General features: G+C 42.2%; 1 long non-coding RNA gene across 2 annotated transcripts; it reads right to left on the bottom strand.

Annotated features, from left to right (window-relative positions):
• Positions 1–535: 535 nt before the first annotated feature.
• On the bottom strand, positions 536–14,598 carry LOC131399354 (uncharacterized). Of its 2 annotated transcripts, none has more exons than XR_009217117.1 (3): positions 14,003–14,598; positions 1,827–2,043; positions 536–1,131 (listed from the first exon to the last, which is right to left on the bottom strand). It is a non-coding gene; the product is annotated as an uncharacterized LOC131399354 (long non-coding RNA). The 2 variants fall into 2 exon arrangements; XR_009217118.1 differs by lacking the exon at positions 536–1,131 and adding an exon at positions 7,697–7,776 and having other exon boundaries at positions 1,300–2,043.
• Between the last annotated feature and the right edge of the window lie 46,350 nt (positions 14,599–60,948).

Here is a 60,948-nt window from a genome sequence, read left to right as displayed (position 1 = left end):
ACATTTTATTTTACTGCTTGGAAGTACAAATAGTGACTTAATTTCACTAATTGTTTTTGCTTGTTACACTCTTAATGCTATGGTGATAGTCCTGTACTACAGAAACGAGTAAAAGTACAGATGGCTTCCTGTAAATCGCTGAGGGACCCATAAGGAAGTTGCAATTCCCCCTTTTTGAAATCCTAGAGACTACGAAGTATACAGAGTGGAAGAGGGACAGACTGTCAGCAGTCTTGCGGGCGGGTTTGTAAGGACTTTGGCTTTTGACTCCATTGAGTAGGAAGACATTGAAGGGTTGTCAACAGTGAAGTGACATGAACTGACAGGAATGCTCAATTCAACGGACTCAACATGCTATTCCATTTAACTCTGTATTTTTTGGTATAATACAATCAAGCCCGATTTAAATTAAAGAAGGGAGCAAGAAATGTGCTGAGATACATTTTCCGGAGATGTGAGAAGCTACAACGACCTCCAAATTATTATGTATTAAAAGTACATTTTTAAATAGAGAAACAGGAAAGCTCCACTGGAAGGGAGAATGTTTCAAGTTCTGGTTAAAAATGCAGGCCTAGCAATCAGGCAGAGCAGGCTGGAGCCCCAGCTAGACCGCAGAGAAGCTGGGGACCTTGCACAAGACATGCCTCTCTCTATGCCTAAGTTGACTCATGTATGAAATGATACCCACCTTATAGGTTGTTGGGAAAATTTAGCAAGGTAATGAATGTAAATTCTGAGTGCAGTGCTGGCACGCAGTGTGAGCTCAATAAATGTTAGTCTTCATTAGGTATGTCGAGCAATTTAATGAACTGAAGGAAATCTAGAATTGGATTGTCAATATTAAATCTTATTTAGGAAATTGTGACCATACATATTTTGTAAATTGTCGATGAATTGTTCACGGTAAGAAGTTAGTCTGGGAAAAAGCGAAATGAAGTATGGACAGGAGAGTGCAGACTTTACTTCTAGGTCCATCGCTGTCACTATAACCAGCTGTGTGACCTTTGGGAAATTGTACAATCTCTCTGGACGTTAGTTTCCTCATCTATAAATGAAGCAGAGGAGACCAGAAGATTTACAGAGTCGTTCCAGGGAGAACCTTCTATGAGTTTCTTCTCTGCTGACTCCATGCTGTAAATGGGGGAGCAGTGTTAAACTTTGAAATAATCGTTATTCATATTCAGGTTCTACCTCTTATATTTAAAACTTTGCATTAGAGTCTCAAAGCATTTTACAATTAATTAGTAGACATGAAATTTGAACCAGTGTACTACAGTTTTTGAATTTTAAATGGCACAAAATACTCCCATTTACATGAGACTTAGGTACCACAACAGGCTAGAAGTTTTAAAGTAAATGGTTTCTATTTGAATCATCTTGTCTTTGACGTTGTGAATCTCTGTCTTCACATAAATTAGGTAACTTCTGTAGAATAAGGTGTCCCCATTTGAAGGTTGCAGGAAAAGTAGAATCATGTAGTTAATAGTAAGATATCAGAGGTTTTCTGATAACTCAAATATTTACCAGGTGAAGGCTGATAACATTTACCAAAACTTATCTTACACAAAGGCAACTTGAATGGTGAGAAGTTTATAAATTCTGTGCTATCACACATGAGTGCCTGGCCAGTGTCACAGTGCCTGATAGAACAGGATGAAGAAAATATTTAGACCATCCATTTTACAAAGGCAAGAATGAGATGAAGGACTAAAGTGATTAATGACCTCGTAAGCTCTCGCCTTCTACCTGCGCCGTAATCATCTCTCTAGAAGTTAGTCTAAGTTCCTTGAGGGCAGAGAGCAAGACGGACTTGACTTTTCCAGTACCTGTGCAGCGTGTCTTGCACCAGCATTCACCAAGAGCCCAGCGCTGCCCTGGAAACAAGATGAAGGCTCAGTAATGAAAAATACCCTCTAAAAACGTGTGAACTGTACCAAAGCCCTGATGTGCACTGAATAATTCTTGATTTTAAGGGGTTCTCAAAAAATCAAGTAGAGGCCGTGATAATAAATTTTATTCACCAGAGCCTTCTTGACACAACACCTGTAAAAGAAATAAATAAGTAAATTACTTTGCAAGCTCGGCTTTCCACTTGGCTGTTATTATTGTGGACACCATTAGTGAGCACCATCAAGGTTTATCAGTGATCCTAAAATAACCTCTTAGAACTACTAAACACATTTTTTATGGCCCATAGATTTAATTACATGTCCAGGGATTCTCCCCTCTACACTGACAATGTGTTGTGCAATTGCTTCCATCTAGTGAAGCAGGATTGTGTCAAAAACTGATTTCAGAAATGTTCATAGTAGCCATGCCCAAGGCTGTGTAGTCTGTCTATTTTAATCTTTCCTAATCCACTTCCTCGTTAGATACTAGCAACACAAAAGTAGGGACTTTCTGTTCTCCATAACTCCTAGCGATATTGCCAAGCATCAGATGCTCATTCAATATTTTTAACTTTATTTAGAAGGTGGTATTAGACTATTAAGAAAGTCTTCCAACTCCAGATATAAGCACCATCAAAAAGTGTCATCCAGGGCCGCCCCGTGGCTTAGCGGTTAAGTGCCGAGTTTGGATCCTGGCGCGCACCAGCGCACCGCTTCTCATGCGTCTTCTCGGTGCGTCTCACCGACGCACCACGCTGAGGTCACGTCCCACATACAGCAACTAGAAGGATGTGCAACTATGACATACAACTATCTACTGGGGCTTTGGGGGGAAAAAAAAGGAGGAGGATTGGCAATAGATGTTAGCTCAGAGTCGGTCTTCCTCAGCAAAAAGAGGAGGATTAGCATGGATGTTAGCTCAGGGCTGATCTTCCTCACAAAAAAAAATAAGGATCTGTCAGTTGACTGTGATCTGGAAAAGCACGTAGAGATGACACACATAACAGGTTATTTACCAGTGCTAACCAATATAGTAGCCAGGACCACAGGTAGCTATTTAAATTTAAATTATTAAAATTAAATAAAATTAAAAACTCAATTCCTCAGTCACACTAACCACATTTCAAATGCTCCCTAGCCATTGGTCTCATAATGGACAATGCAGACTAGAATGTTTCCATCATCAGAGAAAGTTCTTTCAGAGAGTGCCGTTACAGACTGTTTTGAAAATACAACTTACACCAAGGAAGGAATCCCAGTCTATATATGGCTCAACAGCCAGACTAAATGGAAAGCTAGCCCCAGGAATTAGAGTAAAAATATTTACTCTAATATGTATATATATGTAAATATATGTATTTACGTCATACATTTATAGACACACACACACATAGTCAACTCCCAATTCATCCATTTATCTACTTAACAAATATTTATTGAACAATCTGTTATGTACCAAGTACTATACTATGTGCAGGGAAAACAGATATAAATGACACAGTCCCAGACCTCCAGGAGCTTGCAGTTTGCAGAGAAAGACAAGCTATAACCAGGACGTGATGGGACACCAGTACAGCTATATGGGGAGCCAGCCATCCTGACCATCTGCTGAGCCTTTGTCTGTAGGGGTCTCGTGGTGGAGGTTTGTACACATGCTTGCCCACCCACAAACATTCACATGTGCGAAAGCAAAACAAAACAAAACCGGTGCCGGCCCAGTGGTGTAGTGGTTAAGTTCGCATGCTCTGCTTCGGCAGCCTAGGGTTCTCAGGTTTGGATCCTGGGCTCGGACCTATACACTGCTCATCAAGCCATGCTGTGGCAGCGTTCCACATACAAAATAGAGGAAAATTGGCGTGGATGTTAGCTCAGGGCCAATCTTCCTCACACACACGCCCAAAGGCCTCACATATACTGAAGAAGCCAGTTGTCTGGCATCTGCAAGTAAACAGTAATTAGCTAAGATTATCTTATACCATATTCATTACTCTATAAACAGAGCTGCTGCCTATCATTTGGATAGGCAGGATAACTAAGCAAGTCCTTCATTAAAAACTGTCAGGAAAATAAGTCCTGGGGAGATAATGTACAGCATGGTGACTATAGTTAATAAGACTGTATTGCGTGTTTGAAAGTTGCCAAGAGACCTTAAAAGTTCTCATCACAAGAAAAAAATATTTTTAACTATGTATGGTGATAGATGTTAGCTAGACTCATGGTGGTGATCATTTTGAAATATACAAATATCAAATCATTATGTTGTATACCTGAAACTAGTATAATGTTATATGCCAATTATATCTCGATTAAAAAAAAAAGCTGTCAGGGGTTGAGGGGGTAACAAATTGAACTAAAAGTGCCTCCTGCACTGTCCTAATTGCCCAGACACTGTGCATACTCTGTGTCTATATAACTTTTCCTTCTTTTCCCCGTTTTCACTTTGCTCCACCCAAGCACACTTTAGATGGGCTGTCTTTTAGGTTGCTGTGTTTTTTTCAGTTTGTTTGTTTGGTGAGGAAGATCAGCCCTGAGCTAATATCGGTTGCCAATTCTCCTCCTTTTGCTGAGGAAGATTGGCCCTGGGCTAACATCCATGCCCATCTTCCTCTACTCTATATGTGAGCTGCCTACCACAGCATGGCTTGATAAGCGGTGTGTAGGTCCGAGCCTGGGATCCGAACCTGCAAACCCCAGGCCACTGAAGCGGAGCATGTGAACTTAACTGCTATGCCACCAGGCCGGCCCCTAGGTTGCTGTGTTTTGTCCTGATTCAGTTATTTGTGATGTTAGCTGCCAGGGATCGAGGGCCTGCTGTGTTCCAGCCACTGTACAAGGCATATTATACAAAATATGTTAATCCTCATAGCCATCTCAGAAGGTAGGAATTGTTGGTCTCAATTTATAGGTATGGAAACTGAGACTCAGAGGAGTCAGGAAACTTGACCAAGCTTAGTAAGTGGTAAAGCTAAGATATCAAATCAGGGCTGTTCAACTCCCAGGTCCAAGCTCTTTCTCCTGCACCAGTAAGTCTGAGTTGATTAGAGTCTGAAAGTCAAAACTGACACTCTCTGTTCCAACAAGATTTTATAGTATATAGTACAGGAGAAAGAGACCTGCAAAGCACCAATTACATTACATGTCTGTGCACAAGGTTCACAACCACCGTTCTTGCTGAAGGAAAAAGATAACTGGGTGCCTTATTCACATTACTTCTGCTGAAGCATTGTTATTATTGTGAATAATAAAAAATTAAAACTAAGACACTAGAAAAGAATGTAGTGCTTTAAAATGCGAAGACAAAGTCATTGATTGTGCATCAAGTGGGACAGACTTCTTTTCCGTAAAGGTGATGAATTTGCTCCGCCATCCGCTCTTACTCAGGACTGCTCAGTGACCCATGTTTGATGTTAAGACACCGTTGGCTGAAAGCAGCACAGTCTAAGGATGCAGAACGGAGCTTCACCTTGGAGGTGCTTATTGCACCCATATCTTCCCCTCCAGAAACTGAATTTCTAAACCTGGCCCCCAGCAGTCCTACAACAGATGAGTTTGGAGCAAATTCGCTCTCGAGTTATGATTGATAATATTGCCTAGGCAAGCTAATTAAGCACTCTAAACAGAATCTTAATTTACGTTTGTCCAGAAGGAACTGAGGGAATTTACCTCCCTGCCCCCTAGGGAAGACATGAATCAGCAAGTGCAGAGAGGGAGGCCAGTTATATCTTAGGCTCACACTTTATATCTATCTGAGAGGTCATATGATTTCTTCCCAACACAGGAGAGGTTTAATGGGCTGCAAAATGGGACTAATTTCCAGTTTTTTTCCTTCATCAGACCTTGAGTTGGGTCATACCACTTACTTAATGTGAATTCTCAGAACAGGAACTTCAAACATAAAACCGAAAAATTTTACAACGTAGATACTAGTGATTTTTCTATCCTGGGTGGTTAGAAGTTGGCTGTACTCGCCATCAGCGTGATAATAAAGAGCTGTGGAGAAGTGAATCAGTTATTAGCAATTCACCAGAGCGGCTGATCTTTTTAAGGCCCTGCTTAAAGCTCTTCAGCACTTCCCACCGCCCTGAGATAGAGCAGGAAACCCTCCCCGGGACCTCCAGGAGGTGGCTCCTGCTGCCTCTCCAGCCTCATCCGGATGTCTCCCAGCTCAATCGGCCCAGGGGGACTCATCTGTTCCCAGGGCCCGCCTCAGTGTCCTTCCCCGTGCTGGGAATGCTCTCAGCCTGGCTAACCCCCACTCATGCTACAGACGTCACCTCATCCCGATGCCCCGACCAAGTTTGGACCTCCAGGCTGAGTTTTACTCCCCCAGAATGGCCCGCACCTCCCTTCCTGACACTTATTGTCGGTTACAGACCTGCCTCAGAGGGGTGTTGTCAGTGCAAGTGCCTGCTGCCTGGGGAGCAGTCAGCACACGTCAGCTCTACCAAGGGCTACTGGTCTGGCTAGTCTCCCTCCCTAGATCATACCCTCAGTCAGGAGGGCAGAGTGCGTCTGTCCTATTCATCTGTAACCCAGACCTCCCTCGTTGAGGAGAATTGGTCTGAATCATAGATGCTCCATAAACATTTGCTGAATCAAGGAATATGTAAAAATTTGTTGAGGGCCGGCCCCGTGGCTTAGTGGTTAAGTGCCTGCGCTCCGCTGCTGGCAGCTGGGGTTTGGATCCTGGGTGCGCACCGACACCCGGCTTCTCCGGCCGTGCTGAGGCCGCGTCCCCCATACAGCAACTAGAAGGATGTGCAGCTATGACATACAACTATCTACTGGGGCTTTGGGGGAAAAAAATAAATAAAATAAAAATTAAAAAATAAATAAATAAAAATTTGTTGAATGGGGGGAATGGGGAGTTATTGTTTAATGGGTATGGGGTTTCTGTTTGGGATGATGAAAAACTTCTGGAGATGGATGGGGGTGATGATTGTAAAACACGTGAATGTCCTTAATGCCACTGAATTGTACAGTTAAAAATGGTGAAATGGTAAATTTTATGTTATGCATATTTTACCACAATAAAAAATTTTGTTGAATGAGTGCATAAACAATTATTTTGAACCAGGTCTTATCCAATTCTAATATTTCAATTCAATAAATATTCATAGAGTGCCTACTATAGGTAACATATATAACACATAAAGGTGCACTTTGGACTTATTTTTACACAATAGTCTATAAAATACACTCAAAATTCAAACCCAATCATCCTTTGCATGTAAAACATATTTTAACTAGATAGACAGATCTTATTTATCTTTATATCCCAAGCAGCTAGCACTTAATATGCTCTCAATTAATGTTGGCTAAATCAAAAACAGGACAGTGACAATAATACAGGGTTTGTTTATGGCTTTCCCCATTACCAGATGCTTCCACAAACAATATCTCACATTATCACGGTTTCCCTCACTCTTAGCCTTTCTCCTCTTTTCCCTCTCCTTCATGTTAACGGCCATCTCTTCCTGACTTACTGTTGCCAGAATCAACACAACTTCCTCAATTTCTTTGTCCTTGTTTTACCAACTATTTTCAACTGTTCATTTCTAGCTCTCATTCCCACATGTCTATGCAAATTTGCTATTTTGTACCTTTTATACTTTCAACCAAGTCCAAGCGCTAGAAAAAAGTTACATTTGACTCTGAGGTGGAAGATTACAGGAGACAAGGCCAGCCTAGCAGAAGATGGATGGGCTACATGCCCCAGAATCCTCAGAACACCCACTTGTCGAAAAACCTTCAGGGCCTCTTTTAGAGTAAGTATTACCCATCTCACTTCAAAAGGAATCACATACCATTTGTCCACTATCTGTAGTTTGAATGGTGGTCATGTTTTCTGGTTTCTTCTTTTATTTTCCACTGAATAAACTTCAGTCTTTTCATAATGTAAGGAAGTAAATAAGAAGATACTGTATAATAAAATATTAGGAGGCATTATAAAGAGAAGGCAACATAATAAGTATGAGATTAATCAGAGTGATAAAGAACATTCCCTGTTTTCAAGGTCTAATGTCAAACAGTGTTACCACCTGGAGCCAAGTCTTCCATAGACCCTGGATTTTTTTTTTTTTATAATTTTATTTGTTTATTAATTTTTCCCTCAAAGCCCCAGTAGATAGTTGTATGTCATAGCTGCACATCCTTCTAGTTGCTGTATGTGGGACGTGGCCTCAGCATGGCCAGAGAAGCGGTGCGTCAGTGCGCGCCTGGGATCCGAACCCAGGCCGCCAGCAGCACTTAACCACTAAGCCACGGGGCCAGCCCTAGACCCTGGATTTTGATGACAGACAAAATGGACAGAAGTAGAGAGGTGACAATGGGTGGATTAGAACCTGGGGATCTCATCTGACTTCCATATATCTGATGCCTTTGACGTGTAGGCAGAGTCCTTCCTCATTCTAACATTCCTAATCGATGCAACGCAGCAGAGGGGCTAAGTGCACAGACGCTGCTCGAGGTGGAATCTCTTTTCCTCTACTTGCCAACTCAGGAACTGAGGCAAGTTTCCTAACCTTTCTATGCCTCAGTTTCCTCATCTATAAAATGAGAATATTAAGAGATGCTTATAGAGTTTTTATGAGCGTTAGATAAACTAGTACTTGCAAAGTATTTAAAACAATGCCAGGCTTGTATTAAGTATTATATCAATGTTTGATAAATAAATAAGATTACGAAAATAGTTAATTCGCATCTTAGCACCCTATAGTTTACTAAACAATTTTCATGTGCATCGCTTCATCAAATGCTCACAACTCTGGAGTAGTTATTATTACCTCCATTTTATGGATGGGGAAATAGGTTTCCTAAGTGTTTCGTTAAGTTAATGGCTTTGAGACAAAGTTGATCAAAAAGAAAAATGAGCTTTTCATATCTTTTATTTGTTAGCCTTTCTCCAAGGGAAAGGATCAGCTCTCTTTTTCCCTATTTCCACAGCAAAGAGAATAATGGTTTATCACTTAATTGTTATTTGATTACTATGATCATAAGTAAAATAGTTATCATGGAAATAAAATATGGTTTGTATATGTGTAACTGTGGTATGTGGTGTATTGCATGTCTCTCTTCTAAGAACATTTATCTACTGGTAAGTCCTTTATTGCTAAGGGAATAATATTAATTTCACACATATTAGTCTTAACGGTGTGTGTTACACTTACGCTCTGACTCCTAGGCTGAAGTTCAGGCTGTCAGCCTGTAGAGGGAAGCTCACTGTAGCCTTTGGATTGGGAGAATCTTTCCCTTCTCTTCCCAATACACACCCATTCCTGGAGTTACGTAAGCGGTTTGTTTTCTGCCCGGCGGTTACTGGGGTTTCCTATACTTTAAATAGGATACTGTGCATTGGCAAAGGTTCTCAGGGTAGCAAGATGAATGAGAGAGGCAAGATTGCCTTCTTCCACAGGGCCTGGGGGCTCCTTGACACTGCAGAATGGTGTTCAATACCGTACAGTCTTGGGAGCTGGACTCTCTAGATGAAATCCGGGCTATACCATTTTCTAGCTGAATGACTTTAGGCAAGGCATCAGTCTTTCTCCATTTCCTCATGTATGACATGGAGATAATGGTAATATCTACCATATTGGGTAGTTGGAAAGATTACATGAGTTAATGAATGTTAAGCACTTAGAACAGGCATGGTTCATGGCAAACATTCAGTAAATGTTAGCTATTAGCACTCTATTCTATTTTGCTTAACACTCTCATTATCCTCTTGTCTAAGTCAATGGCTTTCAAACACTTTTGCCCATGATCTTCAGTAAGAAATACACTTTATATCACAATCCGGTACACATAAAAAACTAAATTGAATTTTCCCAAAACATTAATACTCTTAGTACACGCATTGTACTCTATTAATTTTTATTCCTCTTTAAAGAAAAATACTGTTAGTGTCCTATTAAATTGATTTCACAACCCTCTAATGGGTCAGTTTGAAAAGCTCTGCTCTTTGATACCTGTGATAGGCAGGATAATATCTTCCTAACATGTCCACGCCCTAATTCCCGGAAACTGTGATTGTGTTAGTTTAGGTGGCAAAAGGAACTTTGCAGATGTGATTAAGGTCATAGACTTTGAGATGGGAAGAGTATATTGAATTATCCAGGTGGACCCAATTGAATCACATGAGTCCCTAAAGCAGAAAACCTTTCCTGGCTGTGGTCAGAGAAAGAGATGTGACCGTGGAAGGGTCAGAGATGCAAAGTGAGAAGGACTCAGTGGCCATTGTTGGCTTTGAACATGGAGCAAGGTGGCCATGAGTCAAGAGGTGTGGGAATCCTCTGGAAGCTGGAGAAGGCAAGGAAATAAATTCTTCCTTAGAGCCTACAGAGAGGAACACAGCTGTACAGCACTTTGATTTTAACCCAGTGAGACCCATGTCAGGCATCTGACCTCCAAAACTGTAAGATGATAAATTTGTGTTGTTCAAGACGCTAGATTTGTGATGATTTGTTATAGCAGCCATGGGAAACTAATACACTGCCTATGCCAGAAACCTCAACTTCACCTTTGACAACTCTCTCCTAGCCCTGCTCATTTCAACAAATCGCCTATTCCTTCTGCTTTTCTCTTTTGAGTATCTCTGGAATAATTCATATGCTTTCCCAATTTTCATGGCCATTGCCCTCATTCAGGGCCCGTTGATCTCTCTCTTGGACTATAAAACCTCCTAAATACTTTCTCTACTTCGGGGCCCCAACCTGTCCCACCCGCCTCCTTCTGGCTTTCAGAGTCAACTTGCTACACTACCAGTATGATTCCCTCATGGCAGTTTTGACACCTTGTCATGCCTATGGAATAAAATGTGAGGTCTGTAGAGCGATATTCAAAGCTATTCAAGTGACCCAGTTCAGTTCTATGAGCACACATTTCCCTGCTACGGTGTTCCCTATTCCGGCCCCTCAGACTACCATATTTATAAAGTTTTTTTTATCATCTCACTGTATTATAGCTGGTTGTTTCAGTTTTTTTCTTTTTGTCTTAAACAATTGCATCTTGGGAGCCAAAGAAGGCACGAAGATGAAGCCCCGCCTGCCAGTCAGCCAGCTCTTCCCATCTCCCAACTAAGACCTCACAGTCTGTCACTTATATCATGGCTCTCCAATCACAATGTGTTTTACTTTTTAATTAGGGCATTAGTGGCATAGAGAACTCTTTTTTCCATGCTTGGGAAAAATAAAGAAATTTGCCAGACAGTATATTCTTTATTTGCATCTCTTATTTTAATAAGCCTCATTAAAAATTTGTATCAACCTATGCATTTGAAAGGTCTTGCTGGACCTAATGTCAAAACGTGAATGACAGAGAGATGCGTGATGTTGCCCCCTCCTGCCTCTGCAGGCTGGAGTCTGAGGTACTTCTTTGCAGGCCCATGGGTGAGAAGGAAGGCCATTTCTCCAGTGAAAACCAAAGTCCTCAGTCTTGACCCTGCCCCCAAGGCTTCCCTGGTGCTGAGCCTTTTCCTACATATCCCCTGTGGTTTAGCCAACAAAGTCAGATCAAATACACAATTAAATTACACGATAGCCAGAGGAAATTTCAGATTACAAACTACGTACTGTTGTAAAACAGGGTATTAGTCTGCTCGGGCTGCCATAACAAAATACCACAGACTGGCTGGCTTAAACAACACAAATTTAGTTTCTCATGGTTCTGGAGGCTGGAAGCCCACGATCAAGGTGCCGGCAGAGTTGGTTCTTCTGAGACCTCTTTCCTTGGCTTGCAGACCACTGCCTTCTCACTATGTCCTCGTGTGGTCTTTATCTGTGCACACATCCCTGGTGTCGCTCTGTGTCCAAACTTCCTCTTTTTATGGAGACACCAGTCAAATTGGATTAGGGCCCACCCTAATGGACTTATTTTAACTTAATCACCTCTGTAAAGTCCCCATCTCCAAATACAGTCACATTCTGAGGTACTGGGGGTTAGGATTTCAATATACAAATTTGAGGGGGACACAATTCAGCCCACAGCAAACAGTGAGGATATTACTTCCTGACACTTAGCTTTGCACAGACTCGGAGTTCTAACAGATTCCTTTCAGGTGCACCTCAAAGCCCCTCTGTGGTCCTTCTGTTAGGGTACTGCATTTCCATTTTCCGGTCTCAAGGCTGGGCTCTGCGCTGCAGCCCTAATTTGGTCTCTAGAGGAATCTGTCTTTTCATGCGGAGCCTCACACACCTGCCCCGTGTTCTTTTAGTTATCACTACTTCACACGTCACAGCTAGCCCATCACCAACTCAGCTTGCCCAGCACTGCCATAACAACCCTGTTTTCTTTCCCTTCTGTCTGATGTTTTTCACTTGGATTCTTTTGAAGACTATCTGAAGCACTTATATTTGCAATGGAATTTCTGAGATATTGTGTTCCACTCTTGCCTTTTTCTCTACGTCCTTGTTTTCTTTAAAAGCAGCTTTTAGAATTACTCAACTCTTTGCTATATACAGTCACTTGAATCCCACTCCCCTCCACACAGCTTGAATCCAGATTCCCAGATACATTGATCTTTCATAATCAGAAATTCATAATGATCGTTCTTAATGAGCAAGCAGCACCGACTTCTATTAAACATTTCAAGTATATGATTTGGGCGTCCTTCCTTTTCTTCCTCCTGCTTCAATTTATAGCTCATGGTCTTATTTCTTTTCTTATTTTGCATGTGGCATTCTTGCTTCATAGACCAGTTTCAAACTTGGCTGATATACTTGGCCCCTCAGGAGCAATGTCCTAGTCCTTGGCTGTGGTCTGGGGGTAGTGGTAGCTCCTCAGGAGTCAGTCAGTAGGGGAGTGATGCAAATCCTGGCAATGGGCACGGATTTGGGGACTGATAACTCATGCCTTGAGCAATCACAGGCCCACATTCAAGGTCTTCTCCTGGGCAGTTGGGTGGTTTTTGCAGGTAGATGTTTAGAGAATAGATAACGATAGTATTACTAATCTAAGCAGAGCCTTCTTTAGAAGACTTTCGTTTTTGTTTTCTATTTTAGTCTGGCAATTGTGTGTGTGTGTTAAGTGGGCATTGAAAAGTCCCAGCCTGAGGCAGAACCACCCTGAAGGACACAAAGGGTGACTCCAATTCAAGGGTCCACCATCTGAAAAACCAAATTAAATTCTCAGGCCCCTGAAGCACCGTGTTAGATGGCCTCAGTGCCTTTGCTTTGACCTTGTTTAGTTGAGATTTGAAAAATTGCATTCAAAGTTGACGCTAATATTCAGGTTAACAGGCAAGGCTACAAATGCTGAGGTTGGAGATCCAGCCCATTTGTTAAGTATTGTAATTGAAGTAGGCTGTGGTCGTTAATATAAATGACAATGACTCTCCTTGATCATCTGGTTAGCAGTAAAGAGCTCTGAACTCAGAGGAAAGGATCTGCTTCAGTCCTAGCCCTCTCTCAAGCATTCTTTTCACCTCTCTGAGAACATTCCCTCATTTGCTAAAGGTTAAGAATATCCTCAACACTTAATTTGTATTTTTTATTTTTGTGAGGAAGATCAGCCCTCAGCTAACATCTGCCAATCCTCCTCTTTTTGCTGAGGAAGACTAGCCCTGAGCTAACATCCGTGCCCATCTTCCTCCACTTTGTGTGGGACGCCGCCACAGCATGGCTTGACAAGCCACACGTTGGTGCGCGCCCGAGATCCAAACCCCAGGCCTCCGCATCAGAGTGCACACATGTAACTGCTACGCCACCAGGCCAGCCCTTCGTTTGTATTTTTATAAAAACAACACACACATGTTGTTTAAATTGTCAAATACTACTACAAGTCTCATCACAAATAAACAGCCATCTCCCGCCTATGAGGGATGATATTTTCCAAAGACAGCCACAATGATATCTCCCATCCCACAATGCTTCCCACATTCTTCCAATGAGACCTTGACATTCCTCCTGTGGAGTGGTGGGGTCTATGTCTCCTCCCCTCTAACCTGGGTATACCTTTGTGACCGCTTTGACTGATAGAGTAGCATGGCAGAAGTGATGCTGTATTAGTCAGGGTTCTCCAGAGAAATAGATTAAGAGGATATATATATATAATATATATATTATTATTATATTCATCTATAAATATATAAAGAGATTTGTTATAATGTATTGGCTCACCCAATTATGGGGGCTGAGAAGTCCCACATCTGCCATCTGCAAACTGGAGACCCAGGAAGGCTGGTGATGTCGGTGTGGTCCTGAGGCCTGAGAAGTAGGAGCACCGAGGGAGGGCAGGAGAAGGTCGCTGTCTCAGCTGCAGTGGTCAGGCAGAAAGCAAATTCATCCTTCCTCTGTCTTGTTCTTCTATCTAGGCCCTCGATGGATTGGATGATCCCCACTCACACTGAGAAGGGCAATCCACTTTACTCAGTCTACTGAACCAAAAGCTAATCTCTTCCGGAAACCCCTCACAGACACATGCAGAGATAATATTTAACCAGATATCTGGACATGCCTTGATCCAGTCTAATTGACACGGAAAATCAACTATCATAGATGGTATGTGACACCTTGTTCCCTTGGGGCCTCACCTCTGGAACCCTAAGCTGCCATGTTAGCCGTCCAACCGCCTTGAGGTCACCATGCTTTGGAAAAGCCCAAACCAGCCTACCTGGAGAGACCCCTAGGGAAGCCCTGAGACTACATGGAGAGAGAGATGCCCGGGCAGGCCCCGGCTGCTCCAGCACTCCCTTGCTGTCCCAGCGCCAGCTCCATTCCCCAAGTCCAAAGCTGCCCAGCAGAGCCCTTCTTGAAATCCTGCCCACAGAAACCAGGAGCGATCATGTGAAAAATGATCATTATTGTTTAAAGCCACCAAGTCTTGGGGCGATTTGTTACATAACAATAGTCACCAGAACACTTCCCAACCCTTCTCATCTTTCAGTCTCACTCTCCTGAGAGCAACCTCTTCCCATTCTTTCAGCTGTTTCTTCTCACTATTTATAACCCCAGATGAATTAATATGCTTATACTGCTCTCCATTTCAGATGTATTTTGACTTCCCATTTTGGAATATGAAGGTATCATACTCTTTTTTTTTTTTTTTTTGAGGAAGATCAGCCCTGAGCTAACATCCGTGGTAATCCACCTCTTTTTGCTGAGGAAGACCGGCTCTGAGCTAACATCTATTGCCAATCTTCCTCCTTTTTTTCCCCCCAAAGCCCTAGTAGATAGTTGTATGTCATAGCTGCACATCCTTCTAGTTGCTGTATGTGGGACTCGACCTCAGCACGGCTGGAGAAGCCGTGAGTCGGTGCACGCCCGGGATCCGAACCCGGGCCGCGAGTAGCTGAGCTCGAGTACTTAACCACTAAGCCACAGGGCCAGCCCAAAGGTATCATACTCTTATATTACCCCACCCTCTGACTTCTACTTCCTCAATCACCCAAACATCATTATATCAAAATGTGGCTTAAGCCAATACTTCTCTTCTGCCTTATTACTACTACGTGTCTTGTTTACTGTTGAGCCGATTCATGCATAACCATTACATTCCCTTTCTTATACTACTTAATTTCTCATGTGCTCAATTTCCCATGTCACTGTTACTATTTCTTTCCACACTCTCCAACTGAATTGCAGAGCCCCGGAATAAGATTTTCTACAAGGTCAAACACATCAAGCAGTCTACCTGTTGGCTTCCTTTTTCCCTGGACCCCACCCTGCTGGAGCCTCTGGCCCCCTTCCTTCGTGGACCAGCGCTCTCCAGGTGCAGCTTGTCCTGAGGCATCATTTCGCCTCTCTCCTGTGATGGATCCTTTTTCCTGACTCTGGTATCCCACTCTTTCTTGGGTTGCTCCCTCATTTTGGTGGAGCACATCATCTAGTGTCTTCTGAAGGGAGGATGCACAGAAAGAGAAAGTGTCGAGATCTTGTGTGGCTGAAAATGTCTTTATTCTATGCTCTCACATAATTAATAGTTGGATGAGGTAGAGAATTCTAGGTTGAAAAATCATTTTTCCTCAAAATTTTGAAGGCACCGCTCTATTGTCTTCCAGTTTTCAATGCTGTTCTTTTTTTTTTTAATAGGCCCCACTTTGTTGAGGAAGATTGGCCCTGTGCTAACATCTGTTGCCAATCTTCCTCTTTTTTCTTTTTTCTCCCCAAAGCCCCAGTACATAGTTTTGTGTCATACTTGTAGAGTTGTAGTTCTTCTATGTGGGATGCCGACTCAGTACGGCTTGATGAGCGGTGAGTAGGTCCGTGCCTAGGAGCTGAACTGACAAACCCTGGGCAGCCAAAGCGGAAGCTGTGACCTTTACTGCTACTGGGCCGGCCCCAGTGCTGTTCTTGAGAATTCTATTGCCATTCTGACTCTAGAATCTTTATGTGAGACTGACTTTTTTGTTGTTGTTCTATAGAAACTTTAATGTTTTCTCTTCATCTCTGGCGTTCTGAACTATTATGAAGCTGTAATTTAGTGCAGATCTTTTTTTCCTTCATTTTTCTAGATAGGCCCTTTGAATCTAGAGGCCTGCTCTCCTATTCTGGGGAATCGATTACTTCTTAGATAATTTTTTCCTCTCTATCTTCTATTTCTCAAACTCCTATTAGTTGGTTCTTGGATTACCTAGATTAATCCTTTAGCTTTTAAAATCTTTTCCCTCTTATTGCCCATCTTTCTGTATCATGGGAAATTTCCTCATTTTTAAAAATTTGCTAGCATTTTATCTTCTCTCTCTCAGGATACCACCTAGTTCCTGAAGATTTTTTTCCCCAATTCCTGCATTGCCTTTGTTTTCCCCAATTTTTTCCCTATTTGTGTGCTTGTTTATTTGAGTGCCTGTCTTCCGTATGGGAGTCCTCACTCGGACGTCCACCAGTCCTGGTGTGACCGTTTGCATTAGACTGACACCTCCAGGAGCTGACGGGAAGCATGACTTTCGGGGCTTGGTGATGTTGGGCTTTGCTATAGGGCGATAGGACCCCCCGACCCCTGCCAGCAAGTCAGTGTTTCAGCTGAACAGTTTCTCCAGAGACAAGTCATCCTTCCACCTGAGGACGGGGTGAGGCTATTATACACCCGGGTGACAGCACCGTGGGTGCAGGTAGGATGGGGCCTGGACGCCCTACCACAGAACCCCCTCTGGCTTTCAGCCCAGTGCCTCTCTCCTGCCTTCCAGTGTGTCAGCTCTTCCCGAGTCTGGACCTCTACAGAAACCACCCTTCCAACTCCTGGGGCAGCAGTAAGGTCAGGAATAGGAGTTTTCCCCTGGCTGTGCAGAAGTGGAGGGGACATGATGGGAGATCTACAGACTCTGAGCCAGTTCCTCTGCTTCGGGGCCCACTCGGCAGGCGTTGGCCTCTCCCAGGCCCGGGCCTTTCCGGATTCTGCAGAGCACATCGGTCCCTCCTCCACTCGGGTGCTGCTGCTGCCCTTCTGTGGGAGTCGCCATGCTCCTTCAGATTTCCATGCTCACAAACTTTATGCTACCTCTCCTTCACTGTTAATTCTCTTCTGTTCTCTCTGACCCTATAGGTGTGTGCTATTTTCATTTCTTTTCTGTACTTTAGTAGAGCTTCAGGAGGCACTGGAGATAAACACTTGTGTCGACTGTGCCATGTTTAATTAGCAATCTCCCTACCTACTTTGTAAGATTGTTGTCAGTTCCAAACAGGATAACATATGCAAAAGTGCCTTGCAAACTCTAAAATGTCATACAAATGGGGCTGGCCCAGTGCCATAGCAGTTAATTTCGCATGCTCCTCTTCTGAGGCCTGGGGTTCGCCAGTTCAGATCCTGGGCTCGGACATACTCACCACTCATCAAGCCATGCTGAGCTGGCACCCCACACAGAAGAACTACAACTCTACAACTATGATACACAACTATGTACTAGGGGGAAAAAAGAAAAAGAGGAAGATTGGCAACAGAGGTTAGTGCAGGGCCAATCTTCCTCAAAAAAAAAATTTTTTTTAAATACTTAAAAAAATAAAATGTCATACAAATGTGATTTATTATCATTTGGTTCCTCAGACACCTTGAGAGAGTTTTCTGTTGTCACTTTTCCTCTTGCTTCTTTTGACAAAACGAGCACTTCAGTAACGACAGCTGTCTATCTAGCAATAATCCTTAAAATCCTACTCAAGACGAAAGTAAATAAAATGCTCCCAATTACATGTGTTATACAAAACAAGCTGAAAATACAATACTAATTTGCAACCTGAAAGAAATGCATCATTCTGAGGGGCCTGGCAAGTCTCTTAGATTCTGCTCAGGGCATGGGCTCCTAGGGGCCCCCCAAAGCCCCCCGCTGGGTGGGCTGCTTCTCCCTGTACCTCACAGGCCCTGTGCACAGATCCCTGACAGCACTTCTCACTCTCCTGAGGTTGCTTGTTTCCTTGCTTGCGTCAGCCTCCTGGCATGGATTGCGTCTCATGCATCTCTTTCTCCCCAGCACCTAGCACAGAGCCTGGCATACAGCAGTTCCTGTGTTTGATGAAATGAAACGCTGCAGACGGTTGTCTACATTCAAACATTATTTAGTCTTTTGGGGAAATACTTCCAAGGGAATTAACTGGATACTTTACCTTAATATTAAAAAAACAAAGATCAGGAACTCCCCCCCCCCCATAAAGACAAAGAGAAAATTGTGGATCTGCCTCCATCTGGAAGCAGATGGCTACATCTTTTCATGCAACAGGAGAAGAAGAATAGAGAAATAAAACTACAGTTCTGGGAGCACCAGACGGCCCAGATGCAAGTGTTGAACACAAAGGGGAGGCAGCATGGATCCTGGCAGCTCTGGTGTTCCATGAAAAACACCTGTTCTCCCGGCAGCCAGGAAAGCAAGACCCGGAATAGCACAGGCACACCCACTCACAGAAACACAGGAACTCCCCTGGACCGTAGGCAAGGGGGAATGTCTGGAGAGAGGCCTAGTGAAGCTGACTTGGAAAATTTACCCAACGCCACGAAAAGAACTTGAGTTTCCTCTATAATGGGAAGAGAATGAAATTCAACACTTCTGTTTCCCAGAGGCGGCTATGCATGCTGAGGACTCACAAGGTAACATGGTAAGCTTGCAGGAAGCGCATAAGCAGGCAAGTTACTAGATAGGACTAGCCACACATGGAGCATGGGGCCAGGAGGCCATTGAGGGAGGCTCTCTTAGCCACACGGTATTGAAAAACTGCTGAGGAATATGCCGTCCCTTGTTGGACACCCCGCAGTGAGCCCTGCATTCTGAGTTCTAGGAGCGGGGGCGAGGTTTGGAGGAGACGGTCTTGGAGGCAGTAAGAGCAGCAGCCGAAGCAAGAAGCAAGGGGCCCAGCACGCACACGAGGGACAGAGGCCCGGCCTGCGCATGAGGCCACGGTGCTAAACAGCCTGAGGACTCGCCTGCAGCTTCTGCATCAGTGTCCAAATAGCCCCTTAGACGTGCCTTCAGAAAAGGGTTCCATGGTCCCAGAAGTTTGGGAAACACAGCATACAGTAAACCCCCTTAGCGATTCACAGTGAACACTAGCATCTGGAAGGCCCTGAGGGTTCTTCAAGGAAGGAGAAATAACACAAAAACAAAAACTGCTTTACTTTATTTAACTCAGGGTTTCTCAAACACTTTACTTCGAGTAAGGCCTATAACATCCTTCAGAACCAGTGTTCCATTCCCCATAAGATGGGGACCGCTCTTCTACCCAGGCCTTGACACTTGGATTTTGCCTTTAGCAATGAGACACCTTTCAGAATTTTATAGTGAAAGATAATTTAGTTATAAACATTAGCTGTGAATTTTTAAATCTTCTTTTCTCAAGTAACATGTCAGAGTGGAAAATTCACCAAGTTTCTTAAATGTTGTTTTGTTTTTCCAATTAGCTTTTTAAAAATAAACTTTATTTTTATAAACAAGTGGGACTTTATCAGACTAAAGAGCTTTTATAAGACAAATGAAACCAGAATCAAGATGAACAAACAACCAACCAGCTGGGAGAGAATATTTGCAAAACATACATCTGACAAGGGGTTGATCTCCATAATATATAAAAAACTCACACAATTGAACAACAAAAAAACAAACAACCCGATCAAAAAATGGGCAGAGGAAATGAACAGACACTTCTCCAAGGAAGATATACAGATGGCCAATAGGCACATGAAAAGATGCTCAACATCACTAATCATCAGGGAAATGCAAATCAAAACAACACTAAGATACCACCTCACGCCCGTTAGAATGGCTATAATCACCAAGACAAAAAACAACAAATGTTGGAGAGGATGTGGAGAAACAGGAACCCTCATACACAGCTGGTGGGAATGCAAATTGGTGCAGCCTCTATGGAAAACGGTATGGAGATTCCTCAAAGAATTAAAAATAGAGATGCCCTATGATCCAGCCATCCCACTACTGGGAATCTATCCAACGCACCTGAAATCAACAATCCAAAGAGGCTTATGCACCCCTATGTTCAGTGCAGCATTATTCACCATAGCCAAGAAGTGGAAGCAACCTAAGTGTCCCTCGACTGACGATTGGATTAAGAAAATGTGGTATATATATACAATGGAATACTACTCAGCCATAAAAAAAGACAAAATCGCCCCATTTGCAACAACATGGATGGGCCTGGAGCGTATTATGTTAAGTGAAATAAGCCAGAAAGAGAAAGACAAACACTGTATGATCTCACTCATATGTGGAATATAAACCAACACATGGACAGAGAAAACTGGACTGTGGTTACCCGGGAAGTGGGGGTGGGGGGTGGGCACAAGGGGTGAAGGGAGTCATATATGGGGTGATGGACAAACAAAAATGTACAACCCAAAATTTCACAATGTTAGAAACCATTAAAATATCAATAAAAAAAAATTGGGAAAAAAAAATAAAAAAATAAACTTTATTTTTAGAGTAGTTTTGAGTTTACAACAAAATTGAGCAGAAAGTACAGAGATTTCCCCTGTATCCCTGCCCCACCATACACACAACCTCCCCCACCATCACCACCCTCACTCGAGTGGTACACTTGTTGCAACTGATGAGCCCACATGGATGCATCATTATCACCCAATATCCGTAGTTTACATCAGGGCTCACTCTTGGTTGTACATTTTGTGGGCTTGGACAAATGTATAACGACATATATTCACATGTCAGACAGAGTATCATACAGCGTCATACAGAGCATTTTCACTGCCCCAAAAATCCCCTGTGCTCTGCTCATTCACCCCTCCCTCCCCCAACCCGTGACCATCACTGATCTTATTACTGTCTTCATCGGTCTGCCTTTTCCAGAATTGTCCTATAGTTGGAATCCTTATAATGTTTTGTGGTTGTTAAATCTTACCATATTTCTATGTAAAGGACATTTTTAAAAGGGGAGGGGGGAGAAACAGCACACCTTCCATGGTTGGAAGATCACCCGCTCAGTCTGTACCTCATAGCAGAGTTTCTCAACCTCCGCACAGCTCATATTTTGGACAAGATAATTCTTTGTTTGGCAGTGAGGGAAGGGGGGCTTTCCTGTGTACTGTAGGATTTTTGATAGCATCCCTGGCCTCTACCCACTAGATGCCAATAGGACCACTCTCCTCAAGTCGTGACAATCAAAAATGACTTAGACCATTCATTGCTTAATGTCCATGATCCCAGGTGGGCAAAATCATCCTGATTGAAAACCACTGGTCTAAAGGGGACACCCACACTTCATTAGAAAATCTCCAAAGCATTTTATATCTAGCCATTTACCCCTGGTAAGCATTTGGTCACTTACAGTGTTTGGTAAGGAGAAAACTAGGTATGAAGAAAGCTTCAGTATAGCCAAGAACATGGGCTTTTCACCTCCCACAACAGACTGCATTAGCCCTCGGCTGGGACAGGGCGCTGGTAAGTCCATTGATAAGGTCAAAGGAAAAAGAAGAGATTGTTTTCTCCCTGAAGCCTGATAAAGGAGAATACTTGAACCGTCCTTTTGGGGTTATGTCTTCTCTCCATCTGAAAACAGTTTGCTTCAGTTCAAGTGTTCTTTCAAATGCTGATAGAGGGGAAATATTTGCTCTCTTAGAGAATTAAAAGCTAATACTTGGCCTAACCATTTTAGACTGTAAAATCAATTGGATGAAAGTCTATTTAAAAAAAAACCTATTAGAAATTTATAGTGAGATACATCTGGTCTAATACACTGTGCTCAAATACTAAAAGCTGGACAAACTTCCCTGAAGGTACTTTGGGAAAAGGGAGACTCTCACTATGTCACTCTCCAAAAAGACAAACAAAACAAACAAAAATATTTTTTAGTGTCATGACCTTGCTCTTAAGATAAAGTCCAAAGTCCTTAGTCCTTAACATGGCCTACCAGGCCCTGCGTGGCCGATCCCTGCCCGTCTTCCCTGCCCCTTTCTCATCACCCCAGCCCCATTTTCCAGGCAAATTGGTCTTCATCCCACCTCAGGGCTTTTGCAAATGCTATTCCTGCTGCCTGGAACACCTTCCCTCCTCTCATCCTTGTCCCTTTTCTATTACCTGAGAAATTCCTGCAGCTCCTTTCAATTTTAGTTCAACTGTGGCTTCCTCACCTGCAATGTTGAGGTAAATCTATCACATTCTGGCGACACCTCATTCTCCCTCAACACAGCACTTCGTGTACTTGTAGTTAACTAATCGTTGGTGATAATTTGTTTAATTGTTGTCTCCCTCACTTGACTTGAACTTCCACGTGTTTGTTGTAGTGCGTTCTGAGCATCTCCCAGTCACTGGTCCACAGTAGGTGCTCATGAGGCATATGACTGACTCATGAGTTAGGTCATTCATTCCTGTTTGGCTTCCAGTTTCAATTTTCGATAAAAATGTTAGAAAGGGAGATTCCTTCCTTATTAACTCAACTTGTTTCTATCTAGCTTCTGACTCCAGAATCTTAATTTTTCTCTATTTCCTCTCTTTCAACTTCTCCTTCAGATCAGGGGCTGTGTCCCTGGCTCTAGCCCCTTAAATTTTTTTCAATCAGTACTTCTGAACATTTCACGTCCTGGTTTTTGTATTCTCATTGGCAATGGCAGCATTGTATTTCATCACATGGAGGGTTTATGTAACCACTCCTTGTCAAGGCACATTTATGGTGTTTCCAACTTTCTGATATTGTGGAAAAAATGCCACAATAAAGATCCTCACACATAAATTTTCCTATATCTGTGATTATTTTCTCAGGATAAATTTATAAAAATAGAACTACTAAGTTAAAGAGTATAAACATTTTTTGGGGCCGGCCCAGTGGCATAGTGGTGGAGTTCGAGTGGTCCGCTTCAGCCGCCCTGGGGTTTGCAGGTTCAGATCCTGGGCGCGGACCTATGCACCACTCATCAAGCCATGCTGAGGCGGCATCCCACGTATAAAGTAGAGGAAGATGGGCACAGATGTTAGCTCAGGGCCAATCTTCCTCACACACACACACAAAAGTTAGCCTTTCTGTGTTTCAATTTCCCAACTATAAAATGAAAATTAAATGGAGGAAATATTACTCTACAAAGTTAGAAGAGGAGTAATTGTTAAATTTCCTTAGCAGAGATATTTGCTAAATTTAATTATCACATTTGGATATTTTCATGTATTTACTGTTCCAAATTAATTTTGGAATCACTTTGCTGGTTTCTAATGAAATTCTCTTGGACTTTTTGTTGAAACTGAGTTAAATGTATAGGTCAATTTGGGGAGAATTGACAGAGTTTTCATATTAAATCTTTCCTGCTGGGAACAGGACATGCCTTCCCATTCATTCAAGTCTTCTTTTGTGTGCTTCAGGAGAGGTTTTTAGTTTTCTTCTTAAAGGTTCCTTCTGTTTCTTATTTTGTTTATAGCTGGACATTTGACACTCTTCCGTTGCTATTTTGAACTGGACATTTTCCCATTGTATGCTGTAACTGGCTTATAGGAAAGCTATTTTTTAACATTGATTTTATAACCAGTCACTTTCCTGAATTCCCTTATTCTTTTCAAGACTATTTCAGTTGATTCTCTTGGGGTTTCTAACTATATAGACACAGCAACTGCAAAAAAAGAGAAAAAAACATAATATCTTCTTTTCTAATAATTAAAGTCGTTTTTTAATCATCTCTTTGCATTGGCTAAAACTACCAGAAGAACACTGAATAACAGTGGTGAGAGAGTACAGACTTACAGATTTGTTTCAGAGTTTTAAACGAATGAGGTGTTTACCACTAAGTATGATGTTAATTGATTTCAGATAGAAAAACTGTATCACATGAAAGAAGATTCCTTTTCTTTTTTCTTTACTAATGCTTTTCCAATTTGTTAGCTATGAAAGCTCCTATTCACTCAAAGTACTTTCCATAAGACTCCACATATCTCATTTTGGTCAAAAGTCTTTATTTATTTATTTATTTATTTATTTATTTATTTTTGTGAGGGAGATCAGCCCTGAGCTAACATCCGTGCTAATCCTCCTCTTTTTGCTGAGGAAGACTGGCTCTGAGCTAACATCTATTGCCAATCCTCCTCCTTTTTTTATTTTTTCTTCCCCAAAGCCCCAGTAGATAGTTGTATGTCATAGCTGCACATCCTTCTAGTTGCTGTATGTGGGACGCGGCCTCAGCATGGCCGGAGAAGCGGTGCGTGGGTGCACGCCCGGGATCCCATCCCGGGCCGCGCCAGTAGCGGAGCGCGCGCGCTTAACCGCTAAGCCACCAGGCTGGCCCATGGTCAAAAGTCTGTAGATCCATCCCAATTTAGTATACATTACTGGATTTATTAATTAGTAGTCATAATTTGCATAATCATTAGGCACTGAAAATGTAAGCCCATTTTTAATTAATATGTAAAAATTAAATTAAATTAAGGAAAATAAATATTATACATAAGTACCATATGTAAGGCATTTTGTTAGGTGCTTCAGAGCAGTGTTTCCCTAAGAGGGGTCCACAGCTCCTCGTGGCACTTGTTTGAAGTACTGATTAATGAACCATACTGCAGACCCCCTGAGAGAGAAGTTACGTGGATGGAGGCTGGGAAGCTGCATCTTCAGTGAGTGATTCTTATGCACCTTACACTTTAAAACTCTGCCACAGAGACTAAAAGAACAAGCGAAACATGGAGCTTTAAAAAACGAGAAAGTGAGTGTATGTGAACTCTCCATCACAGAGGGACGTAGCTGAACTCGTTGCGCTAGAGGGATTAAACTGGTTGTGAGCATGATGAAACAGTTCAGCCACAACTCACTTCATTCGTTTTAGTTTAGGCTTCATTCTGACCATTTCTAGAAATTCCTTTAAAGCACTGATTTTTTCCACAGTGCCATAGCTGCCCCGATCCGGGAACATAGAGGAGGTTGACCTGCTGGAACTCTCTTTTCGACTTCAAGCAGAGCAGCTCCATTTTTATCTGGTACACGTCTCAGGTTTCTGAGCGATACTTGGCAAGTAAACGTTTGAAAATGACTGATTTATACCCTTTAGCAACATCTTAATTTTACTACAGAGTCTGATCGTTTTGTGTTGGTACACATGATTAAAACAAAAAGGGTTGATTTGAACAAGTTTGACAAAGACACTTTTTTGTTTTTCTTACTTTACACATTTGTCTCAAAAAATGAAATCTCTTCTGTATCACAGACCACAATTTTGAATATAATGTGTAAAAATGCTTCCACGAATCTGAGGACATTCTATGGGTGTTTATTATTATTATTAATCAGAAATTCTCTAAATCTTGTATTTTAAAAGCTTTGGAAAGGGAGAAAACACCCAATGAGATAAATAAGGGATAATTAACATAGGCTCTGCCCCAGCGAACTGGGCCCAGGACCAGGACAGGAGCTGGAGCTTCTGGCTGGAGCCTTCTGGTCATCTTCTGTTTGTTTTGGTGAATGTTCTCACATCCCTCTGGGTCTCAATTCCTTTTTGATAAATTGAAGATGCTGGAGCATGAGATTTCCAAGAGTCCTTCCAGCTCTAAAAGTTGATGACTTTGCCTGTCAAAGAATTCCACATGGACTCAGATCAGTGCACACTATAGCACTCAGGCTCCCCAGCATAAACAAGAATGTTCTTCTGGTTAATTATCAGGCACAGAATAATGTCCTGTACCGATATACATTAAGACGAATATATTCTAAAATTATTTAATTCAGCACAGAAGTACTCACATGTAATTAAAAGCAAATTATTTTAAGGGACCCTAAGCTTATCTCTATGTTTTTTTTTAAACATAAGTACAATGAATTAACTTCTTATGTTCCATTAAGATAACCAGTTTGTTGTGGACAAGGATGTCACATTAAATCAAGCCTAGTATCTCATTTCTCCACTTTAGGCTTTAGTTCTCTTTTTATTTGTTTTTTAAGATAAGTTTTATTTTTCCAGGTGGGACTTTCCTCTCCTCTCGCAGCCTCTGCAGAGCTGAAATTTTAAATGCTTTCTTTTTAGTTGTGCTTCATGATTTCTCCCCAGTGCCCACTGCTTATAACAAAAATGAATGAAGCTGAATCATGAACCTTTCATCTATTTAGCAAATACCCTCTGAGCACATCTTGCCGTCCTAGCGGTATATGAGGGCATTGGAGCAGAGAAGGAGAGGGGATGGCCATGACCGTGAAAGGCTCACAGCCTTCCTGATGCATTAGAGAAAGAGCAAATCATATCCAGCATATTGATGTCGTGACAAGGATGATCCTGAACAGATGATCGTTTTTACCTCTTAAACAAAAATTCCTTGGCAACAGTTGCTTGTGAAATATACATTTGAAATTTTAGCAAGATGGTATTGATCTGAAGCAGAGCCCAGTAATATCTCTTTGTGGTTGTCAAAAAAGTTCAAAGACAAGATAACGAGTGGGTTGAAGTAATTAATAATATTTTGGTGTAAGCACCACTAACAAAGCAGTAAAGACAGGAGCATGGAAATGACGGCTGCTGTACGTGATAATCATATTTTCCCTCCCTCCAACACCCCAAATCCTATTTTACTTTTTTATGAAAAAGAACTATTGGGGTAAGGCATGTTAGAGGGAGAAAAAAATGGAGATACGACCTACAAAAGGATTTTTCTCTTACTTTTCCCTTCATCCCAGTCTACTCTTTGCCTTAGAGACTGCAGCATAGATACTGTTCCCAAGAGGTCGGGTCCCACAGGGTCAGGTCAAGTAACATCCCTTAAACAATTCTTCACAGTCAGACTATCCCCTTGCATTTGGGTGTGCCATGCACTGTGTAAGCCCATACTTACTATGTGTGGTTCTCTTTGCTCTGCTGGTCTCCCCTTGCGCTGAAGAGATACTTGATGGTGTCTCACAAGGGAGTGTTTATCCTCCTTTCACAGTGCCCTCACTTCTGTGAATTAAAGTCAGACACTGCTGGAGGTTCTTTGGTTCCTGTTTTGTTGGGAAAGCTTTCAGTGACAGTATCTCTGATCACTGCTGTATTAAATGTCAGGCCTCGAATAATCATTCTGCCCCGAGCTGATGGTAAACTAGGGGACCAATACTTTACTTTTCATCCTGGACGAGGAAACTTCCCTTCAGATTCAACACACACAAGTCAAAAAAGCTCAGACTCAGCTCCAATGTGTATCCCAGTCTACCTCCAAAATAAAAAAAAAATCGAATTCACAGAACCTAGGCTAAATACTACCATTAAGAGGAAATTGCATTCACCACATCTCCATGAGAATGGCAAAGAGAACCGACATAAACGCCAGGATACATCTTGGATCTTTTCTTACTAATGTGTCAGGTTGTGGCAGAACTTAGAAGAGCAGGAAAAGATGTGACTTCTACTCTTTGAGATCAAATAAAATTTTTTTTCAAAATTATTTAAAAAGGGTCATTTCTTTTGTGCATTTGAAAATGAAAGTAAATTAAAGAATCTAGTGGACTTTGAAATCTTCCTATGTGTTAAAAATTTTTATAGTCTCTCTAATGTAAGAATCTAGGGATTAATTTTCTATTGTAATTTCATTCCATGTCATTCATGTTCTTTTCATGTGATCTCTGAAATAAAAAAAATAAGTATCAATGTTCTTAAGTAGAAAGTGGAGTACCAAACAGCTCCAATTAAACGTGCAGCATGTTTAGGCACTGCCGGCCAGGGAGTAATGTCTGAGAATTGTGGTTTTCAAAACATATGTAATTAAGTTATCTGTTAAGGTGATATCAGAATATGCATGCCCTCAGATTATGGAATTTGATACAGGAGAAGAAGAGGAAGCCTGTGGCGCTTGGTTTTCAGAGCTAGCATTAAAATATAAACAGGCTTAAGGAAATAATGAGGCAAGCTGCGTGCCCGATGGGCCTGCACAGCAGGCCCGGGGGAACAGGCACCGAGCCACGTGACAACCGGGGCGCCACACGCCGCCCCTCAGCTCCGGGCGCGCACACCCAGCCCCGCCTCCGTGCGCGTCCGGGGCTGCAGCTGCGCCGGCGCTGGTCGAGCCACAGCGCTTCTCCTTTCCCGCCGACAGGGGGTCTTGAGGATGACTCTGCTGTCAGATGCCAGGGTGCCTATGTAACATACAGTAACAATCTATTTTAAAGGCATTCATGTGTGAACACAAGTTCATCTTACAGATTAGGGCAAAAAGATACTCCATGCACATCCAGAAGTCTACGGCCCGGTCTGCTCTGCAGTTTTCACTTGTCAGACGCAGATCGATTCTCTTCTCAGGGATGCGATAGTTTCATAGCTGGGGGGGCCGGCCTTCATCTCCTGGAACTGTTTCAGCACCCGCCCTTAGGAGGAGCTCAGTGTGACATGTGCCGAATGATTTTTGTTGGCCTTTCATTTAGTGTTTGCTCATTCTGGAAAAAAAGAATAAATATTAAGAGTACAAACTACTTTTAAGCTGGTAGTCACATAGAGGCTTGATCAGATTCGAATTTTTGGCATGAATACTTCATAGGCTGCATATTCCCTGCTGAGTCACATCAGGGACACATAATACCTGGTGGCTTTTCTTTTTGTGATGACAGTATCTGTTGACAGACACTCTCAACCAGATACGTGAATTGTAAAGTTCCGCACTGGTTCCTCACCTGTGGTTTTAGCTGCTCTTGATTATTATGTCTTAGATACTTTATTCCTTAGGGGTTGCAAAATGCCAATGTTTTAATTGCATCATCCCGTCTTCATTTATTAGCAGGATCTCTTCACATTAATTATTTGAGAAGATACAGTTTATGCAGGAAAGGCAGAATAAATGCTTGATTATTTATATCTACCCATTTTTGGAATTAATAATTGTTTCCTTTACATCCTTCAAAGGTGACCAATGAATCTATTTTTGGAGCATTAGTATGAACCGTGGATATTATCATACTTAATGTATCTCAATATACTACAGGTATGTATTTCCTTATTTATTTGATGCCCGAAATATCCCACTTTCTGCCCATGCTCCTGTGTCTTTTGACAGCTTCCTTGCTTCTGGTACAACAAGATGTTCTGGGGTCAGAGGAACATGTTAATGGCATCATGGGGACGCAATCAGCACTACTTAGAATGTGAGAAACTCTACAGGGCAAACTCGTCAGTTTCTGCAAAAATAAATTTATTTGAGGAGAAAAGAAGGAGAGTGTGAAACCTATAGGTTGGAAGAGACAGGGAAGACAGACAAAGGCAATGTCTGCACCTTGTTTGGATCTTGATTAAAAAAAGCTGTAAAGACTAGTGTATGAGAAAATCAAGGAAATTTTAATACTGGTTGGCTTTTTGATGATATTAAGGAATTGTCATTAAAAATTTTAGATGTGGTAATATGATTGCGGTTATGTTAAAAAAAGACTCTTTGGGGGCCACCCCGTGGTGTAGTAGTTAAGTTTGTGTGCTCCTCTTTGGAGGCCCGAGTTTGTGGGTTCAGATCCCGGGTGCAGACTTATACCATTCATCAACCATGCTGTGCCAGCGACCCACATACAAAGTAGAGGAAGATTGGCACAGATGTTAGCTCAGGGCTAATCTTCCTCAAGAAAAAAAAAAGAAAGAAAGAAAAAAGGATTCTATATTTTAGAGATACCTTACTGAAGTATTTATGGATGAAATTATATGATATCTACAATTTATTTCAAAATCATTGAGTTGGAGTGGGGAGAGATAGTAGGTGTGATACAGATGGAGTAAGATTAGCCGTGTGTTGATAATTGTTGAAGGTGGGTGATGGATACATGGGGGTTCCCTGTGTTAATCTCTCTGATTTTATACATGTTTGAAAATTGTATAATAAGAAGTTTAATGTTTATTCTAAAATAGAAATCATCCTAGAAGGAAGCTGGAGGAACAGATTATGGTAGAACTACACCATCTCCATCAATAAAGTCCTCCTAATTCAGAAATGTGCTGGCCGCCTGCCGGCTGCAGTAGCAGAGTAAGAGGACAGAGCTGGGGGGTCTGCAGGGAGAATGACTCCACCTTGTACTATTGAGGTGGGCCATGGGCCTGTGCAAGGTGCTTTGCGTGCGTTTAACTCTTTTAATTCTCACAATTACTTTATGAGCTCGGTACTGTTATTGCAATACCTATTTTACAAATGGAAAAACTGAGGTTCAGAGAGACCACTCACTTGATAAGCAGCAGAGCTAGGCTTCACATCACTTGGTCTGGCTCTGGAGCCCATCCTATTAATAAGAGCAACATAAATAGCTCTTAATAGGTGCCAGCCCTGTTCTAAGTGCTTCACGTCTATTAATTCATTTAATGTTCACGACAGTAACCCTCTGAGGAAGACACTCTCAATAGACTCTTATCACAGATGACGAAATTGATACATAGGCAGATGAAGTGACCGTGCAAGGCCACACGGCTAGCAAGTGGCAGAGCCAGACTTCAGGGCAGGGGCTCCGGCTTTAAGGGTTTAACAAACATCTATTAAGCACGTGCAGGAGGCAGTCTCCGTCAGAGGTGCTGGGCTGTGCTGGTGAACAAGACACATTCTTGTGCCTTCCGGTAGTTTACAGTCTCCTAGTCCCTGAATCTCTGGGGAGCTACTAAGGAGATGATGGGGCTAAAATTCAGACGCTCAGGCCACCTTGTTGACACTTCCTTGTTTGAAGCTGAATTGTAAAGAGTACTGAACCAGCAGCCCCAAGAAGGGCTCTCTTGAACCTTAGGATTTCTGAGGTAAGGCTCTGGATGAAGTTGCCTGTGGATCCTACTGCTTCACACTCTGAACCTCCGCTGCAGGGGGCCCGTCCCGCAGGACACCATGCTCATTCCTGTCCTAGGACTTTGTCTCTCTCCTGCTGGGCTCCGTTCAGCCCTCCCCTCATCTCTGCTTTGGCTCTTAATGAGCTCCCTTCTCTGAAATCTCAACGCCCTTATTGATTGCACTAGCCAATTTAGTACTTAATTATATACAAACTTCAATTGTTACCTCGCAGTTTTACTGTATCTTGCGTCCTCACTTAAATTGTAAATATTTGTTCTTATATGTCATTGATATTCTCCCAGCAAGCCCCAAACCATGGAGTGGGTGCTCACTAAATATTATTTGAGCGAATAAAATATGTTTACAACAGTACGGTGTGCTTGAGATGGCCACACATAGAATGATGAAGAGCACAGCTCTCTCTAGCTGTGTGCCCCAAGGCAAATTACTTAGATCTTTTATGCCTTAGTTTTCTTATCTGTAAGACAGAGATAATAGTTTCTACTTCACCATGTGGAGTACTTAGCACAGTGCCTGGCACATAACAAATGGCCAGTATGATAGCAGCTAGTGTTTTTATTATTAGTACTAACTGCCTAGCAAAGTAAGATGTTATCGACTCATTAGAGCATTTTTTCCTGCTTGTGAAGTCAGATTAAATGGGAAGGTTGCTTGGCATGTCTGATTTAGTCGGCTGGGGAGGCTGAGGGATGTAGAACAAGGATGGGTACTAAAGCTGGGCCAGAATTTACATCTCACCTCTGACACCAGCTGTGAGACCTTGGCTTTTATGAGCCTCAGTTTGTTCATTTGAAAAATGGAAATAATAAGTGTCCCATTGGGCTGTTGTAAGGTTCAGAAATAATGAATATAAAGCACCTCGCCCAGAGCTTTACAAAATGGATCTTAGATGAATTATTCCCTTAACACCATCAAGCCTGTAGTGTCCCTCTCTACAGAGACTGTTTGCTTAGTAGATGAGATACTTGTAGTTTTTTGTTGACCTCTCTTTTCTAGAAAGTTCTAGTCCTCTAGATTAACTGTAATACCTCTCTCCCTCTGAATTCTTGGTATTTAACTATACCACTTGCTGTCATATACTTCCAGGATACTTAGTATGTAGTAGGCACTTAATAAATTGATATTGAATGACTCAGAAACTTACTTCTTATAGATGCATACAGACCATCCCCCTTCTGGTAGGGGAGATTCTTTCTCAGCTTGTCAAGCCCTCAATCTATTGATAACTGAACTCATCCATCACATTTTGGTCAGAGGATAACCTTCCCTCTAGCGCCCTTTTTTTCCACCCACCAGTAAGATTTTAGATCAGATAGGAGAAAGCACATCCCAGGCTGAGTGAATGACGTTTTTGAAGGGGTTGAAGAAGGCCAAGTGAACAGTGCCTGACTGGAACCAAAAGTGCAAGATGGAAAAAAATTCAGAGATAAGATAAGATAGGGACGATGGAGACAGACTGTGGAGAGACTTTATGGTCAGGCTGCAGGATTTGACTTGACATATCAAGCAGCTGGAAAAGCCAAGGGATTGTTCACATAAGCTATAATGATTTCTAAATTTAATTTTTATACATTAGTTAAACGAGTCAAAAGTGCTATTAGACTTATAATGGAAACAGCAGTCTCCTGCCCCTCCTCTCGTCACCCCTTATTCCCACTCCCAGAGGTAACCACATTCATTCCTTTAACTGTTTCTTCCAGTTATTTGAATCCACTTGTTTTCTTTTATTCAGGATGATCCCACCTCTTGCTCCAGCTCCTTCCCTCCATCTTCCCAATATAGTCGTATCAAAATTTTTGTTAAATCGGTATTTACCATTTACATTATTATGACTGTATAACTGTAGTTCACAGCTAATTAAATTTTCATTCCTGTACAGTTTTTTTGTTTTTCCTAGTGTTAATTATTGCCTCATTGTTTCATTTACTTGGTTTTCTGTGTACAGAACTTGCCACTAATTCAACCCCAAATGCTCCAATAAAGATATGAACTGATCAAATACATTAAATAATCTATTGGGTTTTTTCAATCTGCCATGTGGAACCAATATCCCAGAAGTTAATACTTCGTAATTTTTCTCATAGTATTCTGTCAAGGTTATCTTCTTCTAACACTGAAAAAATAACAAAAGGTGAAATGATTTAATGAACCATCACTAAGGGATATTGATTAGGGCAAATACTCAGCTAGTTAAGTTGGTAAACATGTGAGGATGGTGAGTGTAGGAGCACATAGAAGGCAGGTGTTATTGGCTACCGAGGCAGCTCCCAAAATAGTGCTCAAGTTAAATTATGTTCCCCAAATGTGGTGTATTCATTTCTACCGTATGCCTGTTTCATTCATCTCTGTGTCCCCAGCATATAGGCCACTATTTGATTCCTAATAGGCAGTGGATATAAAGCCCTCGGCAATGTCCCTGACACAGAGTAACTATTACCTCTGTGTAAATGTAACACACAGCATCTACTTAGAAACCTGGTTTTCATTCTAGCTGTCTAGTGATCTTTGTTATGGAAAGAATTTTATGCAATTGCTTATTTCCCCAAATATTTTCACATTCCTCATTTTCATTTGATCCTCACAGTGTCCAAAGAAATAGACTGATTTTGAATTCTCGCTGTTATGCACACTAGCTGCATGCAAGTTACCTAATTTCTTTTCTCATTTTTCTCAAAGAAAATAGCCTCATGGGATGGTTGTAAAGATTAAATGAGATAATCTATGTAAAGCACCAAATACATATATTAGCTCTTGTTATTGAGGTAAAGCATTATTGACCTATTTGATGGTTAGGCCAGAACAAAGTTTAGTGACTTGTATTGTTGAGGCAGACCTGGGCTTAAAGAACCCCACAGGGCAACTGTCAAAGACGAGTCTGATCTCTACTCTTGTTCACTGCTGCATCCCAGCCCCTAAAATAGCATCTGCCAAATAGTAGGCACTCGTATATGTGATGAATAAATTAATGTAAAGAAAATAAATTAATGTAAATAAATTAATGTAAATGGTCTCAGAGATTTAGTTAAATGAACTGATTTTTCAAAGAGGGAAACTGAGGACAAGATACTTTTAAGTGAGCCTTGGACACATTTTGTGTTTGTTTTGTTTTCTTTCTTTGTGTCTGCACAGTGCCTTTTTTTTTTTTCTTTTTGAGGAAGATCAGCCCTGAGCTAACATCCATGCCAATCTTCTTCTTTTTGCTGAGGAAGACCGGCCTTGAGCTAACATCTATTTCCAATCCTCCTCCTTTTTCTCCCCAAAGCCCCAGTAGATAGTTGTATGTCATAGTTGCACATCCTTCTAGTTGCTCTCTGTGGCACACCGCCTCAGCATGGCTGAAAAAGCGGTGCATCAGTGCACACCCGAGATCCGAACCCAGGCTACCAGTAGCGGAGCATGCGCACTTAACCGCTAAGCCACGGGGCCGGCCCCCACAGTGCTTTTTAAAAACTTGAAGTAGTTGCCAAATTAGATTTGGCCATGTGTGAATAGAAAATCCAAACCAGTGGCTTAAATAGGATAGTTTATTTCTCTCTCCTGTAAAAGAAAAACTAAAGGTAGGTGATTCAAGGTGGTAACTCCAGAGTCAGCAGGAACCCGGGCATGTATCTTTCTAGTCCACCATTCTTAACACACAGCTTCCACCCGAAATATTGTGCTGTGGTACTAAGTGGCTCCTGGGGCTCTAGCCATTTGCATTCTGTCAGGAAGGAGGAAGATGGGGAGGGAAGGAGGGGCACTTCCCAGTTGAGCTGGCCCAGGAGATTACCTAGATTCCCACATAACTTCCCCTTTTATCTCATTATCTACCCAAGGTGCAAAGGAGGCTGGAAATGTATTCTTTGATCTGGGAAGCTTATTGCCTGGGTTAAAACCGGGTTCTGGTGTAAAAAAGGGGAAAATGAATGTTGGGTGGGAAGTTTCTGTCAGAATTGTCAACATTTTAAAAATCAGAAGATTTTACATAGGAATTTGGATTTCCCTTGTAAAACTCAGAAGATGGAGCTGAGTTTGGGGCCAGGGAGAAGAGAAGCTTCAGCTGGATTGGAAGGGGGAGCCAGATGAAGTGGAGGAGGCCCACGAAGGTGGACTGAGGAGAAAAGAGGGAGTTGACGCCTAGGACATGAGTAGTGATGGGGAGGTCGGCATCCTGGTCTGAGGAAATTAGTGTTTTGAGAGGATTAATCTAGTGACAATGTGGAGGATGGGTTAGAGAGGGGAAGGTAGAAAGGACAGGTAGGGAGTTTCTGCAGAGATACAGGCGTGAGGTGATGGGAAGCAGACAGACAATATCGGCAGAAATATAATGCAATTGTGAATTTCCTGGTAGCCACATTTAAAAAAGGGAAAAGAAACAGGTGAAGCTGACTTTCATAATGGATTTCACTTATCCAATATGCGTAAAATATTATCATTTGAACATGAATCAACATGAAAATTATCAATGAGATATTTTACATTCTTAGTTTCTGTGTGAAGTCTCTGAAATTCAATGTAAGTTTGCACTTACAGCACAGCTCAATTCAGATGCTCAATTTTCATCAGAAATACTTGGTCTATATTTAGATTTCACAAAATTTATAGCTGAACAAAACAAACAAAGAAACAAAACAAAACAGAAGCAGACTCATAGATACAGGAAACAAACTGGTGGTCCCCAGAGCAGAGAGGGGTTGGGGGGGGCAGACGAAATAGATGAAAGGGGTCAAGAGGCACAAACTTGTTATATAATAACTGTCATGGGGACGTAATGCACGGCATGGGGAATATAGTCAATAATACTGTAACGACTTTGCATGATGACAGATGGAACTAGTGTTATCATGGTGACCATTTCGTAATGTGTATAAATATCGAATCACTATGACGTACACCTGAAACTAATAGGATATTGTATGTCAATTATACTTCAACAGTAAAAAAACAATTTATAGCTGAAAAGTACCCATACCCAAGTTATCCCAAATATACTTAACAATTTTTTCAACAAGTGAATTGAGTATCTGTTTTTAAATTTAAGTAAAATATAAATGAAATTAGACTCAGTTCCTTGGTCACCCTCTCCTCATTTCAAGATCTCAATAGCCACGGGTGGCCAGTGGCTTCCACACTGGACAGCACATTCCAGACGGGGAATGAAGACGGAAAGCAAGGACCCAACTTGAGACACGTGGCTCATGAAAGATGCTCACCAGATGGAACACTTCCGACAAGACCCATATTATCCTTGTCTTACAGAAGCACCAAACTTATCACCACTTTGCACATTCCCTAAGTGCCAGGTCCTCTTACATCTCCTGTCCCTTCACCTGGAATGCGTTTCCCCTTCTTTCTTTATCTGAAAAACGTCTACCTCTCCTTCAAGCGTCCATTCCGAGGTCATCTCTGTGAAACCTACCCCAGGTCTCTCAGGCCTGGTGAGCTGCCCCATCCTATTTCGTGCTTTCATAGATCTGTAATGTTCTAGAGAACCATGTCTCAATCGTCTCTTGATCCCTGGTACAGAGCACAGGCCCTCAGGGGTTCTTAGTCAAGGCTATTGAGTGAAGACGACCTTCAGTGTAGCCTAGACCCTGCTTCCCCATCCGCCCTTCAGTCGGCTCCTTTGAAAAGGAGATGTTCAGCCTTCTGAATTCAGTTTTTGCTTTGTCTATTTGAGTATCGTTGGGCATGACCCTTCCAGATAGCGCAGTTCAAGGACGGCTTCTAACTTTATGCCTGCATACACAAAATCTGCCTGGTGCAGGTTTGCATCAAACTTTCATCTTTTTTTGGCTTAACATCTGTTCACCCTGCTGCACTAAATAATACGTCTGAAATTAAGGTGTGTGTCTTTTTGACTGTTGCCTTTTATGAGGACAAACCCAGCATTTAGCAGTTCTTCACTGACAACCACAGGGACTTCTCCAAATGTACAACGTATTCATTGCAGTGTAACCTACTTGAGCAAGACACTGTAAAACAGACTGAATAACAGCGCGGCAAGACACACCTCCATGCCCCAGGTGATGAGGAAGAGATTCCATTCGGTGTTATTAACCCGGCACAATCAGCTTCACTTTGGTGGAGTGACTGACCTCCAGTTCAACCAGAGCCACGTCGGTTACACATTGCCATGGTGTAGACGGCAAGAAACAGGGTCAGCCTGAGATGATCTCAACTGGGAGGAAGGCAGTTTGGCAGCACCTATTAGACTTTTAATTGTGCATTCCCTTAGACTCTCCAAATTCTACTTTTAGGAATTTATGGTATAGAAACATTTACAAACATACCTAAACATGTGTGGGGAAAGGGTGACCTTTATATTTGTATTGTTAGTTGTTATTTTGAAATTTTGAAACAGCCCCCACAGCCATTGGTGTTAGATTGCTGTGCTTAATAAAATAAGTAAAATACGGTATATCCATACAATGGAATACAGTGCAGCTGTTGCAAAGAATAAGATCTAGAGGGATAGAGAGGTGATAGATGATTTATAGAAAGATAATTTTTTACCGTGGAAAAGTACCCATGATTTATTGCTGAATGAAGAAGGCAAGTTATATCATGTGCTATATTAAAATAAATATGCAAGAATATTTCACCAAAACTTTTAACAGTGGTTATCTTTGGGGTATTAAAGTGGGGGAGAGCACGGGCTTTCACTTAACCAACATAAATTTCTTTATTGTTTGAGGTTTGTTCAATGTATCATATTTATAATTTTAAAGGATATTTTTAAATATATAAGAATACCAGGAAAGTAAAGAAACAAGGAAATATCTCAGCAGCAGAAAATCTCGGCTTCACAGAAGACCATAATTCCAATCAATGGCTCGTAGGGAACAAAGGCGACTCTAAGGCCCTGGTCATCTTATTCTCGCCTCTGAAGCACAAGCCTTTTTTGCACCCTGCTTTAGTGACATGTCCATATAGCTAACTCATTTTCTCAGATGCAGTTTCTAATACCTTCTCTCTGGTTCATATTCAAAATTCCTCAAGATGAAGGATTGGGTGAGGTTGGCTAATCACTATTCAGTCTGGATTACTACTATTGGGTAGGGTTCTTATACCAGGCCACACCATGCTCCCTTTGGAGCTCACTGGTTTTGGCTAGAGCTGTCGCACAGTGTGCTCAGCTGTGGCCAAGGTTACAGGGTTGGAGGACGCAAGGCAAGCTACGTGCACAAAGAACACCCACATCGTAGAAGAAGAATATGGGCAAGACAATCACGTAGCATTTGTGGACCGTCCACTATGCTGTCTTTGGTTCTATGCAACTAAAGAGAGAGAGGTTGAGCAGAATCAAGTCATCTAACTGCTGTTGCTAGGTCATTAAGAAAGTCATCCAAGAACCCCTTTTAAAGATGTCCTTGTCCTTTAAAGAGGTTTGTCTTCATTGTGTATTCCAGGTGGGTTTGTGTTCTCTGGACCACCAGGCTGCACTGTGCATGCTTAAGATCAGCAGAGTAGATTCCAGAAGCAACCTTTTTGCACTACTTAAAGTTTTATTTTCATTCAAAGATTAATTGATTGATGAAAGGTAAGCAAAAAAAAAAAAAAAATCAGTGCTCTTGCTTTTAAGGTATGACAAAAGTCAAAAGTGACAGTGTTTGTAGGGATGAAAATGCGGCGAGGGGGTTGGCCCCAGGGCGCAAGCAGCTAAGTGCGCGCACTCTGCTGTGGCGGCCTGGGGTTCGCAGGCTCGGATCCTGGGCGTGCACCATCGCACCACTTGGCAAGTCATGCTGTGGCGGCGTCCCATATAAAGTGGAGGAAGATGGGCACGGATGTTAGCCCAGGGCCAGTCTTCCTCAGCAAAAAGAGGAGGATTGGCAGATGTTCGCTCAGGGCCGATCTTCCTCACAAAAAAAACAAAAGAAAAAGAAAAGAAAATGCAGCAAAAACTTTTATAGAATCTGAGACTCCTGTGATTCTGTATTCTTGAAATAATTCAAAGCCTAGTCTGGGTACCTATTTTTAAACTTTAAAAGGCAGGTCATTCAAACCCTCCAGAATAAGAGAAAGAAAGCAAAAAAATAGGCATGTCCCCAAAGACTGTAGGGATGAACACATATTAAATTTAAAAGCAGACATCTTCAGGCCGCTAGGAATATTGTGAGTCTTTTCTTGCTGGCAAAAGAGCCATCTGTCTTTGAAAACCTATAAAGGTGTTTACCTATAGGTATATTACCATATTACCTATATGTATTTAAAATACTTCCAAGCAAGGTAAGTTTCCTATTTCCTGTGGAAGGTAGTGGCAATATGGAAGGCAACCTATGATGTCCTTCATTTTTCTGTGTCTCAAAGCAGGAAGACCAATTTGCCAAGGTATATCTGGTTGAACTGTTGGGTCAATGAATTTTTATTATTATGCAAAGTCTGTCTCATATTTTTCATTTTCAGAGTCCCCCTCACTGTGTCTAATATGATCTGGTACGAGGATTTCAATTTATATTATGCAAGTAGGTATTGAACATCTGTCTTTTGCCAAGCATGGTGTTAGGTACTGGGATGCCAAAGCCAGTAAGATCTATTTCTGACCCTAGTTACTCATACCTAGTAGAGAAAGCAGCTGTGTTAACAACCAACTATAATGCAAGGCAACGTGTGCTTATTAGAGACTTGCACAGCCTGCCACCTAAACCCTGTTAAGGGAAAGTTTACCTTATTTCACTGACTCTAAGGTGACGTTAACATCTCTGAAATCGAGATGCATCTCACAATTGATGGCGTCTCACAATCATTATTGGCAGGTTTTTTCCCCTTAGTGAGACACAAAACAGTGGTGCATCTTATAATCAATGGCATCTTCAATGAAATACGTTGGTTGTGTCTTAGGGTCACGAGAGGTGAGAGAAGGAGATTCTTGAGCTGGGGCTCTGGAGAATGAGTAGGATTTGTTAGGTGGAAAAGCCATGTGCTATGGAAAATCCACTGACTACAACTTTAGAGTCAGAAGACCTAAGTCCTAACTTCAGAGACTTTGGGCTGTAGGAGTGTTGTGAGGACAATAAATAACAGCTGACCCTCATGTAGTGTGCTGTGTGTCTGGCAATGTCCTAAGACTTGAAATGTATTAGCTAATTTATTCCTCAAAACAAGCCTGGGAGATGTGATTATTAACCCCTTTTTAAAGACGAGGAACCTGCAGAGGTTAAATAAATTGCCCATGATTGCACAGCAAATACATGGTGAATTAAAGCCTCAGAGTCAGGCTATAGCTCTCCATCCCTGATAGGAAGCTCTTAAGTGAGTTTTTACCAGAATGCCTCTCTTTGTGAACTGCAATGTGTTGCACAGATGTTAGTTATTATTTAATGCAAGGAGGAGGGCTTTTCAGGTTAAGGGGACAGTATGAGCAAAAGCCACAACATTTTAAAGTATTCAGGAATTCCTTTTGGCTAGAGATTTTGGGGGGAGGAAGGGTTGAGGCAGGGCAGGATGGGGGCTGGACTCACTAGGCAGGAAGCTAGAAATTGTATTGGTGGCAGATTATAAAGTGTATGATAGAATGTTTTGGCTTTATAGGCTACAGAGAACTGTTAACTATTTCTGAGCTGGGGAGTGACTCAATCATATCTGTGACTTAGGAAGACGATAGGCAGCAGTGGGGAAGAGGCATTCACGGGGAGCAGGACTAAAGGCAGGGGATCAGTGAGGAATCTGAGTCTTGAGTGCAGGCCAGCCTGAACTCAGGCTGAGTCGTGGGGATGAGGAGTAAGGGGTCATATGAGAGACACCTTAGAAGGAGATCCAAGCTGACTTAGATGAAGACAAGAGTACCTGTCCTCACAGAGCTCCTGGGAGGGATGGATGCACCTCATCAGAGGGCAGGCCAACCAGCCAATCCAGGAGTACAGGGTGTGGATTTGACATCCACGTACTGCCAGGTGAACCCGGCTTGTTCACCACGACATCCCATAACTAGTGTTTTTCTGTTTTGTTTTGTTCTTAATCTGATATGCAGACAAATGCTTTAATCACGACCATCTGTTGTCTTATGTCTTTCACAAGCTAGCTAAAGTAGTCATGGTGATATTGTGACTGTTAGGTGACCTGGAGGCTACGGACTGGAGTGGCCTAGGTCGGTGGCAAAGACCTCAATTTCCAGAGGAGTCTGGTAAGAAGAGATTCCACTGATAGCCAATAGTAATTGAGTGTCCGCTGTGCCCAGAACACTAGTGAAGAGACTAAACAACTAAGGAAGAAGTAAGCTCCTCCATTAGCTGGGAGGTCAGAAAGGGAACACCTGGAAAAGTACTTGAAATAGCATCTCAAACAATTGAATGAAAAAACGAGCAATGCGGTGCAAACCGAGTGAAGACCAGCAGCTGCGTCTGCCACGTGTGGCCACAGTACGGACACTGGTCGGCTCAGGCTGGATGGAGGCTGCGCGGCCCTAGTGGAAGCTGGATTTCCCAGGCAGGCTGCCGCAGGAGTGGATTGGGGCTAAGCGGGTTCCCGACAGCTGCCTCAGGTCTGGTTCAATCCTCGTATTCCAAAACTTCAGTGGCTAAGAGACAGCCTCACCCAGAAGCTCTGAATTTGGGAGTGTATGCTTACAGCCCTGATTCTAGTCATTAAGTTCTACTCCGCTAGCGCAGGATCCGTGGCTGGTACCTCACCAAAACTAGAGAACCCGTCCTCCACCATCTGACCCCACGGGGCAGTGAGATGGTGTCACTCTGTGTCACCGTAAAGATGTTCATGCCCTGGGATTGCCCCCGTGATCCTAACGGAGGTTGTAGGAATGCCCCATCAGTGATGAGCCACGCACTACCGGGGGAGGGGTACCCATCGTGCGGCATGGGAGCTGGGTGGACTCAGACTCCAAGGAGCTCTGGTCAGTCTCCCAGGAAGGGGGCTGACCTGTCAACACCCCAGGAAGCTGGGGCAGGCAGCTTCCCTCCCCCAACACCTAAATTTTCCCAGTGCTTCTAAGAGCTTCCAGAAGCTACCTAGAGCAGAGGGGAGGGAGGGTGTGGCGTTTTCTGGGGAACTCGGTCTACCTAGACCAGCGCTGTCTACTAGAAATATAATGCGAGCCACATGTCATTAAACAAAATTTAGCAGCCACATTATAAAAGTTAAACAGGCAAAAATACTTTCATTTCAGCATGTAACCAATATAAAAATTTACTAAGGAGGTGTTTCACTTAGTTCTTCTGTTCTAGTCTTCCAATTCCAGTGTGTTTTTTACGCTTGCATCTCGATTTGGAATAGCTGCATTTTAAACGTTCATTAGCCAGTGTGGGCACGCACAGGCCTGGACATCACACCTGGGGCAACCAAGTGAAACCACCAGAAACTTTTCTCTGGTTTCCTGGGGCAGAGGCTGGAGCTTTCTCTTCCCCACACCTCGCTGCTCAATGGGCCTTTGAAGCCCCTCATCTTCTGTGCTGGCACGGCATCCCTCTCCTGTAATTCCCCTCCACTCAGTATTTACCAAGTTCTGAAAACTTTCGTGAAAGACTGAACGGGGAAATGTTTTTGTGTTCCCAGATTTGTGACTTCCAGGTCCTTCAGCAGAGGGTTGAGGGCAGGGGCTCCTCTTGTGCTGGTCTCAGGCTGCTACTGGAGCTTGGTAACTCCTGGACTAAGCGAAGCCCAAATCCAGTTCTCCCTCTGGACATTTCGGTTATGTGTGTCCTCTTCCTACTTGAGTTGGTTTATGAAGGGTTTTCTGTCAAGTACACTAAAAGAGTCCTGACTGATGCAAGGGCCTAATATTTCCTTTCAAGGATCTGGGGCTAGACAATCACAAAGGGCCCCATCAAAACCCCTCTGCTGCTGGTGTTACACAAACAGGTTACTTTCTACTTGTCAATTCTCCCATCGATTTCTCTAATGGTAGGTAAACAGGTACTCACAAGTTTGTTCAATTTTTTTGGGAAAATGTGTATCTTACAAACATTCTGATTTCTACAGCATTCTTCACTCCTTCTGAACGCACATCAAGCCCATAAAACAATTTCTCTGAAGTATCAGTAAAGAAGAAAATCTCAGGAATATGAAAATTCCTAAATAGAAAGAGTATATTACTGTTTATTTTATTTTTATTTTTTCATTTTTTTTTCCATTGCAGTAACATTGGTTTACAACACCGTATAAATTTCAGGTGTACATCATTATACTTCTATTTCTGCATAGATTACATCATGTTCACTACCCAAAGACTAATTACAATCCATTGCCACACATATGTGCCTAATCACCACTTTCACCATCCTCCCTCCCTACTGTGTATTTTAAATGGGAGGTTTCTATACACTAACAACGAACAATCAAAAAAGGAAATTAAGGAAACAACTCTATTTATAATACTATCAAAAAGATTAAAATATTTAGGAATAAACCTAATGAAGGAGGTGAAAGACTTACACACTGAAAACTATATAACATTGCTAAAAGAAATTAAAGAAGACACAAATAAATGGAAAGACATCACGTGTTCATGGATTGGAAGACTTAATATTGTTACGATGTCAATACTACCCAATGCAATCTACAGATTCAATGCGGTCCCTATGAAAAACCCAATGGCATTCTTTTCCAGAAATAGAAAAAACATTCTAAAATTCATATGGATCTCAAGGGACCCAAAACAATTTTGAAAAAGAGGAATAAAATTGGAGGACTCACAGTTCCTGATTTCAAAACACATTACAAAGCTACATATTACAAATGAAAACAGGTGATACTGGCATAAAGACAAACATACAGACCAATGGAACAGAATAGAGGCCAGGAATAAATGCTCACATATGTGGTCAAATGATCTTCAACAAGGGAGCCAAGACCGCTCGACGGTAAAAGGATAGCCTTTTCAACAAATGGTGTTAAAAAACTGGATATCCATCTGCAAAAGAATGAACTTGGAACCTTATCTTATACCACATACGAAAATTAAATAAAAATAGATTAAAGACCAAAAACTAAACTCCCCAAAGAAAACATAGGGGAGAACTTCAGGACATTGGATTTGGCAATGATTTCTTGGATACGACAAAAGCATAGGCAACAAAAACACAAATAGACAACTGGACTGTATCAAACTTAAAAACTTTTGCACATCAAAGGACATAGTCAACAGAGTGAAAAGGCAACCTACAGAATGAGAGAAAATATTTGCAAATCATATATCAGGTAAGGGGTTAATATTCGGGATGTATAAAGAACTCCTACAACTCAATAACAAAAAATCAATTTAAAAATGGGCAAAGGGCTTGAATAGATATTTCTCCAAAGACGATATACAAATGGCCAACAAGCACATCATAAGATGCTCAACATCACTTATCATCAGAGAAATGCAAGTTAAAACCACAATGAGATACCACCTCAACCCACTATGATGGCTACTATCAAAAAATCAGGAAATTATAAGTGTTGGGGAGGATGTAGGGAAGTTGGATCCCTATGCAGTGTTGGTGGGATTGTAAATTGGTGTAACCACTATGAAAAACAGTATGACAGTTCCTCAAAAAATTACAAATAAAATTACCGTAGGGTCCAGCGATCCCACTTCTGGGTATATGCCCAAAAGAATTGAAAGCAAAGTCTCAAAGAGATCTTTCCGTACCCATGTTCATAGCAGCATTATTCACAATAGCAAAAGGTGGAGGCAATTCAAATGTCCATTGATGGATGAATGGATAAACAAAACGTAGTATATACATACCATGGAATATTATTCAGCATTAAAAAGGAAGGAAATCCTGTCACATGATATAACATGGATGAACCTTGAGAACATTAGGCTGAGTGAAATAAGCCAGTCACAAAAAGACAAATACTATATGACTCCACTTATATGAGGTATCTGAAGTGGTCAAATTCATAGGAGTATCAAGTAGAATGGTGGTTACCAGGGACTGGACGGAGAGGGGGAAGAGGTGTTATTGTATAATGGGTGTAGGGTTTCACTTCTGCAAGATGAAAAAGTTCTGGAGATCTGTTTCACAACAGTGTGAATATATTTAACACTACTGAACTGTACACTTAAAAATGGTTTAGATGGTAAATTTTCTTTAAAGAGGGATGTAGTCTTGTTCTCTTCCTTTCTTAATTCACCTGTGGTTCATTAAGACGTATTCTTCGGTGAAAAATGTTACCTTCTATTCAAGAAGTGGAGATAGACAGAATCTTTAATTCATGGTCCCGACCTGAGATTTTCTTTCAGGCAAAATCTGTTTATAAGTAGGAAGTCAGGCTGATGCCTTTTTTTTTTCATTCATTATACACTGATGTCTTTTTTTTTGACCTACTCTCTGAACTGGCATCACACTCACAGGGAGGGGATTATACAGAGTGTGCGTAACAGGAGGAGGTCACAGAGGGCCGTGTTAGGGGCTACAGTGCACACCACTGACTGTTATTTTAAAGTGGCAGCTCCCTAGCGCTGCGCCTACCATGTTCTTTACCATGGCTGTTATTAGGTGCTTGAAATAGCCATTTCATGAGATTTTCCCCATCTTACAGCTGAGTGTATTATGTAATTTGTTCAGAGTCGTAGGGCAATAACCATAATTAGATCTCATAAGTCTTAAGCTATTAGGTGTTCTATCCCACAGGGTACCTTTTTTTACTATTACATGCAAATCATTTTCTTATTTAACATTTATGGAAAATCAAAGATGCGCTTTATGGCACTATGTAAATAAGGTTTTGGAGAAATTGTTTTCTTTTTATATTTTTACGTGTAAATGGACTCTTCTTCATATGTCACGACTGGTTTGTTTGAATCAAAATCCAAACAAGATGTACATGTGACATTTGGTTGTTATATTTCTTAGGTTTCTTTTGGTCTAAAGTGCTCTCCTCTCAATTCTCTCCTTATTTTCTTAATGCCATTGACCTCTGGAGGATAGCAGGTTAGTTGTCCAATCCCATATCCTGAATTTTGGATTTGCTTGTTTGCTTCCTCTTGTGTCATTTAACCTGTTCTTCCATTATCTCTCCCACACCCCACCCCAATTTCCTGTAAATGAAAGTTAGCTCTAGAAGCTTGATTAGATTCAGGTTCAATTTCTTTGGCAAGAATCTTTCATAGGTGGTATAGTCATTGGTAATTTAATAGAGGTTCCTACAAAATCAAGCAACGTTGGATTATCTTGGGAAGCATTTGGGATCTCTTCCCTAAAGATTCACTGTGATGGGGCATAAAAAGCCCGAGAGTCTAGCCACTCGCTTCAACCTTTTTTTCTGCTCTTTGCTAATGTTGGCCAGCATTGATTACCTATTTTTGTCATTGTCTAAAGCAGAGATAATAATCTGAGGGCCTAGCTGAATATGGACTGTGCACTAAGGAATGAGTAGGTATGTAGCCTTCTGGTTCTTGATTGCAAGCAACAGAAACGAGCTCTGCCTCACTTATTAAAAGTTCTGTATTAAAAGGATACAGGATGGATTACAGAATCTGTAGGTAGGCTAGAGAACCAGGCTCAGACAAGGGATAGAAAGCTCAGGAAGCTAGGCAGAAGCACCCACAATCAAGGCCACCCCCCAGGAACCTACTGGATGGGAAGCTGCTTCTCTGCTTCCACCACCAGCATCAGACGCTCCTGGCATCTGCTGCCTCTAGACCCTGCTCAACAAATGAATTCTAACCCATCCCTTTGTCTTTGTGTCACTTGCTCAAGATTCTGAGTTCCAGGCAGGAGCAACTAATTTGCCATCCTGGCTCACATGTCCGCTTCCTGCTCCTAGGGGGTTGGGAGAGGGAGGATCTGGACACTTTGGCATCTGTAGTGGGACATTTGGTCTCCCCTTAACATTCATAAAATGGGAGATCAACCCTAATAGTACGGGGGTTTGGAAGCTGTGTAGCCAAAAACCTGACAAATAGCCATTGCACAGGACGAACTGGATTAATGGTTGGATCTGCTCAAAAGATAGGTAGATAGTAACCACTGAGGAGATAGTAGGGTTTCAAACATAGACACAATCAAGATTTTAGGCTAAACACCTTTATCTGATGATCTATAATGGTTCTCAAATTTTAGCATGCATCAGAGTTACCTGGAGGGCTTCTGAAACTTTGTAATGCTGGGCCCCACCTCCAGAGTTTCTGACTCTGTAGATCTGGGATGGGGTCCAAGAGTTTTGTATTTCTGACAAGATCCCAGGTAATGCTGGTGCTGTTGGTCTTGGGTCCACACTCTGAGAACCACTAATTTGGGTTCCAGATCAACAAATCTATGTTACGTTCTCATTGAGATGGATGTAAATGTTATGACCTGGGATTCATGCTGCAGATGGACAGGTGGGTGATAGAACCTCTGAGGATCCTTCAGGCACTGGGAATCTATGGTCCAGTAACATCCTGTAAATATAATTTCCGTATACCATTCAGGTTCTCAAAGATAGCTATCATGCTTCCTGAAATCATTTTTCTCTAGACTAAAATCCCTAGTTCCATCACTATTCTTCATGGGTCACAGATTCGATTCTGCTTATTACCCTTGTCACTTTCCTGTGGATTCTCTTCAGATTGGTACTGGTCCTGTTCAGGGAGGGACCCAGAGTTTGAGACATATTCTGGATGGAATCTGATTATTGCAGAGCAAACACAAGAAACACCTTCCTTACTTTGTTCCCTAATTGTCTATTAATTTCTTTTTCTTTTTTTCTTTTTTTGTGAGGAAGATCAGCCCTGAGCTAACATCCATGCTAATCCTACTCTTTTTGCTGAGGAAGACCGGCTCTGAGCTAACATCTATTGCCAATCCTCCTCCTTTTTTTCCCCCAAAGCCCCAGTAGATAGTTGTATGTCATAGTTGCACATCCTTCTAGTTGCTGTATGTGGGATGAGGCCTCAGCATGGCCGGAGAAGCGGTGCGTCGGTGCACACCCGGGATCCGAACCAGGGCCGCCAGTAGTGGAGCGCGCGCACTTAACGCTAAGCCACGGGGCCGGCCCTTGTCTATTAATTTCATTCAGTAGCTGTATCATATTGTTAGCCTCATTTTGAAGTTTTTTTTTGTTGTTTTGTTTTTTTCTGAGGAAGATTCATCCTGAGCTAACATCTGTGCCAAACTCCCTCCATTTTTTTGTCTGTGGGACGCCACCACAGCATGACTGGTGAGTGGAGTAGGTCCGCACCTAGGATCTGAACCTGCAAACCCAGGCCGCCAAAGGGGAGCACGCAGAACTTTAACCACTTGGCCACGAGGCTGGGCCCCATTTTGAAGTTTTTATCCATGAAAGTACAAACCTACCTACTTTCCATCCTTCCTTCCATCCTTCCTTCCTTCCTTCTTTCATTTCTTCCTTCCTTTCACACTTTGAGCCTTAATGCCTATATCTTTTGTAAAATTGATTGTGGAAGCCTAAGGTTAGGATTTAACATTTATCCTTATTAAATTTCATTGTTTTAGCCTTGAACTATCACATTTGCCTATGATGATATTTTAATCCTAAATTTCCTATCTGATATAATTTTTATGACAGCTAAAGATATGACCAGCACAACACAAATATCCTTATCCATTAATTCATTTATTCAATAGGCATTTATATGTCCTACCACAATGGAGTCACTGAGCTGGTTTTCCCCTGTAGGTGTGTGTGAACTGCTGCTTCTTCACAAGCTGTGTCGAAACCAAGTTGGCAAAGACACACGCCCTCAACGCTAACCTTCTGTTAAACAGTTACCAGGACTCGCTCCTGAGGTTCCAGCAGATGCCTGAGGACCAGGAGCAGAAGGCCCCAGTGAAAGGTCTGGCAGTCGTTCAAACACCACATCGAGCGAATGCAGCACCTTCCAGCAGCTCCAGTTGAAACTGTCCGGGTCAAACAGTTCGAGGAGCAGCACAGGGATCCCTTAACAACATGTGTCTTCCAAGCTCTTTGATCTTTTCTTTTCTTTTCCATCCCACGAAGAAACTCAGAATAACAAAAAATAAGAATAAATGCTTTTTACTGTGTTGCTGCTTTGTGCCAGACACCGTAGAAGTGTCTAATGTACTACACCAACTCAATATTTCCTCACAACAACCTGCAAGACAGTATTATTGTTCTCATTTGGCAAACGAAAAAGCTGTGACTCAGAGAAGACGGGTAATTTGCCCAAGTTCATGTAGCTGACAAGTGGCAAAGATCGGATCTGAACTCAGGACTGACTGGCATTAATACCCAAGCTCATTCCACTCAGCACACAGCTTTATAATTGTATGTACTGTTACAGTGTGCTTGGTAAGGCAAGAAGTCTCTAGCAACACAGGATTTTTTGAGTATTAAATGAGACAACATATGAAAGCACACAACCTATTGCCTGACATACAGAAACTCAGTAAATGCTTATTTTTTAAAATCATTACCTTACATCCAGAAACATGTGCAGGGGAGTGGGATAGGCCTACAGTGCCCTTCTATAGGGCTTTAAATGGGGACAACTATTATATACTTAAAAATAGCAACACTCACATGGTTCCATAGTAAATCAGTTGGCCAATTTAAAAATAGATTCTAAACATAGCAAGAGCAGAAATTCAATCTAAGATACCAAGTCATGGAAAGCAGTGACAGAGGTTGCAACAAAAAAAGAAGAGCATGTAGAAACTGATTATGCATTTGTATAAAATTATCCGCCTCCATTTCAGATTTAGTCTGTCCTTTCTCTACAGCAGAAAATACATATATACCTGCATACATGCGTACATCCACATATGCAAATAAACGAAGATGACATATTCCTATTCACTTATTTGCAATAGCACTATTTACAAACCTATTGATTTTGAGGCTTCAGTATTTACTGACATATACTAGGTAAACTACAACAATATGCATTTCCTTAAAATCTTTAGGTGGAAGAGAGAGGATGGTTAATGTTTAAAACGTCTGGAGTGCAGATGCACACATGGCTGGACTGGTAGATAACTAGAAAGGATGGGAGACAGAGCCTACATTCATAACTATTCCCCCCGTCCCAGTAAATTTACAGTGGCAGACTTAGAAATTTGGATTAACATTGTCATTCTGTCATTTGAAACCCCGGGAGCTGGTATGCCAGAGACAAACTCCAGTCTCTGTGCCAAGAACTCATTCCCCAGACCCGCAAGCGGCTCTCAGGAGAAGGGGTGGGTTTAGGCTTTCCTTAGTCCCTTACTTTAAAAATGTTGTCTGGAGCACACAATTGGTTCTCTCTCAGTTGCCAGGGTGCCCCAGCCGTGGGCGTGATTATTCAGGCAGGAAGACATGAAATGTGTGTCCTTAAATCACATACTCTTATTCCGTGAACATCAAGAAGAGAATGGCAGATGGGTGTGTATCATAACTTGAAGTAATGGCACATCACACCAAGCAAACCTTTCCATAAAATACAAGTATAAAGACAGATACATTTGAGGAATGAATTTTGGGGGTATCATATAAGGGATTGAAAAAAAACTGACAGAGGACTCACCATAAAATTGATTTGCAAATGTAGGCGCAACAAACTTTCTCCTCAGGAAAAAATGTTTGAAAGAGGTTTATTTGTAAAACATGATGCAAAATAGGAGAATGAGGGACAGAAACATAGGAGAGTGGTTAATCGTGCAGGTTCTGGAGTCAGGTTCCTTGAGTTCCTGTCTCAGTTTCCTCAACACAAACGGGGGTCTTTGGATGGGGGACCTCACTTCTCCAGGCTACGGTTTCCTAAAATGTCAAGTGGGAATAATCACAGTACCTCATAGAGTGGTTGTGAGCGTAAAAGTCCTATATGCTAGTCCTGGGTCTAGCACGTAGGAGCCTAAATATCAGCTATTATTGTTTTACGAAAGTAACAGAGGAAACACATGTTACTAAGTACCTGAGATAAGCAAATTACTATAACTGAGGACTGATTTTTCCAAAGAGCTACAGAAAAAAAAAATTTTACTTTCTGGCAAGGAAACAGTAAACATTCATCAATGAAGACTATCCAAACTTAACGAGGAGGTTCTTAAATGAAGCTTCGAAGACAGGACATGGCCTGGAAGAGCAGATATCGTCGATGCCAGCTTTGCACACCACAGAAACAGGCATTCCCGCAAGGAGCCTTTGTCCACCCTCCACAAGAGCCGAGGGGCAGAACACTGTGTGTAACTCTTTATTCATAAATTGGCCCTGTGGACTTTGTCTAATTTCTAGAAATATTGAAGATGTTTTGGAATTAGATTTAATTGTTCTTGCTCTGTGCTTCCTAACCTCTGGGCATTTCTCTAAAATAGTACTTTTCTTATTGTACTGTCTTCCCCCTGTAAATTCTAAAGTACCAGTCCATTAATTGAGCCAAATTATTTAGAGGGTACAGATTAAAAAGAAGAGCTCTGGGGCACAGCCCTGTTTGACACAATCTCTTGAATGGGTTAGCACATTAATTAATCCAGTGTCTCCCAGATTTTATTCAGTTACCCTTTACTTCTGGTTTTTGTCACATCATATGTCATGATATATAGTTAATACTGCACGTCACATGCTATTAGATACTTAATATTTTCTTTAATTTGACATAAATTGACTAATTTTTAAAATTTAGTCTCATCTTAAGCAATGATATTTGTGAGATCATGGATTCGAGGTACTAGATTTTTTACTACATATTAAAATAAAAACAGAACCACCTAAATAAAAAAAGTTATGAGCCAACTAAAATAGGTTCCCACTCATTTTGGGAACAAGGGGTTAATAAATTAATGAAATTTTGAACTTGAAAGACTTCTTTTAGCTTTTCTAATCCAACTGAATTAGGAGTAGAACATCAGTCTATAGTTTAATGTTATAAGTTCAGTGCTTTCTCTACCACATTTGGTTCAAAATGTGCCCCCAATTAGCTGAATAGCTACTTAAACATGAGAATTCCTACCAAATAAAATAGTTTTTGTCGGTGTAAATGGTGCCAAAGTACTTCTGTCAGTAGCTAACAGATCAAACTGCTTAAGATCACTGGAATATTTATTTTCTTATTATTTGCCAAAGCAATAACTGTCTCCAATTATTTAAATATAATAGAATAAAAAGAATAGAATCACACTAACGCAAGATGTTAATAGGGGAAACTGTGTGTGTGGGGGGAGCTGAAAAGAAGTATATGGGAACTCTACTTTTTGCTTAAATTTTCGGTAAACATAAAACTGCTCTAAAAAATAAAATCTACTAATAAAAACAAACAAACAAACAAAGAATGCTATTGATAGGCATAGCCCTGTTTAACTGGGATTATATCTAGCTGATATCTTTCTTGTCCACTTTATTTTAATAGTAGTGTTTTGCTATGGACTATTAAGAAGCACAAGGCTGGACAGAGGGGAGAGCACAGCAGACTTGATGGCATATAGGTGTATAGACCCTGGATTGGATATGAAACCTGCCTGTAACATCTTCAGGATAGTGATCCTCTTTAACATCTTTGATCCTCAAATTCTATTCGTGTTGTTACTAGGTAAGTGATACTTAATGGAAAAGATCATAATTATCATCCTCAGATTTCAAAGCATAAGCATTATCAAGTGGTAAAAATGTTATACTCATTTTAAAGAAATGGAGGCATAGAGGTCTAATAAATATCCCACAGCAATTCCAGCAATAGATATTCCTAAATAATATGAGGGCAAAAATAGAAATAAAATTCAGGATTCTAAGGCCGTGCCTCTCCATTGTTAAAGTGATCATTCTTTTAAAAATAATTCATCTAAAGAAAGACTGGGTCACAGTCTTTGGGACATTCACATTTTAAAAAGAAGGGCATTAGGGGCCAGCCTGGTGGCGTAGTGTTTAAGTTCACGTGCTCTGCTTTGGAAGCCTAGGCTTCACAGGTTCGGATCCTGGGCAAGGACCTACACACCACTCATCAAGCCATGCTGTGGCGGCATCCCACATACAAAGTGGAGGAAGATTGTCAACAGATGTTAACTCAGGACCATTCTTCCTCACCAAAAAAATTAAAAAATAAAAATAAAAAGAAGAGCATTAAAAAGAAACTACAGGGCTGGCCCCGTGGCTTAGCGGTTAAGTGCGCACGCTCCGCTGCTGGCGGCCTGGGTTTGGATCCCGGGCGTGCACCAACGCACTGCCTCTCCGGCCATGCTGAGGCCGGGTCCCACGTACAGCAACTAGAAGGCTGTGCAGCTATGACATACAACTATCTACTGGGGCTTTGGGGGGAAAATAAATAAAATCTTTAAAAAAATAAAAGAAACTACATATAAGCCTTCATTCTGTACAAGCATCGTTATCTAAGATCATTCAGGGAGGGTTTGGTGTTTGTGGGCATTAATTTAAAAAGTATTTATTAAATTCTTGATTATGTCTCTTTTTTTTTGGCCATGAAAAGCATTGTTGCATCATTAGGGCAACTACAGGAACAGCCCTTTCCCCTGTGAGATTAGCTAGAATTAGGACTAAATTTGTAGTTAATATTCTACTTAGTTAAAGGTCTACGAATTCAAAGCCTTGAGACCCACTCAAGGCACTGAAATAAAACAAGCTAGGGAATAGATTTAGTCAAGTTACTTAAATTTGCAATCCTTTGCTCTTCACAAATAGGTATAACCCACACTTACCTCCTGGAGAAAGACACCATCCATCTAATCTAAAGAAGTGCTTCTGTGGTGTTCTGGATAACTGATAATTTATCACATGCTGTAGATACAAACCATCGTGGGGCATGCTGTGGCCATGGTGCGGGTATCGTATGCACTATACATCATGTGAAGAGAAAGTAGCTTCGGTGGGTGGGTTTTTTAGTTTTGTGGGTCAATACTTTAGCAAACTTTGGGGCAAAAAGGGATGGATGACAAAAAAAAAACAAAAAACAAAAACCAAAACAACTGCTAGCTTGCAACTACCAGCTCTACAAGTAGCTCAGCCAATAGAGAGCAGCTATCAGCGCTCATGTCTGCGAACTCCCTACTGTGCCTAACAGACGATCCTGCACACAGTAGGCACTTCATCACTATGTTCTGAATCCTGAGTGAAGGTTCCTCCTCCGGGAATGGAGAGGGAGGCTAAGATGAACAAGACCTCCACCCCAGGTGTTCCCAGCTACCTTCCTTTTATGCTTAGTGAGGGAGGATTCTGAATAATTAAGAAGAAATGAGAGGGACTAGAGAACTAGTTAAACTCTTCACCAGTTAAACAGCTTTCCCTTGGCCTCCCCAGCCTGATTTTCTCTGCATAATTGACTTTTCCCTTCTTTCATCCAAGCCTTCCTAAAAATAACTTCCTTTCTAACCTCTCTCCTGTCAGCACTGTTCATTCCCAATCTCACACCTTCCCTTACCTTCTTGAAAATATAGCTGACCTGAAAAAAAAGTATAAAGGAAAACTCAGCAAAGCCTGTGAAGGTTTTTTATCTTTGCATTGTGTTGCCTAGTGATGTTCTCAATTGGAGAAGGGGTTGTGGATCCTGGTTCTAGGGAATTTACTAGGTAATGTGGAACCCTGTCAAGGGGTTAGCTTCCAACTCACGAGAATGCTTAGTTTCAACTGATTGTTATTCACGGACATTTTATTGAGTGTAAGGGGCCATCACCACAGGCCTGGCGTACATGGGCGTACATGGTCAAGGTGAGACACAGCAGTAAGTCATATTCTGCTCAATTCTGAAGCTGCAAATGGTATTGGAATCGCCTATAATACAAAATAACAGGACAAACTTACTTTTTAGTATCTATTTGGCGATACAGCAATTAAATACACAGCAATTAAAAAGTCCATATATACATATATCTATGACTAGCTCTTTATTTATCCCCTAGGCTATTTTTCTTGTGTCCTATAAGACCCACATGGACTATCGTTACTCTGCGTAAATTCTGGGAAGGAAAACGAATCATAGCGCTGGCGGTATTGAAACGGTAGGGGAAGGAAGAGCCACACGCACCAAGGACACCCTCTTACCATCTCAGAGAGAGTGAAAGACTTTATGAATCAGGAATCATGTCTGTAAAAATTTTCTAAGATTCCAGGATGTTCATAACACCCCCACTTGTTAATTTTATTATCCTCTCTCTTTCCCCATAGGTCAGCAGTGGAACCCTTAGAATTAAAAAACGTCTGCATGATGGTATTCAAGGGTAGCAAGGAAGGTGGAGCTAGGGGATCGGGATGCTCCAGTCCCCTTCACAGTCTCCCTCCTCACCTCGTTGGTTGGACAACGCCTCCTTCGGGAGGGAGCAGAGCTGGCTGAGTCCTGTCGCTTGATACAGGGAGGAAATGAAAAGTCTCAGATGCAGAACCTCAGGAGAGGCTTTGGGCTCAGCAGTAGAAAAGCTGCTTTTCCTCCTAGAGAAGCAATTTTGGGATCTTAACTCTTGGTTTCTTCATCTTTAATGGCAATCATATTAGCATCCTTCTTATAGGATTATTGTGATGATTAAGTAAGATAGTCTATGTAAAATGCTTGGCGTAGTTCCTAGAACACAGGAAAATGCTCCAAATAGTATCACTGCTGGACCTAGAGTCATTTGAGAGTCACGTGGCCATAGTCCAAAGAAATTAAGTCAGGCCAGAAGTCAAGGGAGAAGTACAGGAGGCCTCCATGTCCCAACCAGTCAATCATCTCCTTATCTCCATTTAACCTCCATGTAACCTCAGATGGGGAAACTGAGGTTACAGAGAAGAAACAACACGTCCAAAGTCATATAGCTAACAAGCAGTGGACTGAGATTCAATCCTGCATCCACTTACCTCCTAAGACTATTAGCTTGATTCTTCTATACAGCATTATCTCCTTGCGTAGACGTTAACATAAATGAAACTTAATTTCAAAGATTTATTTTTGAAGCTGGAACTAAAATAAAAAATCATTCCAAAGTCAATTACCAGTATAATGCTACACTTTTCCTCTATTTTCACACTTAAGGGGGAAGAGGTTATATAAGCAATCATACACATTTATTGAATCTCTGGGTCAGCTACCGCCCTTTCACCTTTCAGGTCTTATTTTCCATGAATAAAGAATGGAGAGTCATCAAAAGTGTGTCCCTGAAAAGTGCTGCTTAGGACAGGAAATGTTTAACTAATGAATTAAACAGTGACTTGCCGTGTTGATGTGTATTTTTAAGGGAAACAGAAAGAGATATGTGCTTTTGAGAGTAATAGGTCCAGGAGCGTGATTTTTCCAAATGTTTCCAGGGTCGTGGTTTCCTGTAAGATTTACTTTCAAGCTGCCCACAAGTGTTGCAGTCCCAGCTTCCTGCTCTAGGTCTCCCTGAAAACCCCAAAGGAGCTCTGACACTGAAAATGCTCTTGTCCAGGGCCAAGAATTTAACACAATTCCCCCTCACTACCGAGAGGCCTGAAACCTCAACCTGCAGGAAGTGGGGAAGGCAAGAGGAGGTGAGCAGACCACCGGTTCGTGGTAGAAGAGTGAGTTTTGCCTCCTCTCCTGCCATCCCAAAGCTAGGCCTTTAGTTTAATTCTTTGTCCAGACAAGGACAATGTGCATGCCATTACCTGGTTCCCTTAAAGTTCCCAAGAGTCCATGCCAGTTGCTTTGGTTGATGTTCTGAAGCAGTAAAAAAAGTGAGGAGGGAGGTGATTAATTCTGCCTAGAATTTTTGCCCTTAACATTCTTCTCTAAATATTTAGGTTACTAAATGGGATGTGACAATGATATATTTATAAAGAAGCAGGGTAGCACAGTGGCTCTGCAATCAGAACTAGATTCCTAGCTGGCTCTCTTCCTGACTAGCTGTGAGACCTTAAGCAGGCCGTTAATGTGAAGATGTAGCGTTTTCATCTGTAAAATGGGATACCAGTATCAGCCTGATAAGGATTAAGAGATAATGTATACCAAGTATTTAGAAGAGTTGTTTTTATGATTATAACTATAATGAACCATACTCCTATGCTGCTGTGTTCTGACAAGGTTTTCCCTTTGGTGTCACAGGGTAAGGCTCCTCGCCTTGTGGGTGGGGGTAGCCCCTGCCTTGAAGGGCCGGACATTCTTGATGTTAATCATCCAGGGAAGCGATGTATCCTCCATTAGCAAACTGGAATTAGACCAGAGAAATAATTTCCTCCCTCTCCTTTTTCTGGGAAGGGAGCTCCAGGAATCTAGATATGCTTAAGGCCACTCCTGTTCGGTCAGGTTTGAAAATGGCTAGGTGGAAACCAGGAAGGGGCCACCAACTGAAGACGACAAGCTCTATCATGTAAGCTAGATCTCGTCAAGCAGGCAGCAGATGCTAGGAGTGAAGAGTGAGGCCTGGAGTCAGACCACCTCCTGTCGTGTAGCTGAAGCATTGGAAAAGCAAACTCTCCAAGCGAAAGCTGAATCTCAGCAAAGAAGCTGGGGTTTGACCTCTACGTGCTCCTTCCTCTGGAAGTGGGGGTTTATTTCTCTTAAAGAGACTGGATTTCCTTTGAAGTTCTTTAAATTTTTCAAAACTTTCAGTTACATCCGTTGAGTCTCACAAAAACTCTAAGGTAGGGAGTTTGGACATCGTTCTATTTTTTTGAGGTAACTAAGTTTTAAAGAGATGACATGATTTGCCTAGGATCATGAGGTCTGTACGTGGCAATGGCCAAGGAAAAGTTAGCTTTTGTTTCTTTAATTATTCCTAGTCCAAGGAGATTTCAATGATCTCCATAATAGGAAAGTAAACATGGTGTGAAGATTTTTTTGACTATCATTTTGCATTATTCACAGCACTTACCCTTTCCCCTTCATCCATATCTTAGGTAACTGAGCCCATTGTATTCAGAAGAAACAGAAGTTCTGTGGCCCTCAGGGGCACGCCTGTGACAGATGCCTGTGTGAATAGCTTTACTCACTATAAATCAAACATGCAAAAGGACATAACTTGTACATATCCATCTGGCCCCATTAAATAATTAATCGAATAAGTGTCATTGTCTAAAACTATGCCCTTGCTTTTCTGAGGTAGCCCTAACATTGTTTAATATCCATGAGTGGGATCAAAAATTAATTTTCCTATTCTGAATTTCTGAAAAAATCACTATGAGATTCTTAAGTGAAAGAATGCTTTAGTGGCATTCAATATTACAAAGTTACTCAATCTATAGTTTAGAAACAAAATATATTCTAAGGAAAAAGAATGGCTGTAGTTAGTTTGCCATTGTCTGAAGTAAGCTAATAATATTTAAGAAGAGTTAAAAGTGTAATATAATCAGAGCTCAGGCTTCTACAACCAAAGAAAAGCAGAAAGTCGATGAAATATTAGCACAATGCAGATATTTACTCATTGGCACTGTGGGCCTTAACTTTGTCACTTGGATGACCATTTTTTGCACTTTGTAGCAAGTTTTCCAGAATAATTAAATACTTTTATGTCTAATCAGCTAATTAGTCAATTGGAAAGTATGTATTAAGCTCCTAATATGTGTCCCAAATTAGGTTAGGTACTGTGGGTATTTAAAGGTGTATAAGATTAGGCTCCTGTCTTCAAAACTAATTGGTGGGAGGGGTTAATTAACATACATTAAGTATTTTTTTACTCATCCAAACTTAGAGAAACAGTATAGTCTTAAATATACTGTAGGAGTTCAGAGAAGTAGAGATTAATGTGGTTTGGAATAATCTAAATAATAAAAAGCTTTGATTCTCAATAAGTCATTGAGAAGACTAACTCCTGTCTTAATTTTTTAAATAAACATTAGACACAAAAATTGAAAAATTGTTCTGGGCACTGGGGATATATGGACAAATAAAGCACTTCCTGTCCTCAAGAGCTTACAGTTTGGCAGAAGGAAACAAGTAAATAAACAAGTCATTGCAGATCAATGTGAGAGGCTCTATAATATGAGTACCGACCACAGAGGAAGAGGCTGACAGGGAAAACTTCAGGCAGTCCGTGACCTTCAAGGAGGTCACTGACAACAGGGAGGGAACAAACTGTGTCTATGGCAGGGTGAATGTTAGGGCAGGGGAGAGAAGGGAAAGGCATTCCAGAAAAAGGAACTGCAGACAACATATGAAAAGGCATAGTGAGTGGGTAGTAAACCTGAGACCAAAGTTGAGGTTTCCTAACATTTATTTCAAAGCCTTTTATTATCTATATGGAAAGAGGGAGTCTTTAAAAACAAGTAACTAGGCCATAACAACGATGAAATTTAAATATAAATAAATGCTGATGATTACTTGCCCATGTGGATGTTAACAATTTACTGTACACAATTGTATTATTTTATCTAAGTATCAATCTTCCAAATATGAGCCACTTTGTGATGTTTCAGTGGTTTATATTCAATTTCAAAGAGAATGTTGATCACAATCCACATATCTTCTATAGAAAAAATACTTACTTTAATAAAGAATAATAGTTTGCTTAGCGTTTACTGAGAGATTATAGAACGAGAATAAAGTTAGTAAAATCATTAAATACTAATACTTTGTATTTTGAAGCCCTCTTAAAGTTAACGGTTTATAAATTATTTACACATAACATCAAGTCATTAATTAGTACACATGTGCACTTAAAATTCATCGAAGATTAGTTTTAAAAATATATATTCGTTTGAACATTAGGCGTATTATTCCAAAATCTTTTTAAAAAGAAAATATTCTAGAGTAGTGAAATTTTTTTTTAGTGAGAAAAATTTAACATTATGTTACCGCTGCCAAGTTGCAGAAAAGCAGGATCTAAAAGTTTTCCATTGTGACTTGAACCAGAGATCACCTCAAATTTCACAACTCAGAACATTTCACTGTGTGTAACAATGAGCACAACATGGGCGCGTTTTTGTTGCTATGAGAACCTTCTGTTCTGTATCAGAAACCGCCGCCTTGAGGACGCGCCGGCTGCGCCTCCAGCGACTCTCCTGCAGGGGCCACAGTGAACGGCCGCTTTCGCTCCGGCTCTCCAGGGCTGCGGGGTCGCGGCGCCGGGAGCGGCCGAGCCCAGCGGGGAAGGCGGGCGGGCGGGCGGCGGCGGCGGGGGGCGGGCAGGCGGGCCGAGCTCCCCCGGGCTCTCTAGCTGCGTTGTGACATCCGCAGTGAGAGAACCGCGCCACCACGTCGTGCAAACAGAGGAGCGTGTGTCCCTGATGTCCCCAAACGGATGAGAACCAGGGAGAGGAGGGGCTGGCGCTGTATTACTCAGTGATTCCTCTGCGCCGGGGCCACCAGGGCCCAGCTCCGTCCGGGGCGCGGGCGGGGCCTGGGGGGGGGCGCGCGCCCGGGGTCTCCTTCCCTCGGGACTCGGAGCCCGTCCTCCAGGCCGGCTCGCGGGGGCTGCGGGAGGCGAGGGGGCGGCGACTCGGGGACGACAGGCGTCGCCGGGACGGGCTCCGCGCAAAATGGCGGACGACAGAGAAAGGGGGGGCGCAGGTGAGGCGCCGAGGGGCGGCCGCGCGGGGAGCTCGAGGGGGCCTCGCTCCGGAGCCGCCCGCAGGGACAGGCCGACCGAGGAGGGGCCGCCCTCGGCCCCCGCAGCCGCCCCGGCGCCGCCTCGGCCCCGCCCCGTCCGCGCCTCGTCCCCCCTCCGAGGACCGCGCCTCGGGGCCCGCGCGGTGGCGGCCGAGGCGCCGGCAGGGGCGCGGTGATGGCGTCCTCGTTCGCGGTCGCGGGGCCTGGGCCGCAGGCGCCACGCTGGCCGCCGCCCAAGCCGCGGGCACCGGGAGGCCGGGCGAGGGCGGGCGCTGGCCGCCAGGACCCCGCGTGAGCCTCTCCGGCCCCGAGGCCCCGCCCGCCCGCCGGGCGTCCGGCCTCCATTTTGGCTCCTGAGCGCGGACGTGGGCGGGCGGCCCAGCGGTCCCGGCCGGCCCTCCGCCTCCGGCCTCCGAAATGCCGCTCGGCGGCAGCCTCCGCCGCCCTCTGGCGTCTGGTTTTAAAGAACAAAACCTACGAACAGGAAAGACGGCGGGCGGACCCGGCGGGAGGCGGGCCTGGGCTGCGCTCTGGGTCCGGGTCGGCAGGATTGCTGCTTCGTGTGCACAGAAGAGAAAACCGGTTATCCACGGGTCTCTGCAAGGCCTTGACGTTGTGTTAACTCAGCGGTGTGATTAAAAACCGATCCTTGGTTACCATCCGCTGTTAGTTAC

This window comes from Diceros bicornis, chromosome 38 (genome assembly GCF_020826845.1).
Source record: "Diceros bicornis minor isolate mBicDic1 chromosome 38, mDicBic1.mat.cur, whole genome shotgun sequence".
Taxonomy (NCBI): Eukaryota; Metazoa; Chordata; class Mammalia; order Perissodactyla; family Rhinocerotidae; genus Diceros; species Diceros bicornis.
This window is presented reverse-complemented; position numbering and strand designations above follow the sequence as displayed.